This window comes from Haliaeetus leucocephalus, unplaced genomic scaffold (assembly GCF_000737465.1).
Source record: "Haliaeetus leucocephalus isolate CR32 unplaced genomic scaffold, Haliaeetus_leucocephalus-4.0 Scaffold162, whole genome shotgun sequence".
NCBI classification, from domain to species: Eukaryota; Metazoa; Chordata; class Aves; order Accipitriformes; family Accipitridae; genus Haliaeetus; species Haliaeetus leucocephalus.
In genome coordinates, this window is record NW_010972598.1 from 3,434,363 (window position 1) to 3,506,451 (window position 72,089).

A 72,089-nucleotide genomic window follows, 5' to 3' on the forward strand; every position below is an offset into this window, starting at 1 on the left:
GGTCTTGAACCTGATCTTCTCCTACGGTGGGCAGTTCTTCATTCTTCCAGTGCCTGCCCTTGCCTTCTGTGACCTGAGTGGTGTAGCTGGAGCACTTGCTGGTGAAGACTGAGGCAAAAATTTCTTAAATACCTCAGCCTTCTCCATATCCCGAGTAACCAGGTCTCCTGTTTCTTTCTGGAGAGGACCCACGTTTTCCCTAGTCTTTCTTTTATCACTGACATACCTGTAGAAGCTTTTCTTGTTGCTGTTCATGTCCCTGGCCAGATTTAATTCCATCAGGGCTTTGGCTTTCCTAACCTGATCCCTGGCTCCTTGGACAGTTTCTCTGTATTCCTCCCAGGCTACCTGGTGGAGGAAGCATTGCTGGTGAAGCAATGAACTAAGAGACAATCACCCACACAGACATTTCAGATGGTAATGCATCTCAAGCTCTATGGAAAAATCTTGTCACGCTGCTGAACCCCATAGTGATGGGAGAGCCAGGCTGCAGCTCGCAGGCAACAGGGCTCAACTCCCTGCATCCAGCAAGCAGGCAGAATCGTCACTCTGAATGCACGTCAGAACCCAACTATTTGCAAACTAATATCTTGACGAAAATAGTCAAGGATTACAACTTCCCTTCAAAATTACACTCATTGTTGGCAGACACTGATTAACTTTCATTTTGCAGCTTATTTGAAAATTAGTAGCAGATAATGCTTCTTGCTAATTTCCTAGGAGGATAATGGGAACGCTTCACACAACCTCTTGCCACAACTGTCTACTTGAGCCAAGAAATAACTGTTACACACTTGGTATTTTAGTCTTTGCTAAATTTTAGGCTAGCATTGAATTTTGGTTTTGCACATATGGATTTTAAATTCCAGGTCTTCCTTTGAAACTAAAAATCAATAACCCCTATTTGAACCTAGCACAGGTGTTGCACTTTACTAAGCTCCCTATCAGTGCTGCGCTGACCTGAGATAGCATGATTCCAGTTCAAAAACTTTGTTCCATGCAAAACCCTAAAAATGAGCTTAGACAAGTCCTCCTCTCCACACATTTTTGGTGGATGTCTGCTTCAAGTACAGAGAAAAGATCTCTTACCAATAGTGCAATTTCATAAGACAGGTCAAATAAAGGTTTTTGTGCAAAAGCACGTATTATTCCCACTCATTCTCAAATCTCATCCACAAGTTTTGTTCAGATTTGAGGGTTCATCAATGTACTGCAGCTGCATGTTTTATGACAATGGTAGATTTTCTTAACAAAATGTATTCCTTAATTTGTTTACTGACTGATAGACTGACTTCAAAGTGTGCTAAAAAGTAATTTGAAGAAGAATATCCTGCCTCATCAATGCACATCATTTTCATCTAATATTTCAAGCAGCCATCAGCACAATAATGTTAATTTTTCAAAATGTTCTGTCTGTGAGTTTCTTTAATTTTATGAACTTTTTTTTTGTACTGCAGAAAAGTGAGATGCTGAACAAAACTATAGGACAGTTCTGCATTTTCAGGTGTGGGTGGGGTCAAGCTACACTGCTGACCCGCATCACCTTCATTTCAAACATTTAACACCTCACTGATCCAATTTATACTAGTGTTCATATTAGATAAATAGGAGATTTCTGAATTATGAGCCTTCCAGAGTTTACAGCAGCAAAGGGTTGATTTGGTTTTTTCCACCAATACACTTGCAGATAATTATCTTATTCCCTTAAGCCATTCCTGGACACCATCCTGTGGAGCCTTGACTTAATTTTGGATCAGCTACTGAAAGGTATTCCCATCACAAACCACGTTTCAATGCAGCTATTGAATTCAGCAAACCTGTTCACATGGTAATCTACTGCTCAGCACGATTAATGATTGCAGAATCTATCCTATGACATTTTTAATGAAGAAATCTTACATACAGAGGTTTTTATCTTCACAGAAGCAGCAGCAAGACAGTTACATGAGGTCTCTTAATCTTCAGCAGTATTAGGGCACTTCACGTTGCTTTGCAGTGGCTGAGGAACTTTTATACACACTGGTCCACAAGCTCCCTGTGGTAATTACCTCATTGTGAGGTAATGTCACAAAATATTGCGCTTGTTTTCAAAGTGGTAGTGCATTCACGTCCTTCTGCCTCAGCCAGTCTCTGGGAGCTTCCACGTACCTTGAAGAACCCTGTCTATAACAGCTGAAACCTATTCAGGTATTTTCTGGCTTTCAGATACATAGCTAAAACAATGCTAATCAATCAATCTACTTTGTTTTTAAACACTAACCATACCTTTATGTGTGGGGGGGTTGGTGGGAGTTTTTTTGTTTGTTTGTTTTTTAATCTTACGTATGTTCTATTGTTAATAAAACAAATTGTACATGGCAAAATTGTGAGGTATTTAAGACTTTGAAGCTTTTTCTTCCAAAAGATTTTTGCCCTGAAGGAACTGCCGATCTAGGCAAGACCTTTAAAACAAACTTGACTATTTAATAACTCTTTTAATGATTACTAAATTTTTTTAAAATAGCTAATATCTTTAAAATATTTATCTCACCCTTTTAGTCCTGTGGCAGAAGTAGAACATTCTGATGATTCATTCTTATTCATCTGCAGTGGATAATTTGACTGCATCTATTTCCATCAAAATATTATCTGCAGAATAGTATTCATTATTATTTCAGCTGGTGTCCCAAGTTTCAACAGAATTTGCTATTCTGCATATTGTCCATATTATTCGAAGCCTGTTTTTCATCTGGAGAGTGAACGATGTTTTGTAATCACAAAGCCAACAAAAAATGAGTAGAGCAGAGGCAGTGCTTAAGTTAGTTTTGATTTTAATTTGCTGCATTGCACACTTCTTTCAAATGTTGCTATAGGCAAAACTGGTTTATGCACTAAGGGGCATTTCATTCGCTTACAAATAATGAAGTAGCAAAAGGCAAAGGTAGTAGAAAACCCAGCGTGAAATAGTCACAGAACATACAGAAGTCAGAGCAGCTGGAATTAAAAGGGGGAAAAAAAAAAGAAGAAATCATATTCATTGTCCACTATCTGTACCTCTTTTATCTCTGAAAAGTATTTCACCTTTTTCTGTCCTTCCCCACAACCATAAAAAAAATGTTTGTAATTTTCTTTTCTCATCTTGCCTATTCCATTTGCTCTTCTAATCCACTTGTTTTTCCTTCATTCTCTCCCTGGTGATGATAAACCTCAATGCAATTATTGCAGTCGCTCTTGGTGTCATTATTTCCATCTTTCATAATCTTGCCATTCCTTTGTACTTCATCGTAGCACCTGACCAAGTAATGAAGGGGCCAGAAAAATTTCGTAGCATCAGTACCCTTGTCACTTCTGTGTTTCGGATCTCAGGGATACGGACTGCTCTACGCTAGGTCACCAAAGGAAGTCACTGTCTCGGCAAGATTCACACATTTAGGTCAGTTGCTATTTGCTGACCTGTTTGAAAAGTGACCCTAGTCTACATCAAATCTCGGGTGGCTGAAGCTATATATTAGAACCTTAATTACTCTTTATATTGTCAGCCTTACAGTTAGCAAGGAACAAACAAGTCAGAGAAACCAAATGACCTTTCCATGTAAAAAGAGGGCTTGTTTGTTCTTTTCGCACGCTGGGACTGAAGCACACCTGATGGAAGAGTATTTGCAAATTCAGGAATGGCAAATTCACTGTTCAGTTCAGAGAATACTCGGCTCAGGGTTGGATAGTATAACCAGGATTCTGACACGTGCTTGCTTATAAAGTTAAAAACTGTGCTGCTGTTCTGCAAATACCAGGCCCTTAAGTCTCCAGAATGCTCTCTGACATGTTTTTGTACACTCACTAAATTAATTCTTGAGAGTTCAAAAGTTAAGAATGAACACCTCCACACCCTTTTTTTTTTTCCCTTTTGGACCAAGAAATAAAGTATGCACTAGGATTTTAAATGATGAGTAAAAAAATGTGCTAAGCCACGACTTTTAATTAAAATGACATTAGCACTCTTCACCACTGTAGTGATAAAACAGCACCTTCGTCTCACTGGATGCATAATCATTAAAATACTTCCCCTGAAGTAGTGCTTGTGCAGATGGTCTGTATCTTTCTGTGCTTGAGCTTTATCCATTTACAATAAGTAGTCACTTTTAATAGATGAAGTAGTCAGTTTGTTCTTGAGTGCATTCTGAGGAACGCAATCCGAAAGAGCAGTGCAGAATTTCTGAATAAACTCGGTCCCATTCTCTGGTTCTACCATTTGCTCAGGCCACTGGAACCCCAGGTTCAGTACAGGAGAGCACACAGAAGAGTAGCTTGAATAGCAGACAAAACAAGACAATATAACTTTTCAAATTCATCTCGCTCTGTAGCAGATGGTATCATATTCCTCTTAAGCAGTCAGTGTCATTTTCTGTCTCTGATCTCATCCCATTCTTCCCTGAGGATTTCTGACAGGATGTAGCTTATAGATAAATCTTCAGTGCTCAACCTAATAAACAATAATAAGAAAACAAACAGAACCCTTCCTCTTACTTCCATCTTATCCCTGTTGAAACCCTACTTCTAGCAAACAATTATAAAATATAGGAAGGAAACTCACACAATCTGGCTAAAGAAAATTCAGTTTCAGCTACCACACATGTACAGACAAATCCACTATTAGTCATACTTGCAGTGCATCTTTTACTATGCAAACAACATAGGAACAAAGAAGAACAAAGTTACTGTATTTTTTCTTTTACTTTAATTTCAGAGGTGCTACATTTAATACAGAAAATTGGACTCATTAGTGAAGTACCTACTGGCAGAAGTGATGGCAAATACAGTATTCATGCTCACCACCATAAGGGAGCTCAGCTTTCTGTGAATGGAAGGGCATGGCCCTGTTTTGTCACAGGTCTTGTCAATGTTTAGATAATAAATGTTGAAAGAAATTCTGTATTGAAAAAACATATGAACAGAATTTATTTCAGTAGTAACTCACCTTCTGCTTAAAGGAGGAAAGATGCATATAAGAAATATGGTTGTTAATAACAGTAAAGTTTAGAAGCTGCACCATGATTTACCTCTTGCACAAATGGTAATAATTTCAGGTCCATTTGGTGTTTCTGAATTGTTAACAGTAACATTCTGTGAATTAGGAAGAACAAAGAGGATCCTTCTGAATCAGATTTTCTTTTTCCATTTATAAAACTGAAGCACATATACTCTGTAAAGCAGGATCAGAACTCAGGGAAGAGAGTTCACTTTGACGGAGAGAGATGTTATCTGTTTCTAGGCAGTGCAACTAATCTTTGCTGCAACAAAACAGTTTCAACAAAAGGAAAATACCCTTAATAGTCTTATTCATGTACCCTCCTAGGAGGTGATAGATACCAAGGTCTATGTCTGTCTTGAAGACTTCTCTGACCACTATCTCATAGATGTCAGTAATAGCAAACAATGCAATTATTTTTTTGTCCAGATCCCAAACTTAAGTTTTAGACATGCTCTTAAAACAAGTGCAGGGCTGGCCTGTCCGGAGAATGCCTATTTTTAAAACCCAAGCTATTCTGAATGTGAAACATATGCCAAGCTTTCCAGTGTTATCCCAATGATAGCAACTGGGGAGGGCACACAAAAAAAGAGCAGCTCTCAGCCTTCAAAACTAGACACTGACAGAGCTGGGCAGCATCGAGTGGTGGATTTTCAGGGCTGCTACTTCTAAATGCAACCAAATCTCACATTTGGTTAGCCCTATGGACTAGCAAGTAGGTCACATATGCATTTATCATGGAGTAAGACAGAAACACAACAGTAATTGATTTTCTGAACTTCTTGTGGGTAACAGCAGCTATTTTCTAGTGCTGTGGGCAAGATGTATTTCATTGCTTTAATGACTGTTGATTATTTATCCTTCTTAATGAGTAATAAACTTGCTCTTCAAATCTGTAACAGAAAGGTCAAGGGAAAAAGGGCACTTGGCATTTCTATGGTATTTTCTTTTATTCTAGAAATAAATATGGTACAAGTCATTCCCAAGGAAGCAATACAGAACAGGAACATACCTCAGGCGAGACGTACGGATATATAAGAATCAGAAATCACTTGCTCTAAAAGTCAAAACCACGGTACTAAAAGGAACAACAATGGAATAATATAGCTTTGCCCATATCAAGAAATCCAAACCAGGCTGGTATAATATTTAACATTGTCAAATAGTGTTTCCATCATCCCCTCATTTAAAAGCATATAGAGCTGTGCAGATATCTCCATTTCTGCCATGACATGATCCATGACCAACGTAGGCTAGCAGTATAAAGCTGTGCAAGCTTGTGATAAGTAAGCAGAAAAGGTCAACGTGACTGTCTGCAAAGAGCCATCATGAGATAATGCTGGGATGCAACATTTCTACTCCATATAATTATGTCATTCTTGGCATAAGGTGAAGACAAAATGGAGAGCTGTCACAGGTTATTTCAAGTGCTCAGAAAGAGACAAGAGAGTGGGAATTAGTGTCCTTTTTGTATTTAAAAGAGTGAAGGCAAAGAACATAAGAATGAAGCAGAAAAAGGGATCATCATCATCATCATCAGGAGAAACAAACACATTCAAATACAGCATAAATTCCAGAGGATGGAGGAAGGTAAAAACCTTTTCTTGGAAAGGTTGAATAAGTACTTTTCAAAACACTAGCAAAACACAGTAGTAGACACTATGATAAACCCTAGATTGGTGAGGGATGGTGCAGTAAAAAAAAGTATTCTTCCAAGATACGGTGTGCTTCCTTAGACCTGTGAAATGCTGAAATGCACTTATAATTCTACCAGAAGTAGTATTTCCCCACCTTGTCTAAACCTTGGTGTGGAACAGTGAGAGACAGAGGAGGGAAGCCCAAGCCTGGAGCAGGCAGTGGTGTTCAAAACCACGTAGCCACAAATGATCTGTGGGTCCAACCATCTCACTGAACAAACTGCTGGTAGTACTTGTGGGACTTACCGTGTGACCAGCAAAAACCTCCAAGATTTTCTGTTCTATTCTTTTTAAATTTTATATTAATTTATTTGTCTAGCTGATTTAGAAAAGTGTAAAACACATGCACTTTAAGAACATCACAGTTGTTGCAACAGTAGTTTTTCTATCATCAGTTACTGATATGTCATCAGTAAGGAAAGCTAAAAACACACCCAAAACGAAACTGTCAGCCACATGTTAAATAATTATCAGCTTTACGGAACATTAAGTTAGGTTATAAAATGTTCAAAGTCCTAGGAATATCCTAACACTAAACCTGAGGAATTCATTTAGGAAAAGCAAGAATAACAGTGTGCATCATTACCAATTTTCATCATGTCAGACAATGAACAATGATTTAGGTAAATAAATACTATTTGCTTTATATTAAAGGAAGTGCTTCATTCCTTCCTTCAACTTTATCTGTATATAAATTCTAAAGCAGGAGTAAAAAGGCTATACAGGTTACCATAAAATACTCATATATATGCAAATTAAAGCATATACACAGTTCCTTAAATCTTCCCATTGTCTAAAACAGAACAAGGATTTCAGTGGCTGTTCAAGTGTCAGGGGTTTTTGGTTATATTTCTAAATGAGAACATAATTCCAATAGCTTCACTTGAGTAGAGTTTGAGCTTATGTACTAATTTCAGGAGAATTCTCTGAAGAGAAATGTAGGTACACTTTACTTGGCATTCTTAGGGTTTTTTTGGGGGGGGGTGTTTGGTTTTTTTTAGAGATCTACACTTTAGCATATGCTATCTTTTTATATTATGTAGGTATCTACTTCAGGTTAAGTTTCTTGAAAAGCTCAGCTCAACAAAGGAATCTAATAACTAGGAAGGTATTTCAAATTATCTCAGCGTACAAAAAACCCCACTTTTGAACATTTCCTCATTCCCCTACTGTCAAAAGTTGAGTAAACATATTGAGTACTGGAAGTATGAAGACTCCATAATGTAGTAATCCACTTCATATCTTTGCACTTCATCTCAGGGTTTTCAGTTCTGGTGCCAGAAACTTAGAAAAGTATTTCATACTTACTGCTGGTTCTCTCTCTCTAGCTAGGTGAGAATGACTTTTAACTAACTTCAGGACTGCTCTGTTAGACAGTTTCCTTCAAAAGACACTTGTTTTAACTTTTTCTTCATGGCTGTTTGTCTGGTTGTCCATTAAAGGGTTTCTTCCCAACAGCAAAACTGAAAAGTATGTAAATAATTCCTCTTGAAATTTCATTAAGTTTAACAAACAGTCTGTATTACAATTTTACTCTTAGTTTCTATTAAATTATATTTTTAAATAACAATTTTTGGCTTTTAAACTTCCATGTGACAAAAGCTGTACCAGTGATGGCTCTCCACTGAAGTCACAAGATTAAAACAGTGGAGGAAATACAGCTATAAGCTTTTTCAGGCATGTCCCATACATTCAAGCCCATATGAAGGAAACTACTTGCTTTGCTAGAAATCTTATTTTCATGGTAAGGAGAAGGAGGGAAAAAAAAAAGAAGTGCCAAGATGATAGTAGGAAATATTTTATATCTTCCTTGTTAATGAGGATGAACAGGAAAGATAACATTATGTGTTTTCCCCCCAAGGTATCACAACTTGAAACTAAACCTGCAGCAGGGAAGTGAGTTTAAATGCATGTTTTAAAAGCTCCTGAAAAGCTCCTTGGATTTACATGCCTGAGTAGCTGGTAACAACTTTTGCCCATTCAGATACAGCATTTGATTTGCAATATTTCTGTAGGAGGAAAATGGAGTAGCTCAGTAGGACATTTTGTACATATGTACTACCACATATGGCACATGTTTTTCAGAGGCTCACCTAAGTCTTTTTGCAGTCCTAAAAGGATTGCTGAGCCCATATATTCTGACATTCCTCCTTCACAACATGGACATAGGGCTGCAAGGTCATTAGGACAAGTTATGCATCAGATAACTGCTTTCCTCATACGTGCACTTACTCTCAGTATGAACCTTGCCAGTTAACTCTACTAGATGACTTATACCTTTAAAATTAGACACAAGCAAGCATTCTGCATGTCTATTAGGACCAGGCATATCAGTTTCCCCCAATAAATGTATGCACACATGCACAGTGTTACTCTCCTTTAATGCTTCTTTGACTTATGGAGTCCAAAGTTCATCAGTCAAGATTAATTATTTCAGATTACTACTAGACATTTTTCTTAGCCAAAAAAACAACCAACAATACTTGATCAAATTAATTATTTATTCTTTTAAGCTAAGATAGGAAAGGCTGTTTGCAATGGTCCCAGTGAAAAGTCATGTGAAAATATTCTGGTATTTATTACAGGTGTTTTGTCATGTCCATGACAAGTGTCAAGCTTCATGTTTCCTTACCCATATGCCTGACAAGATCTCTTCACATTTGGTTTAAAAGAGCTTGAAGAAAGTCAAGTGAGCCCCAGCTGGAAATGAGAGGGACTATGATGCATTAGAAATCAAAGGTCACCAACATTTACATGTGCTGTTTTGAAGTAAACTGTTATCTTAAACTAGTATACAGGGTGTAAGTACTACTCAGTGCTCTATTGAACAGACAGCTGAGCTTTTATTTCCAGACCAGTTTCCTTTTTTCACTGGAATAGGAAGTTTTCATGAGACATTGGTGTCCTCCCACTTAAAGGGCTCTCTAAAATCAATGGAATTTAGACATTTCTGTGACAGTTCATGCTATTATCCTCCAGGGGGAAAAAAAAAAAAAAAGATTAATTGAAAGATTTCCATCTGTAAAGTTTAACACCACACTAGGAACAACTCCTGCATTACAAAAATCTATTACCTGCATTTGTCAGGAAAGTTACTGACTGACATGCACCCTTCAAATCCCTATCTTAAACCCCATATTCCTCACAGATCCAGCACCACTCCTTCATTGTGTGGTGATGGATGGCTGTCAATCAAAAATGTTTCATTAAGCTCCCCTGGATCTACGTGTATATGAAGGATCAGACTTGATGTTCTTCCTAATGACAATTGGAAATAGTTATTTTCCTAAATTGTTACGTTATTGGATACGACATTTGTCAATTCTCTAATTCCACAGACATGGGTCCCCTTGCAGGGAAAAAGAAGAACACAGAAAGCCAACCCCAAAACTGCCAGATATCTTTATACAATGAAAAGCAATAAAAAGGGTTTAAAAAATTCATTTAAAAGACAAAGGTAATATTTTTCAGACTATAGGCAGGCATAGGTATAGAGAGGTTGAACAGGACTCGGCTTTCTAAGTCCTTTCAGAATTGCACAGCCTAAGCTTTTGTGCTTCTATCGCTGCTAAAAGAGTCACTTCAAAATGCCATGAGTGAAATTCTTTGCTGGAACAAACCAGTAATATGTTCCCAAATATGAAGAATTTGTGTTCTTGTGCTTAACTATAGCCAAAGAGGTCAAACTGGAATCATTACTTTGAATTACAGAAAGGAAGGGGGGTGCCAAGGGTTTACAAGATGCACAGGTTGTTTTCTTGTTTACTCCACTTTTGCAATGGCAATTACACTGCTTGCATCTGATTTGAAGACCACCACATGGTAATTTTAGCTTTTACTGTAATAGACCTCCATTTAGCTGGAAATAAATACAGCTTCTCATCAGGTTAGCTCTGGTTCAAGCAGTATCATTCACACATGCCTTATATTGTTCTTTTGCATGAGCTGGTCTGAAATTATCTATTGGACATCTCTTTGAATTGGCACATAATGGAACCGCATAGCACCATACACCCTGCCAAACATCCTTGTTTGCAAATACCTTCTGTAATCAAGTAAGAGTACCACAACCACAAATAAAAGGGCACGAGGGAAATGTGTCCAAAATGATAGAGGAAGTCAGGCATGACCTCAGGAAAGGTATTTAGCTCTTTCATGTCCAAGTTTTGCCAGTCTCCACTATGGTGCAGCTGCCATCACGTTCTTAACGAGCAGCAAGATCTCTGTCAGTGGAGTCTGCCATATCCAGTGCACAGTGATATTTTTATATTCTCAGGACCATGCATTTCCTTTGGACATGAAAAATTTTGGGGTTTCCCCAAGAATGCACAATGTAGGTGCTAAATATAGAAAATATAGACAGTATACTTTACTGCACATAGGGCCTTTCTGGTCTTCCCAGCAATCGTTTTTCAAACGCAAGATAAAAACCTTTGCAAAGGAACGACAGGGAGCCATATGACTAGAAATTGTAGAGCTCTGGTGATGTTAATAGCATGAGGGCCTATGACCTGCAGCTCCAGCTCATGACCTTCACTTGACAACCTCTTCTCCTTATGCACAGGTAACTCAAATAACAACTGAATTGTGCTAATACAGATTAGCGTGTTTGGTTTTTCTCAAATAATGTTAGTATTATGTTTTGCAATGGAAAAAAAAATACTTGCTAAAAAGGACAAATTTTTGGTCCTTCTGCTTTAGAGTATGTTACCTTTATAGAAAATAATTACAGCTGGCAGCAGAGAGCAAGCAAGAGATCCAGACTAAATGATCTGAGTGAATATCAACTATGAAATCTACAGCTATTTTGATTTTGCCTGTCACAGAAACAGAGCTACATCAAGCAAACATAAATCGGGATGTATTTTCCTGCACTCTTTGGCAATGCAGCTGTATGTAAAATTTCCAGTTGCTGCTGTGTGAGCCTTGGGCTCTGTTTGGCAGAGCAGGTGGTGACTGCAGCATATCTACAGGGACAGTCTTAGCTGTAGGCATACATAAAAGTCTGAGACTTAGAAGCACAGCCTAGTGCTTCTCAAAGCACAACATTTCATATAAGGTCATCAACTTTACTGCCAAGGATACTGATTTCACAGTTGCTACTAGCCTGTGGAGAATTCAAATGCTTTATTCCAGCCATAAGTGAGTAAATAAGTAATTTTCTGAGTGCTGTTTGTGCTATGTTAAATTGTATTCCAGATTTTTGTTATGAAATGGAATTCAAGATCAGTAAGAGTATAACACATAAACACAAACTACATTGACTAAAACACTTTATAATATTTCAGTCTTTTTTTTTTAAATCCACTGAAAAACATACACTATGCAGTGTATTGATAAACTGAGAACACATAAATTACAACTACTAAAAATAAAACTTTCTTTTATTATTTCTAAGCCTGGGCAAAAAAAAAAAAAAAAAGGCTTTAACAAAAGCATTTGTTAAATCATTTTTCAATGCAAACAGAAAACAGAGTAAAGAATGCAATCTCTTTCTTCCACCCAGATTTAAAAAAAAAAAAAAGTCACATACTTAGAGCTAGACAAGGAGAGATCCAGTAAGCCTGCGTGTATTGGCTTCAGTAGCATCTGTAATTCTTCATTTGCCTGTTTTTCTTCCAGTTCCAGGAAACAGAATTATATGTGAAATTGTTTAACCAACTGAATTCTGCAGCTTATGTCTCATATTCAAACATAAGCTGTTAAACTGGTTGGTATCTTCATACAGATTAAATACAACAACAAAATCTTCAATATAAAGTCTAGGACCTTCAGATTGAAGGAACCCTTCAGTCAGCTTCAGTCACTATTAGACCTTTCTCCTTTAGTGGTCCACAATATCAAAATCCCATCCTTTCTATATTTCAGCTCCCCCCTCAAACTACTTTAATTTCAGATATAAACCAACAGCAACAGAAAGGGATCTTAATGAGTACATTTCCATGAAATCAGACTTAGTAGCCCGCTCTTCAACTTAGCACTACAGCCAGCAAGGCTCAGAGAGGTCATATTTGGAAGCGAGACACAAAGTAAAAACTAATAAGGTAAAGTGTTGTTATATACAGTTTCATGTGTTTTCAGTCTTTGATTTGACTGTAACTATCAAGCCATCACACTAACTCTACAGGGGGAAAATAACAAACTATGAAGCAAGGCACACTCTTTCTTACCTAGCTTCACCTTTTTCTTTGACTGATGCTAAGAGATTAAACCTTTGCTTAAAGTTTGATAAACTACAAATTAAAGGGCCATGACTTTCAGCATAGATAAAAGCATGGGAGTTTACAGAGTTCGGTGAGAGCTATTGAAGACATGGCATAGCAGGTGATAAGGGTCAGACCAGACATAGAAATAACTAGATAGTAAGCACTTAGTCTTGGAAAAAAGGTAAAATAAACCTACTAAATACTAAAATTAGAAAGGTTATTAAGAAGCAGAAAAGAGAAACATATTATTGTATTATTAAAGGTTTTTTTTAACATGTGGGGCTTAACTTTCAGTTGAAGAAACACCTTTTTCTGAATAAGTTATTGGATAAAACTCCTGTTTTGTTTTTGAAAGAATTACTGATCTATCAAAAGAAAGTCAGCAGCTATCTATCTCAGCTGATACAAGGAATGATTTTCATGCATCATAAATGTTTTTTTGGTAAAGATAGTAAAGTTTATGAAGAAGAAAGGTAGAACAACATGATTATGAGTCGTCTCCCCCCCCAAATGCATCACACATCTCTAAATAAGAAGCAGCAGCAATTTAAAAACTGTGCCAAATGAATTTAAAAAAATAAAAATCACAGATAATACCATAACTACCTCCAAGTTTTCTAGGGAATCTGACCCCTACTCTGTTCTAACTATTAAATAGTTATAAACTAGTCATCTGTAACACACTTAATAAATTAAACATATTTACTTATCCAAAAATGAGAGAAAAAGAAATCTAGAAACCTTTTTAAGCCACACACTAGGGCATGTCCCTTCATGTTCTTCACTTCAGCTTCCAATTTCAAGCTCATTATAACATATTAAATTGCTTCAAGACATTTGTAGGCAATGTAAAAGAAAAAGAAAGTGTTAACTCAAACTACACTTTTTTCTTGTGCCTTGAGGGAAAGCTGTTAAGTAGTTACTGAACCAGTCTGTGAACTCCAGTCCTCTTGCCAGTCACAAACTCATGAACTTTTTATTGAAAGTGTTGATTTTCACACAGCTGTCCTCAGTTCACATGTTCTTAGGACACGATCGAGCTAAAGTGACTAAAGCGACTTAAAAAAAATACTCCGATAAATTGCAAGTGTGTAAATCTTGTGACATAATGTTGTTGAATATGCATATATTTATATTCACACTCAATTATCCATTCAAAATTTAAGGGTCAACACAACAAAAAGAAAACCCTAAGTGACTGCTTTCTTTCTGTCATACTTTTGTCTTCAAAAGAGTAGGCACAGGTGACTCTGTGGTTTTTTAGAATGTCTTTTAGACAGAAATTTTGTTTCTATATAAAAAATGTCCTTAAAAATTATATAATTTTTATGACATTATCCTTCATTTTAAAACAGACTAATTGCTTCGCAGAAATTTCTGTTACTCCCTAGCATGCAAGAATTTAAAAAATTAGGACATAATTTTACCCAACAACATGTCGGAAACCACCTAGTGCTCAGCTTAGGAAACCCAGGTGAGACCTCACGGTCCTGCATATGAACACAAGCCAAATGCTGCACTTCTTGCTTGCCTGCAAAAGGAAGATGAAGCAACACTGGGGTAAACACAATTTCTGTCCCCCAGATTATGAGGATAGGTTGTCACAGAGTCTCCTCCTCTCCCTCATTCTCTCTTCTCCTCCTTACTCTTTGAAAGTTGAGAGGTCAGTAGCTGTCTGTCAGACAATACACTTCACTCTTTCCCGATACTCAAAAATCCCTGGTTTTTCCCATGAGACCTGCCCCTTCCCAGGCTTTCGCCGACCACCAAGGCCGGGCTGCTGCCGACACCTTGTCAAAGGAATCCTCACCTCTGTCAGACAGTGCTCTTGCACAGGCTGGAGCCACAAAGCCTTCTCCCTTGCTGGTAGCCCTGCAAAGGGAAAAGTTATCAAAAGGAAGAGCAAGGGCAGACACTGCCAAACCTTTCAATTTATTTATTCATTTAAGTGATAACACTTTCTTACAATTACAGCCGCAGTAGAGGAGTTCTGAAGCACACGTGCTGAGTGTTTGCTTGGTTTTGATGAAGATACTCAGCAGCTGCCAGTTTAAGAAGGCGTATTTGTTAGAGAGAGGATGTTACATGATGTAAATTTGCAGAAATGTCTTTGTGAGCCTTAGCAGCAAGTCGTTACTGATGGCATGAGTAAGCTGCATAGCAAGGAAATTAATTGCAGTGACATGCAGAAGTAAGGTTCTAGTTTTCTCTTTGGGGTAATGCCAATATTTTAAGAATAAGCCCTGTAGTACAGACAACCTATTTGCTGAGAAAATGGCTACATATGTAACCGCCACATAAGTAGCTTATTTCTCTCAAAATCTGGGCTACAATTACCTAGCAATTCTTTCTCTTTTTTCTGATTTCTCCATTGCCAAATGCCAGAAACATTGGCCGTGACGCCCTGAGTCTTTCCTCTGATCGGAACTAACACTATTATGGCTCAATCCCTCTCTACTCTTTTCTTCCTAAGACATAAATTCAGAGGATCACAGTGAACAAGGTTTAGAGAGGACATCAGGAAGTTACCTGCTATTCTCCTCTGCCATAATACAGGATCAGCCTTCTACATCAATCTTCTGAAATGTTTCCTGGCATACTCCATCCAGCAAAGGAGCGTCCTCAGCCCTCCTGGGTAACCACAGCCTGGCTTTTGTGGTTGGTTTTTTTTTCAGAAAGCCTTAGCTTTTCCTGCGTATAATCTAGTCTTTGCTTGCTGCTGTCCAAACCAAAGATTAAGCCGCTTCTCCTGTCAACAAACAACTTGTTTCCTTGCTTTTTGCAAGAGCTTTGTGTAACTGGAGAGCTTTATCTTGTCTCCTCTCAAGATTCTCTTCTGTAGTCTTAAGTAAAGGTGCTTTTTTTTTTTTTTTTCCCATTTTGTGCTTCCAACATCTTTGATTTTTTCTTCTGGCTCTCCCCTGGTCTTTCACACTTTGTCAACACCTCTTTTGAGATGTGCCACCTAAAGGACACAGTATTCCCACTGAGTCCTACCATTCCTGACCAGAGCTGCAGGGTTATCCATGGGTCTTACCAGCAGTTTGCACGTCTACACAGGCGAGTTTCTTTTCTGCAACAACACAGCACCGTTGGCACAAGTTTGGCTTTTGACCCAGTGAACATCAGCTCTTTTCTATCTTAATATTGTGTATGCTGTTGGAAAACTTTTTAGGTGTCAAAAGATCTCTACTGTCCACCCCATGACAATAAAGAAGTTGCAAGCCAAGCTTATTTGACAAGAAACAGTTAAGATGTTAATTGCGTCTTTGCCAATAAAGGCTGACTATTTTGCAGAAACCCCACCCCAGGAACCAGCTGTTTCAGATCTACAAATGAGATTATCTCATTATATAGATATACACACAGTCTGAGCAAGTGGCCTACAGAGAGACTAGATGTAGTAACTGGAAGGTTGGTGTACTTCAGACCATGAGTGTGTTCCCTGCTACATGAAGTTCTTTCAAGCTATGATATGAGTCTGGGTAAAGTATTAATATGAATAGAGAAGAGTTGGGAGGTTTATTTACTAATGAAGTAAAAAATACTAAAAAGATTCCCTGAGTTGTTGTCTTGTTGATTCTTTTCAGAATGAAATCAGTTTCTGAAATGCCTGAAAGTACAACTAAGATGATAGTTGTAAAGCTAAGGCACTGTTTGTGGAACAGTTGGCTTCTGGAATTATCATTATTATTGGAATAATTAGCCTGCCTGTGTGTGATATATAATTACACACATATATACACCTAACAATATTAATAAATTTTCCTTTAAAATTAAAAAAAACCCACAGGTTTGTTTTTCTGTTGATAACGTACATGTTAAGGCTTTTCCTATGAGACGTAAAGGGACCAGAAATTCCAAAAATAACAAAAAGCAACATGTTTTGGACACTCTGATGGTTTTGAGGGCATAACAAACTGCACCTTACTGCATATTTTTCTGAAGTTTTGATTATTCTATGCCACAGGTTTTGGAGAATGTTGGGTGTTTTGTTAATATACAGTCTGCAGAACACCAAAAGTTTTAATTTGTATTTCTTTTTCTGCTGCATGCAATCAAAATAGCTATGGTACGTTTACTTTTTCCTAAATTCTCTTTAGATGCTCTATGGCTCCTGAACAGCACGTTCAAAACAGTTCCAAAGGCTCGTCAAAACAAAGAGTTGTTTCAGGTAAATGCCAGAGTTAATGTTAATGGTATGAGAGAGGTTATATTCTGAGGCAAGGTGTCTTGCTGCTTTGACCAGTATTAGTTCATTCTCTAAATTTTTGGACTGAATTAGGCAAAATCATTCTGATTTGATTTTTTTTTTTAATTTAGTTATAAAAAGACCCTAGCAGAGCCTTCTCTTCACGCATCCGCAATTCAGCAGAAAAGTAAGTCTCTGTTAAAATATTTTTTAGGTGTTGAACACTGTTTCTGAAGTTAAGTGGAAAGAAATAGCCAGGGCTTTTTATAGTTCAAGAGGCTGAGTCCACCAGTATTGGAGGGGTGTTTTCTTGCAGTGTTAAATATTTTGACTCTCTGTCCATCCTAACACATTTGTCCTGTGATAGATTAATGTGGTGAATTATCTCATGCAAAGCACCTTATTTCGCCCTAGCTCTAAATATCACCAATATGTTGTGTTGCGGTATATGAATGCACCTGATACTCAGCCCACACAGGCAGCAAACAACACAAAGCTCTGGGCTTCACCTAAAGAATTTTCCTCCTGAATGCTGCAAAAGAAAGAGCTAGTGGAGGTTTCCTCCCCTTTCAAAGGTGTTGAGGAATGCAAAACCTCCCTTATTATTTTGGATTTAAAACCAGTGCTTTCCAGCTTTGTTACAGAAGCTATATCTGGCTTGCCCTTCACATGATTGACTAATCCTGCCAGGGAAACACTGTTTACATTTTTAAATTAAAGCTTCTCTTTAGCAGCATTCCTAAAAAAAGAAAAATACCATAAATTTTGAAAGAGTGTCAGTTAAGGGGAAACAAAAAGACAAACAAAACTAAACAATACAATAAATTAAAACAAATGCCACTGACAAGGGAAAAACATTGTCACTTATCCAAATAAAAATGCAGATAATGCAGAGGCTTTCAAGTAGCTATTTGTTTATAGTTTGAGTGGATATTTAACAAGTAAATTAAGTGAACATATCCTCAATATACTATGCCTTGCTTGAAGCTGTATTTATAATGCATTTGTTTCTCATGACAGTAAAATAACACAACTCAAATAGCATTTTAGTGAACATAATCTTCAGGTTATCAGTAAAACTAACATCAAATCAGAACAACTCTTTATTGCAAATTTGCAAATCTTAAACTACCAAATCATTGACTACCTGGAAAAACAGCAACTGAGTAGTTTAGTGGCACCAATACTGTTTCTTAAACTGGTCTCTCTCAAAGGCCGGTCTTGAGCAGGAACTGAAAATTATTGTAGAAGTGGAAACAACCCATAGCTCTTCCAGACTTGAAAGTCTCCTTTTTTCAATACTCCGTAAACATACCTTAGTCATACACAGAGCATAAAATTGACCTTTGCTAGAAGACTGACGTTATGTGGAGTTACTCCAAATCTGAAGTGAGGTAACTGTAACATCTTAACAAGGGAGTTTCAAACAACTCTGTGGAACCTAGCTGAAAGAACTCAGGTTGGGAGCACAGTCTCTATCAGGATATTATACAGTCAGTGGGGATGCCCTTCCAGAGGGTGATTTATTGAGCAACGGCTAAGTAATGTTTTTTAAGGAGGGTGAGTTCTGAAGGAGTCGTGTCAATGCAGTTTGCAATAAGGCACAGGTGAGATCACACCAGGTTGCTTTTCAGATCCTTTCCTGACACCCTGAATGTGAAGGACCTATGCAATGTTTCTGTCCAATTTAGCCACTGCATAGTGAATAAAGGAGGGAGAAAGGGTCCTTTTAAACACATCACCCTCTTTTAGCTGTCATGCGTGATCATTAGATTTAAGAAGAGGAAATTCTCCTTTTTGTTGCAGGAGTCTGTTAAGGACAGCTAGAGGAACTTGTCCTTTGTGCTCTTTTTCTTCACTAACACATGCAATCTTGCAAGTCAGAGCCTGCTCAAAGATGATCAGAGGGAGCATAAATGACTGTAAGTATGGAAATGTACATGGGCATGAGTGAAGTATCAGCTAACACTCTTATCCAAGACAGGAATTTTGATTACTATATTTAAAAACAATTCAAGTAACATTATGCAATTATTTGCATTTCAATCTTTTAAAATTAAGCATGTGATTAACTACTAATTGATTCACTTGAATCAAAGCTAGGCTTTAAAAAGATTGCCTGCTTTTTCTTTTCACTCCAAAGTGGGTAAGAGCTTTTTGTTATTTCTTGGACTGATTTACCCTGTGAAGCCTCAGCTCTCACTTTGCACAGAAAACTGACATACTTGACACATCAAGAAAGCTTTTTCAGTCTTATTAAAGTGCCCTCCTTTCTGCTTTAAGGACCATGAGAGGGTGGGTGGTGTCTTCTGTGGTTTGACCATCATATTGATTCAAGCTGTCTTGAACAGCTAGATATCAGAATTGCATGTAAAAAAAAAAAAAAAAATCCTAACAAACTTCCTACACACCCAAATCCAAACCAGAAAGCAAACCCCTCACAATGGCTCTGCTCTGGCTTGATCTCCTATGCCTCTGATGTCATTTCAGTATCAGATTCTAGAAATTAAGGCATATTTCCAATGGACATAGTAGGGAATGCAGTGTAGAAGTGACAGCACTAAAAGCCTAGGTTTAGCTTGTAATTCTTCTCAGTTTTTAATATCATCTCCTCAAGCAAACAGGGAATTTGAGGGCTGAATACCAGGGGCTCCAGGGAATGTAAAACATCCTCACGTGTATTTTTCTTTTTCTTACTTCTCATTTGTTTCCAAGATGAGTTCATTCATCTTTAGCTGATCAGGGCCAAATTATAGATATGGGAGTCAGTGAAGCAGTTTGTGCTAAGAAGAGAAGGTAGGGGGAAGAGAAGGGTAAGCCTCTGTAATGCTTGAGCGCCACTTAAAGAGTGTGCTTCCTCAAATCCTAAAGCTGCCAAGAATCCCAGACAACCAGAACATACATTACTTTCAACACCCAGCCAGCCACCTTTTCCTAACTTCACATTCTCTTCTACATGCTACGTGCACAGACATAAGACTTCTTAGATTAAAAATCACTGATTTCCATATATTATGTTCTACAAACAAACTTGAATATTAAATAATAGGCAAGTTAGCTATCAAAACTAATATTGAATACTTATCCGGCTTTATTGCCTGTTTTGTTTTTTAAGTGAGGAAAGAAGTGGATGAATGGTTTGGGCATAGCTTGCAATTGATCAGAAAACCAAAAAATAACTACTAGAGGGACTCAAAAGTGTAATTCTCCCTAAAATTGTTATGAAATGTAAAATCATAATGCAGGACAATTACATGTTGCTATACTACTGGGGTTTTTCAGAGAAGGGGGTGAGAGGAAGGGTTGACAGAAATAAACATATCGCTCGGCAAGTAGCATACCTAGTAAAAGGCAGGAGCTGGTGCACTGTCCTAAGGTGTCTAAAGTTTTGTTTGAGAAGACAAAACGCTACCTCCCTAAGCAAATTATCACCACTTCCCCACTGGAGATTATTGCCCTGTCAGATCTGCTGGCACCATCACACCTGTTCCCTTCTGTAACCTGCTGCTGTCAAACGAACAAACTGGTGGGGAAAAAAAAAAACAACCAAAACAAAACCAAAAAAAAGCAAGCATCAGCGTCCCTGTTGAAAGCATTCGGACTCCCCCAAACCTCTTTGACAGAATGAGGGTAGGGTAACCGTCCCATGCAGTTTTGCTGATGGATACGAGGAAGCAAGGACCACTAGTGACAAGGAGGGTGCAATGAGGGTGCAGGCACATGCAGTAGCATGTCACGCTGCTGCAACACAATTACAAGTAGGAATCTTCTGTGAACACTGCTGAGGTGGCACCAGTGCCTTACCAGTGTACTTGGAAGGGAAGTTAATAGCTTTTGCATCATCTACCTGATCTGTGATACTAAACACCTGGTCCGGTCCTTGGCCATGGATAAAGGGCACTGAATGGGAGTTGATACAGATGAGACTGAGGCCACCTTGCACAACAAACGTCATGCTAGTGAAAGGTTGAAAGCAAATGCCTTTCCTTGCTAGCTTGAGTTCACAACAGTAGCTGTATTTTCTGTGGGGGATAGATAGTTGCAGGGCAGCACTGGTAAAGAATGTTGGTTTTCACTTCTCCGCTCCAGCTGAGATGTAAATACTTTGTCCATATGCAGCTTTTTTGCGATCTAAGGCTTTTTCACCTCAGGAGTGAGTCACTGCAGTGCAGCCTTACAAAGCTTTGAACCAGAAATCTGGGCAAATGGTGGCAGCTGCTTGATACATCGAGTTTAGTGGAAAAACTGGATGTGTCCATGGTCTTTAATCACTACCGATTTCTGATCCCCAGATTTTTGGGTGGCCTACAAGAATACAGTATTTACTGTTAATGTCATACTGCTTTGAAAAGTCTTATCTTCCTTTAGACAGCCTTCATCTTTTATCATCTTAAGCAGACTGCAGAGCCAAATTAATGAGGACATTACCAACAACTCACAATTAGGACAACAGCTAAAACATCTGTCCTTAAAGGGAGGGACTATAAAACAGTCTGAGAGAAAGACTGAGATATTTGCTTGGAGGTGTCTGTTACTTTGATTTCATCTATATAACATTGACTTAGGTGACATATTCATTATCAAAATATGAAGTTACTTTATATGTTGCATGTAAAGAACACAAAAAAATGGAATGTCATTCTTAAATATCCTTAAAAATGTGCTTTTTATTAGTACAATAATTTTTCATTTAAGTGGCATTACTCTTCTCATGTTGCCTTTTAAAAAATAGACCAAAACACACATGGATGTACTAGTTTTAAAATGTTACTCTGTAGTATAGATATCAAGATTTTGATGAGGAAATGTTTAACTTAATATTTTAACCTGCAGGCTTGCTGAAAGTATTAATATACATCACAAACTGAACACCAGGTTATGCAATCTGACCATCAGTGATTAATTTTAAATGTCTGTTGGATCTTAAATTCATTATGGATTATGAATCTGTCAGAGATATACAATGCTAGATTCAATTTGGAAATATTTATTAGCTCAGATCATACCTGCCATTATTCAACATAACTTTTACCTTCAAGCCCATAAACCACACCTTGGGCAGACATTAAGGATCTGTCCAGAGGCGCATAATTGTGGTGATTTCCAGGGCACGGGCTTCAAGGAAAGAAGCACCAGCAGTAAGATGGGTATACGTTGGTTTAATATGCAGTCTGACCAAATCAAAATGTCTCTGGGTCCTTTGGATTGTGTTCCTCCCATTGTGTACATGTGTCAATAGATATGTTAAGTCAAATGGTTTTCAGAAGTGTGAGTCCAATGAATGCAACACAGAGAGAGCAAGAAAAATTGACATTTAAGTGCATAATGCATACCTTTAGTAGCACAAATAGGCACTCCACCTGCCTCTCGGGCATCTATGTACACAGAGGATGTTCCTCTGATTCACCAGTGAACACTTGTTCACTTACATTTCCACACAATCATTGTCACTCAGTTCATCATGCACAAACTTTTGTTTCCTAAACAACCGATGTTTCCAGGTTAGGTTAAAAAAAAAGAAAAAAAAAAATTCCTCTGATGATGTATGTTCATGAGTTGGAAGTTGTTATAATTAATATATTGTAATATTACATATGTTTATGAAGAAATCACTGTCTCTGTTCCTAATATTTCTTGTAGGTCTATATGGTCTAAGTGAATCATTGGGTAAGAAATCAAAAAGCTTTCCCTTTCTACTACCATTATGAAACAGAAGTATTTTATTTTTACCACCGAATCTTCTGAAAATTTTCTGTGCTCTAATTGCTAATATACTTGGCTGATAACATTAACAGATATCAAAGAGGGATTTGTCTTCTGTTGCAGATCTAATAGATACATAATGCTGATGAGTTTCTATTAGATTCTAATTAGGAAACATCTGTTCTTGCGTATCCAGATCAAGTAGATGAGTCTGCTTCATTCTGCAGTAATGGTTGATGATTTCCAGCAGAGTTATATGAATTAGGTCTTTTTTACACTGCATATTTACTAGGGTTGTAACCAGTGGCCCTTCACGATGCGTAACATTGCAAGCTCATTGAACAGGTGATTGAAGTCAGCAGTACCTCTCGTGAAGCTCATTTTTCTCCTGCTCAAATGACAATACTTTTTTTTTCTTGTATATGAAAATGTATTTCATAGCTTGTATGCCATTTTGTATGACTTTTCCCACAATATTATTCAGTACTATCAATTCTGAAAGGACTAGATTTACGCATAATTTGCACATTCTTTCCAGGCTTTCTGATGTATAGATACTATATATTCTGGAAACTGCACACTGTCTCGTTTCTTATGCTTTTTCTAGGTAGAAATAGCTCACAATGATGAACACCTGACCTTCAGGCATATAGTTTATCTTCTTAGAAAACATTATTTTAAAGCCTCAAGATCTTTTTGTTGCAGGACTGTGGAGTCAAACAGAAGCAAAAATAGTGAGAAAATTTTTCTTCAGTATGTTAATGTAACTTCTAAAACAGTTTTTCTTTTCCTTTTGAAGTTACATGGATTTTTATTTCATAAAACACTAAACAGCTATACTTCTTGTCTTAGATATTTCTGTGTCACACCTGAACACTTGACCTGTGTCAGAGATAAGGTTGTCCAGTTTTCTGGTATTTTGGGTAGGTGTGACTCAGAAGAGTCTGGTATTAGCAGTCACTTACATCAGACCAGTTATTTTCTCTTGATGAATCACTTGATTAGAAGTCTTAAACCATTCTACTTACATCTAAAACCTAAGCAACACAGTGCTTTTTGTTTTTCTTCATTTTGCTTCATTTCTTCTAGGAAAGCATCAGTGACCTCATGTACTTTTAATTTTCTTTTCTCCAGATTCTTCATGCAACAAGCTCCTCAAACACATTCAGTGACAGTTGAAAACCTGCACTTATTTTTATTTATCTTAAATAAAAATAAAACTTTTTTTTTTCCATAGTTTAGTAATAGTAGAAATTCTTCAGGAGGAAGACCAGGCTGGCAGAGCTAAAGGGCTTCCTAAGTAATGTTTATGCTTTGATGAGGTCACTTTTGAGGCAGAAAAAGCACAGTATGGGATGTACAAAGTCAATCTAATTCATCTCAGCTCCCATATTGTAACAATGCAAACATGATCAGGTATTTGGAAGTGCCACATACTGATGAAAAAGGAAGGCTTGAGGTCCTGTATGTGGCCAGATCCAAAGAAGAAAAAGTGCAGATAATGTAGGTTATCTGCCTTGATTTGGATTAGTTAATCTTCCATCTCCAATTTTCTTTTTTCTTTCTATCCCACTGGATTTTCCCTTTCTCTTCCTTTGTTATCCAGTATTGTTCCTACTATCCACTTATTCTATCCTATTTGCTTCCACTTCTTTCCTAAAACATCTAGTCAGATGGACTCTCTCAAAGCAGTTACTGCTTCTAATTCTCCAATGACCAATTGCCATTTCTCAATGAAGAAAAAGCATTTTAACTATCCATGTTGGTCACATATCTCTGACAAGACTAACGTTCTCTTAGAGGTGCATAAAATCCTCAGTTTTTCTGCTCCTGACAGTATTTTAATGCAAACTGTTCAGAATAATTCTGTTCATGGCCTCCCCCATGTAGAACGAGCTTTGCTCCAATTTACTATGTCTGAGGAAGTGCGCAATGTTAGCCAACTTATCAGGCACATGAGACAAAACACGTATGCTGTGCATGCTCCACTCAAGTCTTGCACTTATCACTCATGGCATATTAGCCACAAAATGAGAGAATCCTGACCTCCTTACTGTCTCCTTGTGACTGCTGCCAGCTGTCCAACAGCCAGCAGCATTGTGCTGAAGTCTGCTCTGGACTTGCAGTCTTATATTAAATGGTGCTGTTATCTGGCCATTCAAAAATCAGACCTTGGAACACCATTTTCCACCCAGAGTATTAAGATAAAATGAAACCAGCTAAAAGGTACTGCAGGGAAAGAAACGCTGAGAGGGCAACAGAGATTATCAAAAGTTCAGTAGTTACTGCAATGGTAATTTCACATCCACATAAAAACATGTGGCAGAGCAATGAAAGCAGTGCTCTAATGGGTGATTGAGATTTTACTTGTCCCCACCCCCCAGTCAGCAAAGTATTCAAAAATAAAGACAGCAAGCTGTAGAATATTTCAATAACATAAACAACTCCCACTCTCAGGCCTTGTCTATATTAGATAAAGCATTGTTTGAGCAATCTAGTTTGCAAAAACAATTCTGGGCATGCTTCATACACAAAGGCATTCTATGCTCCATTAAACGTATTGCTCGTATGTTATTATTTTACAACAAGCCCAATAAACTGAGTTTCTAAAACTGAAATGCAATGCCTAAAATAAACTGGAACTCAAGTCTTGCAAGTGAGGAAATGAAAATGTAAAGATGTGATAAATTTTTTAGTTTGTTTTAGGAATATGACACTAATGTCAGCAAACTGGACTGCTTTATTTCAATCAATAACTGAAAGGGCGTCCAAAATGCCAGGATCACTGTGCAGTAGAAGGGAAAGCCATCAGGGCATGAGAAGAAAGGAAGGTAAAGTGTTCTGTAGTACATTTGTGCAAATTTCTCTAGATTCAGATTTATTAATTACCGCAATACAATGTTCTTAGTTCGAGACACATACTCTTACTCTACCTCTGGTGATAATTTCCTAACAGATCTTTCTAAAAATCAGGGAAAATACAGAATTCATGGAAGATTATAATCCTTTGAACTATTGAATATTTATTTCTCTGCTGGCAAAGGAACAGATTCGTGCTGGATTTGATAACCTCAGATGAGCCAAAGGCCAACTAAGACTCTCAAAATGCCTAATTCATAGATTTCAACTAATGTGGAGCCTGCCAGCACTCCTCTACCACCTCTAGGTAAGGTTGTTACCTGAGGGAATTTATTGACAGCTGTCATCTGAATATAGGCAACCATAAGCCTGTCTCCCTTTTGACCTCTGGGTTTTCTCCAAGAATCCCTCAGCTGCAGCTGAAGATGAGTGTCCCCTAAACCTCCCTCCTGTGTCCCAGGCATCACCTGAAGTTGCACTGCCTCATTCTTAAGACTCATTAGATTTTGCAGCCTTTTTTTTTTCCACAGGAGAATCCTTGGAGCCGCATGCAATGAATAGAATGTTTGATCTCCAAGTGCCAAGTTTTCTAGCTGTATGTTTGAACTGAGTTTGAAAGTAGAAGAAAAATTGGAAGGTCCCAAGAGTAAACCAACCTCAAAAGTTGAATAGTATTTCAGAGAAGAGAAACTGCCACAGTTCTACCAGACAAGCAAAACTACCTGTACAAAAAATGCTCTACTAGTTTGAATAGCATTTTTATTACCTATTTCTTATTTTTTAGAGCTTTATAAAATGTAAAAAACATTCCTAAACACACTGGTGGGAGTGTGTGTAATTTTGTATTACAAAGCCTTATGACTTATCAGAACATCATCCAGCAGTTCATGTTTTGCAGTTCGGTGTGTGGTCTGTTTATATGTCTCAGTAAGACCAGAATTAACAAACCAATTTCTTACATTAGAGTGCACAGTGCTTGCTTCAATGCCATCACATAAATTATCAGAAATAAAACATGTAATGAATGTAGGAAGCTGCTTACATTCAGAGCTTCATGTCATAACAGTTATAAGGATTTCACTCCCATTTCATAAATTAGACAACTCCACTGGGGAAGACTAAGGAAGGCTTTGAACTCGGAGCTGATCAAGGCAGAGAACCTCACCCCAGGTCCCTTACCTCGCCAGACTTCTCCGACTTGGTTACTGTATTTCTGTCCTAGCCCAGACCAAGCCAGGCCACAAGCTGATCTTCTCGTGGTTGACAGCTGACAGTTTTTTTGGCAGTCCCCTCTGGCGTTTCTGAAATGTTTAGTCTAATGGCTATTTTCTGGACTGCTTTGGGCAAAGAGAGTGTAATTCTGGCTGGGTACTGAGCCAGGATACGGCCCCACCTGAATCCGGATGGCTGGGACTCGGGGAGCAGCAGCATCTCTGCCCCACGCGGGCTGCCTTCACTTCCCTGCGGCAAAGCAACGAGGCTGGGACAGAGTAAAAAATCTGACAACTCATTATCACTTGGGGTTTGGTATCCTGTTTAGTTGGTCAAAGCTGCTACTAGCAGTTCAGTGCATACAGCCACCACTTTGTGCTCTCAAGTTCTTTTACACGGTTTTGTAAATTCTGTCTGACTTTCTCGATGATTATCTACTATGCTACTAAAAAATGAAATACCATGTCCTTCTTTGTTTCCAGACATACACTTCACAGAAAAATAGGAACATTTAGCACATCTGAATAATGTAAGAGTACTCTGTTAAGTTACAGAGCCACTTTAACACTCAGAGGCGACTTATAACTGTTCCCATAGGAATAGTTTTACTGTGGTATTTATACATAAAAGACTGAGAAATAGCTCACAAACATATTAATAAAAATTATTTATGTATTAAATGAAAATCATAGCAGTTTTCAAATCCATGACTCAAGTTTCATTTCTCCACTCCAAGTCAATATGTTGTTGATGTAAAATTTATTTTTCAGTTCAAGCAAAAATGAATGAGTTTCTTTCCCACTCTCAAAGTTAATCTTACTGTTTTGGTTTGTTCAGTGTGAATGTATATGAGAATTTATAGTCTGGGTAAAAAAAAATAAATCTATATTTCTTTTGTGTATGTATCATGGGGAAAAATTAAGAAATACTATGAAGAAAGAGATATATGTTGCATGTAACAGTGCTCTTTTTTACATTATTCAGTGTTTTATATCTAAGGATCTTAATACCTAAGTAAAATGTTATCTCCATTTTACAGGTCAGGAAATGAACAAAAAGAGGTCAAACAAGCCAATGTCAGGATCAAGATTAGAAGTTACTGAACTTGGACTGTGCTCTAATGATTAAATGTTGCTGCGTGTGATTTTCAGCTCCCAGTTTTCTTGAATCTATGTAATTTTCTGAAGAAAAAGTAAGTAATGCTCACAAATGAGCACTTTGAATTGCTTAACATCAGCTATGTGATGTGAGATATCTAACACAGAACTATTACAGAGCTGCACCTTTTAAGCGCAGGACTGAGCTTGGCTAATTTGCCTTGGTGAATAATACATTGTTAATAGTAATGGTAGCAGCTAAAATTCTTTCCTTCTACTCTTGTAGTTTTGTGTTCCAAATGTATTAAAATACAGTGGTATGTAAGTACTGTATTGTGCATTTTTTTCCTTAAATGTTGTTCCCTTGAAAAGTACCCTTTAAAGGGAAATACTGGACTAAAAGAACCCACCTCTCCATTTTCACATCTGCAATTAAAATACTCGGGGTTAATGGTGTTATTTAGTTGAGTGTTAGGGAACTGAGATGAACAAAAAACAAGCTGGAATTCAGCTAGGGGCAGTAACTATGAAACAGTGCATTATGGCTGTGAAGTCACAGTCTAAAGAGCTATTAGCAAGATAGTGACATTCAAAATGTGAAAATTCTTTGCCTTTAGCCTCTGAAAGCATTGGGTTTTAATATGGAAAGAGTTGCTCTTCTTTCCCCTGTGTTGCTTCTTGATGTTTTGGAGATTTGTCACATTTTACAAATCAAATTTGTTTAATTTTAGTTAACCTTAAAGTAGAAAGATATTTGAAACATATTTGTTAAAAATTAAATACTTTTCTTTTTTTACTGCTTGCCTCTGATTTATAAAGCAGAGGCAGTGAACTAATGAACGGCAGTTTGTTATGTTTTAAAAGAAGGAGAAGGATTATCACATTTTGTAAATGTGTGAAATCTTCATTGAAGTTGCTAATATATTTTGGTGTATTTAGGAACTTAAGGGACGTCCTTGGCTTGCCAGATGAACTTACTGTTGAAAGTTGTGACTCCATTTCACAGATAATATAGGCTCTCATCTCTAACTCAGATCTCCCTACCACTGATATGGACAATACAATAGGGGTTTTTAAAATTCATATTGCTTATTTGCTTGAAGAATGGGTTAAATGCCACTGTTAGTTTCATAAGGTCTACAACATGTATCTGAAAAAGGCAAAATTAAGAGAAATAATTTTCCAGTGCCCTTCCCATAGTGCCTCATAAAAAAAGAGGCTAATTTTCCACAGCCAGTGTAACTGATAAGAAAAAAATCGGATGTAGAATAAGCATGAGATAACTGTCAAGATGACCATAGACAAGTGCAGAAGCAGTGAGGACACAGAAACACCAGTAAGGCTTTGCTGGGGGAGTGATCACCCTTGTTCTCAGTCTATGAGCGAGTGCTTCTTCCAGGTGACAATCACTAATGACAGCTTGAGAAACAGCAGCTTCCGGTTTTAGACAAAAATCACGAATGTTAAAATGACTGAAATGACAGTTGCCAAAGCTGTATTAGTTCAGCATTACCACAGAGCCAGGCAGTTGCCCAATTCCAATCCCAGTGCAAATGTTGAGGTTTCCTTCAATGCATAATGCACGTTTTCCATTGTTAATTATATGGTAGTTCTTCTTATTCTTTTTGCTTCTTACGGCTTTCCATCTTGTGTCTATTATTGCCTTCTGCTGAGGACCATAGCTCCATTACTAGGAAGTTTTCATCTTTTTGGGACACCTCGTAAATGATGCCTCATCCCTGCCTTCAAACATGCCGCAACAGATACGACCTCTCTGCATCTTACTGTCCCAAGAAAGGATGCATTTTTAGCATAGGACAAAAAGAAGCAGAGATGTGCTGTCACTACCAACATAGAAGCTTTACCCCTATTCTCCCACCTTAGCCTTTCCCTACTGAAGGACTTATTTTTGCATCAGGGCAATATGTGAACATAGGTTTCTGTGAAAAAGCAGGCCTCTCTCCCCCATCCCCAACCTGCTTGTTAGAGCTCTAGCCCGGTGCAAACAACCAGAAAAGTAGAAAGACTCCTTAAAGCATGGTAGGACAAGATTTGCAAGGTTATCCATAAATTTGCAAAAATGTTAACATCTGTATCTATCTGTCTATCAGGTACACATCTGAGGGACCCTTGATATTGTTAAGAAAGTACCTAAGGCTCAGATAAATTATGGACATTTCCAATTGTGAATATATGACAGATCTTGTTGCCCAAACCAACTCTCTGAATTAATTTTTATTTTTTCTATCTTGAGCTATACGTTCTTGATCATGTGAGTGTTAGGAGATGCTACAGCCTCCTTTCTCCATAAGAAGAAAGGTAGGAAAACAAAAAAGAAGGGCTGAAAGACAGTTGCTGCCACATTTTTAAGAAAATCAATAAGGAAGAAGTCATGGAAGTGAGGCTGCAGGACTATTGAATACCCACAGTCCTTCAGGAAACCCTCTTCTGCAGATACCTTCCATATTTTTTTCCCCTGTCTTTAATGTACCTAGCCAGCTAGATTCAGAAGGTGTTGAAGCTGACTAGGCTGCTCACAGAGAAGAGAAGGGCATTCACCTGGGAGAACTGATGCTCGGCTCCAGAGGTTAATTCCTATAAAATATTTAAACATGCCCTGACACCTACATAAATGCTCTAGCCCTCGTGCAGGCCTTTTGTTCTCTCTTCATGGCCCAATTAATATTCAATTATTTCAATCAAAGTAGAAGAGCTTTAACTCCCCTTTGTCAGAGGAAGAAATTAAACCTTTTTTTAAATGCATCCTGGCTGAGTGTGTTAACCACAGGACAAGTTGCTTACAATTGCCAGCTCCTCGGGCTGTGCTGCATAAAGAGGGTCTGTAGCTCCAGGACAGCGTTTCAGGTTGAAAATCCTAGTCAGGAAGAATTACTCCTGCCCCTCTGAAGCAGCTTCATCACAAGACCCTGACATTTGATTTCCTCATCATTTCTTACTCATTAACTGTCTGTGAATTTCTCTAGAGCCTAGATAACTAATTTAAGACTGTGGATTTACTGAATAATGGTATGGCTGAGCATAAGAGGCTTTAACCCTGGATGCTGTACTGCCCCTAGTCTTTCATGGACCTCCTTTGGGGTGTGATAATGGACTGCTGAGCATGAGAGCTGGACCCTCGGCCTGCACGGGAACACGTCAGCCCCTGGCTGCATACCTGGTATGCAAGAGCCAGCCGTTACCACATTTCCTCCAGCGCATGAGAAGGTTTCTGCTCTCTGCTTCATATGACAGCCTGGTTGAGAAACTGTGGAGAACAGCCCTGTCCACGAAATCTCTTAGACAGAGGTTCTATGCTACGTCTTCCCACACTGAGACTGTTGGCATGACAAGTGTAGAGAAAAAGGGCAATGTTGACAAGACTTTTATGGAAGTCCAGCACAGACCAGTCTTCAAGTCCAGTTTGTGTCCCACTGCTACAAGCACATGGAGGGAAGGAGTTTGAGGAGGGAAAAATGGCCCAGAGGTTCAAGGGCAGGGGAGATATACAAATGCTGATACACTTGTTCCTGCTCTTCCCCCCACAGTGCTCCTCCACCTCAATGAAAAGCAGCACACATATACGTATCTAGGTCACAATAAACATCCTAAAAGGCTAAGGTGGGCAAATACATGGCAGCATAAGGAAGTCTTGTGTAATGAATGTGTCAGAGGGTCCAACTGGTCACACAGCAGAGCCTAGTGACACAACAAGGAGTCCTCTTAGGCATGCAGTCTAGCACCCAGCTTAGATACAGGACAGACAGTCTACAGATGTATTAATGACCTATCCTGTGGATGTATAAGGGATTCATATGTGACAATTCAAAGTGTATTTTACCATAATAAAAATGTCAACATCTAACAGGGGCAGGCATAAATTGAAATGGAAAAAACAGAAAGAAGGGGAAAAGAAAGGAAAGTAAGCATCCTACACAGAAAATAAATAACTAGTTGGAACACTGAATGCATTGATTCACTCATGTGCTGTAAAAAGTGAGAGGTCAAAGAAGATAAGCAAGGCATAGGTTACCATTACTCCTTTCAATAGTTTCCCAAAACCTTATTTTGAAATTTTATATGTGTAACCTAGTTTGTCTAACGCCATCACTTGGTAATTTTATTTTGTTAAATAACAGCATATAATGCACTCTGAACAGAAGGACAGAAAATGTGAACAGTTTGTACCCTCAAATTTTAGTGGTATTTAAAACAGATAAGAACTTGAATAACCTGTCAACAGCATTACATAAACCATACACTACTGATAAAACATTTTATGTCTCTATCTATTAGCAAGCATTACATGTTACTACACATATTGATGTTTTTCAGGTTTCTTTGGATCTCATGCTGTAAAATCCAACATCTCTGTCAGCAGTATATTGGACAGATCAGAGGAACTGGGTTCAGGCCATATATTGTATTTCTTTACTCTTATTTTTATTTTTGTCTAGTAGATAACTAGGTGTGTTTCCTGTGAAAGAGGTTTTTTCATTATATGGTAATACAAAGCCATCAGATTTTAGGATGGGTCCTTTACCTGTAAATGTTCATTTCAATGTTTCCTGTAATGAAAAAGTCTGAATTTTTATCACCTGACAACACTTGACAAGAAAGTACTAATATGAATTACTGAAACAACATTCAAAGCATCCCTTTTCTTCAACTTTATTCCACAGTACTTTCTTGTATTTCCGTTCACTTCACTCCAGTAATCTGATTGTTGGAGTAAAATGATGAGAACAGACAAATTTTCATGGAGTATTTTAAAATTGAATATTTTCATGAAGTATTTTAAAATAAAAACAGGAAGAATGAGAGAAAGAACCAAGTGTCATAATTTGTTAATGTAATGAAGGCTAGCGGTGGCCAGCGTTAAGGCAGGCTGACATTCATAGTTTCCCATGCCATGACTCAGCTCATGCAAGCCTAGTGGAGATGGCCTAAAATTTACTAGCTCTCCTGCAGACCAAAACAAAAGCCATTGTCCAAAGGCCAAGAGCATTGTTCAAAGGCTGAGACACAATCAATGTGAGAAGGACCATGAGTATCACAGTGACTTGGAGAAGAAGTCTGAACTGAGCCAAGGAGGCCTTCAGCATCCAAGATGTTTGGGAGAACCACTTCTTGCTTCCATTTAGATGAACTCTCATATACATCAGCAATGGAGGCAGACACCTATGTCTGGCCTTCTCCCATGACTTTCTCCAAACACTTTCCCTGGAGAACTCTAATCTGCTTCCCAGGAGCCTCCGTAACAGCTAAGGTGGCTCATGGGAGCTAGGAAGAGTGTGGAAGGTGAACAACTAATATATTCAGTATTTCTAATCAAACATGATAATGATGCTGCTGGATGACAAATTTGGTGCTCAAAAGCTTGGAAATACCAAAGGTACAGGTTACTTTTGCAATTTTGACTGGATAACAGTGCACAAACCATATATTTCACAATACAAGAAACAAAGATACTGGAAAAAAAAACATCAGGAGCAACATTGCAAGGTTTACAGGGGGGGCTGCAGCCAACAGCTAGGACTATTTCAAAAGACAGAGGTGTCTGGAATAAAATATCACTTTAGTGGAAAGCTAAGTACATGCTTAAGTACTAAAGGCCACTCAAGAAACCCTGCAGAGAGAAGTAGGTGATTCTTCAGTAAAATCCTTCTCAATTCCCCAAGTGTAACATCTTTAGACTCATAATCTTGCTTTTTATTTTGTACATTGTGATTTTCTATGCTCAAATTCAGAGAGATCTGATTGCACATTAATTAAGCAAATAATTTAATTAATGTAAAATTAATTTGGTTATGTTATAATTGAAACTATAATAACAGTAAAGCAGAATTTACTACTTGGGCAAGGCTTTAACAAAGGCATACAGGAACTGGCATCTGGTCAAATAAGTACACATTTGTATATTAAGTCCATCACAGTTTTATCTGACTACAGACACTGGTTGACATAACCCACTGATAGCCCTTTGAGTAGCTGGATAATACTTAATATAGTCACACTTATGTTAAGACATAAGATAGGTGCAGTTTTGCTAACTCTTGAAATTAGTTCTGTACAAAAAAGACTGACAGAAGAAAAATTGCCTAAGATCAGTGCAGTAATATAAGTGAAGAATTTCAGGATAATTTGGGTTGGACTCTCAAAACAGGAGGTTGTATATTATGGGGATTTTCTAGATGTACTGCCCTGTGAGGCACACACTAGCAAGAAACAGATGTAACATGGCTCAGTTAACACTGCGGACACTACTTACCTTCAGTGGGAGTTTTTAAACAAGCAGTGAGAACTTTTGACAGTATCTTTGCCATTTCTTCAGGTTTAGCATTTTGTTTTCTTCATGTTCACCACTTTGACCAATGAAATGAGTCTAAAAAAAAAAAAAGAGGAAGATACTTTATGGTGTCCCATTTTAAATGCTTACAAGCAATGAAGGAAAACAGATGATTGTAGAAAGCTCGAGTGAACCTTACATTTCTTAATTATGAGAAAATAGGAAATAATGTATGCTTTATTTAGTTAAGTTCTTGCTCACATGTGTAAATGAAAGGACTAAATTTAAAGACTTATTTTATTTTCTAAGAAGACTTTCTTTGCTAAGCTAGGCAAGAGCATTATTAACAAGTAAAGGTTATATGATGAAATGAGATTTTGTTGGGCATGTTCACACACTTATCTTTGTGACTAAAAGATGTTTTATTCCGATTTAAATTTTTTTCTGAAGAAAGATTACATTTGCAAATTTTATGAGTCATGTCACCTCTGATTTAGAGGCCTATTAAATTCTGCCCTTGAATAATATCTAAAGATTTGGGGAAAATAGAATATAAAATATACATAAATGTGTACAACAGGCTCTCATTCAGTTGTTTGAGAACCTTTAAATTTATTGTCCTATTATCTCTAGCATGATATTGTTACATTTGTTTTATATAGACATAATGAGATTAAAAATAAAACCAATTATATCATTGTAAATATCTGTGAAAAAGCAATTGTTAAGTTCACTAACTCCATTGGAGGGACAAAGCATTAATACAGTTTCCAGCTAGGAGCTACATTTATATAAACCTGGGAGATTTATAGGAAAGAAACTGCGGTCTATCTTTCAGTAAATCAGTGAAATGTAAGTTTCTAGAGGAATATTTAACACTTGTCATTCTTGTTGTTTGATTAAACAGAACACACTTCAAGATGTGAAGCAGCTAGATGCTGTTAAAAGACATATTATTTGAATGTTATTTGAATACATTCTGTTGCAATGTTTGACTTCAAAAATAATGTCAGATTAACCGTAAGGGAAAGAGCCAGGTAGACAGACTGGTCCAATGAATAGTGCACTGGACAGGGATTTGGTATCTGTTGTCATTGCTCTCTATGATATGCAGTGATCTTGGTCAATTTATTCTTGCGTCCTTTGTCTCTGCTCTCAATTCCTTTTTTGTCAACAGAGATACATTTTTGAGTGTTTACCTGATGACACACATAATTTTAGGGAAAATGTCCTTTTTCATGATAAGCTGTAATTTTTCTGCAGACACTATAAAGACAAATATATTAATTTTCAATCAACTTTTTAAAAAACAATTTTTATTTACCTTTTGTTCTACATATATATATTTATATGTATATTACTGAAATTACTTGCCCATTAAAAAAAACCCACATCTATTTGGGGAACCTTAATCTTCCCACGGACAGACCAAGATTGTGTAAGCGAAGTATTTTGGGTAAAAAAGTTACAATGTTGATATTTTATGGGTTGTTGGGGTTTGATTGTTTCTTCTTTTCTTTCGTTTCTGTTCCTGAGTACCATCTTATCTGACCCATGTAGATGAAGATACCCAGAGATTGTGTGTCTCAGTAACTACTAAGTTCCTCCAAAGTGGTATAGCCCTGTGAAGTCAGAGTCCTGTTTCAAGCTTCAGGGGACATTCTTTGCATGTGTATATTCACAATATAGGGATGAAAGACTCCTGTTTGCCTCAGTTTTCAGGATGAAAGAATGTAAGGACTCTCTCAGGAGAGACAGAGAGGGAGAGAACATCTAGGAAAAGAAGCAAAATCATATGTAAGGCAAGGAACCACTCTGAGTAGACATTGAACATTCCTTAAGTCAGAGATGCTTACAGAATATCTAACACATATCTCTAATTGAGTGGTGTGAAAATGAGCAGGAAGTATACCAAAAGTGGGTGGAAGACATGTTTGAGCAGTGGGTGCTTTAGGGGGAAAGACCCTTAATCAGTGTGGTGGGTTGACCCCGGCTGGACACCAGGTGCCCACCAAAACTGCTTTATCACTCCCCTCCTCAGCTGGACAGGGGAGAGAAAATGTAATGAAAGGTTCAGGGGTTGAAAAAAGGACAGTTTAATAAAGCAAAAGCAAAGATCGGGAGTGAAAGCGAAGGAAAACAAAAGATTTTTATTCTCTACTTCCCATCAGCAGGTGATGTCCGGCTACTTTCTGGGAAGCAGGGTTTCAGTACACAGAGCAGTTGCTCCGGAAGACAAACGTAAATAACGACTGCCCCCCCTTCCTCCTCCTTTTTACTTAGCTTTTCTTGCTGAGCTGACGCCATACGGTGTGGAATATCCCTTTAGTCATTTTGGGCCAGCTGTCCTGGCTGTGTACCCTCCCAAGATCTTGCCCACCCCCAGCTTACTGGTGGTGGGGGGGAATGTTGGAGAGACAGCCTTGATGCTGTGCAAGCGCTGCACAGCAGTAGCCAAAACACTGGTGGGTTATCAACACCTTTCTAGCTACCAATGCAGAGCACAGTACTATGAGGGCTGCTGTGGGGAGAATGAACCCCATGTCAGCCAGACCCAATACAATCAGAACAGAGGATCTTGCAAAAAAATGCAATAGCTGCAATTAAATAAATGATAAAAAGATTTAGCAATTGAAGTACTACAGATGTGAACAAAATGGATACTCTAAAAACATATAGCTAATATGAGCCAACCCTAAAAAAAAGCAACTTTTTTTCTGGTGAAGCTTTCAATAATAGCCTGTTCTGCAGTTCTGTTCATCTCCCAGAGTTTTTCTTAGTCTTCATCTAGCTCAGAAGGACCTGAAGCTTTCCCACTGGAAGGAAAACAAGTAAAGAATGTCCGTTGCTGTATCAAGGAGGAGTATAAAGGTATGAGCAAGGGAAAATATAGTATTTTTTGATGGACAATAATAGTTAATGATGCACAGGTCTGTTAGGAGGAAGCTTTAAATATAGTAGGATCTGTTTTCTCAGCATAATAATGGATTGCTCTGGGTTCATGATTCAGTTCTTTAATGTCACTAGTTTATCATAATTTAAGTAATAATACATAAAATAATAAGCTTGAGCCTATAATAAGGGCAGCTAAGAGTCATAGATATCATGAAAGTAATGTCCTTGGAGAAAGAGGAATATCACTTGTGGACGGTATATGCTTATTTGACAAATTAACAAGATCAAAGGACACTGAGGACTTAGTCCTAGGAATCAAGCCAGGTAAAATAAATAATATTAAACCTTGCTGGCATTCAGAATCTGATCACAACATTAGCAAACTTGAAGTGCTCTAGAGGGCTTAATGGAAGGTGTCATTTCTAAGGTATTTTAAAAGCAGGCTCATGTGAAGGTAGTTCACAGTATTGGATCCAGAAACTTTGAGAGCATGTGGATCTCTTCAAGACCAAAGGCTCGTACTCCATTTCCTCCAGAATTCACCACTGATTAATAAATCATAGAAACTCCATGCAGCTCTAATCCATGGGAGGACATGCCAGCCACCAAACCACCTTCCTGTATAACAAGCGTACAAAAATATTGTTTAACATATTCCATCTATGAAATGGTGGAAAATGAAGAATGGAAAAGCCATGGGAATAGGTCTGTCATCATACGAAACTGAGAATTTAGTGGATCAGTTAAGAGACTCCCACACAGTGTACTAACAATTTGACACTGAGAAAATGGGCTGAACAGGAGACAAGTATTTCCTTGTTGTTTGTGTTGAGAAGGCATTTTAAAAGTTTTGTCACTTCATGATGATGCAAGAACAATTGTAAAATTTTTATGTATAACTATGCATACATATCAAACATGTTTTGCAGTAGCACAGTGAAACCCTGTGTATGACTCAGTTGCTACTGGCTCCTTGTGTCCTGTAGCAGCATCTTGGTCTCTGCAAATTTATTTCTCTCTCTTTTTCTTTTGTTCTTCTGAAAAAATTAGAATAGTTACCTATTACAAAGAGATGTTGGGAGATTAGCTTATTTTTGCACAGTGTTTCTTCAGTGGTTCATTAAACAATAAAAATGCTTAATTTTTTTTTTTTTAATTATAAATAGTTACAGAAAAGTGGCTTATGGCAAAACTTCTTTTCCATAAACACAAGAGTCAGAATCCATGCAGATACTGATTTCAAAACTTGTACATGTGCTATCTGTCCAATTAATTACATACAAAGATATCACCAGCTATGCTTTGGAAGCTAAATAAAAACAAGGTATCTAATTGTGAGCATATGTGGTGAAAATAAATGGCTTTTTAGAAGGATCTTAAAAATTTAAACAAGAACCTAATCTCCTCTGAGCTGTGACACTCTGATAAAAGCTCAGGAGCTTAAGCAATATAGAAAAGCCCTCTTTTAATATCAGATTTGATGGCAGAGGTAAAGATTCAAAGGCTGAAATTTGTCTAATACATAATTTTGTATAAAATATAAAACAAAATTCTATTTTCATCATGTTTTATTTTTTTATCAGAGTTTCTGGAGTGGTTTAATTTATATTAATGATATAATTTTTGAGGCAGTAATACATGATTGACATGAGAGTGTAGCTTAACTTTACCTGGTGCCTTTTCAAATTGAAACAGCCCTTCATTGAAGAACCTCTGGTAAAACAAATGGTTTTTTTCTGCCTGTTTTCCTTGCTTTGTAATAAAAAGTTTGTGGCAAAGAGATGAATCTGCAGCTGCACAAAAACATTCAGACCCTTGATTACAGTCAAAAACTTGCTTTAAAGAAATCTGGGGAATGGGAGATACTAATGTGATAATTTGAAAATGGACATATTGTAATCATGCCATTGAAGATTTAGAATCAAAGGCATCAAATAAGCTAATAGAGCTAAGCCAACCGTGACCAAGCGGGATTGAACATAGTAGAATGACAACCTAATAACTTTTGAAAGGCATAAAAGCTGTGGTAAACAGAGCAATCACCCAAATTACCAACAAATAAACATTCTTCTAAGCAGGTGATCCAGAATATAATGGGATTTGTTTTTATTTTCTTTAAGAATGGCTTTGGATGTGATTTCACAGGTTGGGGAGAAGACCTATGGCATGGGAAGCACTCCCCTCCCAATACTGTCAATAGAGGCTAGTGATATTCAAATGCTTGTAGGAAGTGGCCCACATTATATGATTAAAAGACAGATATTTGAACAGAACCAGATCTTGTGAGGTTTCTTTAATAATACAAAATTTTAGTGTCCTTAATGGGAACTCAGGATGCTAATCAACTTTGGGCAAGAAATCTAGGATATTAAGTACGATAATGACGTGTTCTCCCAAAGCCAAGCATCCACAGACACTATGTGCGTAGGGCAAGAGCAAACAGTATTTACGTGAATGAGATCAACACTGCAAAAATTCACCCTAAGATACATAAAGAACTACTCAAAACTGAGCAGAATGAACTACAAGCATCTTTGGAAAACCATGAAAGACAAAAGGGAAGATAAACAAAACACCTCTTCATAATAAAGGAATATGGGAAAACCAGAGGAATTCTTAGTCATCTCAGCTTAAATAGTCAGAAAATTACTGGAAGACATTATTAAGTAATCAAGTTGTGAACACTGAAGCAACCAAATAAATGAAGCAACAAAATAAAACAACCACCCACCATGAAGTTGTTGAGTCCAAATCAAGCCAAAGCAAATTAAGTTTGTTTTTTTCAGTATACATAAAGAGGGAACAGTTGTTCTTATTGTCAGCACGCTGTTTTCATAAACATGTTAAGGAAGTGTGATATAGATAAGACCAATGTGAGCTGAAACTAGAAGCAGTTAAAAAGTATATTCAGAGAACACCTGTCAGTGACACGCTCTCATGCTGGCAGGACCCTCAGGAGGGACCCAGACTTGGTCTGCCCAGACCCGGGTTCTGTTTAATATTTTCACTGAAAGCTTGGGAGGGGGTAAACAAACATGCTTATCAAATTTGCAAAGGATACCAGCCTAGGAAGGGTGGCAGGCTGGAGGCAAGGATTAAATGTTTATTTTTTATTCTTGTTAAACTGGAAAAATGACTCAAAATCAACAAAATAAACTTTGGAAAAGGTAAGTGTAAATCATTGTAGCCAGAAAGGGGAAATCAGATGCCTAAATGCAAAATTAAAAAACCTGACTAGGCAGCAGTTTAATGAGAAAAGTGTAGGAGTTATGTTGGACAACAGACCAAGAATGATCTACAGTATGGTACTATATTAAATAAGGCAAATCTTGTGATGTGATACACTAACAAGAAGTTTCCTGCAAAACACAGGACAATATTTTATGTTTTTACTAAGTTCTGGTGATGTCTAAACTGGAACATTGTGCTGGGTTTCAGATACTCTTCTTCAGCACAGGGTTATAGTCCGAGGAAAGTAACAGAATGCTTGAATGTTTTAATTTAGCTTTATTTAATCTAAAAATGGAAGATTGATGACAGTTTTTCAAAATATAAGAGTCTGTTACAAGAAAGACTACATTCTCCTTTCTACTCCCCCCCCCCCCCAAAGATAGAATTTTAGGTCAGATATTAGGGAAAACTTCTAAAGCCATAGATTCATGTTAGTATAGAAATCTGTCAGCTAAAGGGATTATGTATCTCCTTCACTAAAGCTTTTAAAGACAATATAGATTTTTTAAGCTACTCTAGATTTATGTGTGCTGCCTCAGCACAGAGGACAGGAGGGAATGATCCCTTCTGGTACAATATATTTCCATCATGCTATGGCATAGCCTTATGTTCCTGAATACCTCTCCCTCTCTGTATCTCTTTGCTAAATTGAAAGCTCCATGTATTAAAGCAAATCTAGAGAAAATGTTACCAATATTAAACAAATAATTAAGATGTTGCCAAGTAATTTGCATAGCATACATTAAATAAGTTTCACTTTATGTTGAATAGTTCCTTTTAATTGGTGTTCATTTCCATCAGTGAATTCACTGGCAATTACTTAAGCAACCTACACAATACTGTAGCTCTGGACTAAATATGATTATTATCATGAGAGACAACTTCCTCTACATTATCATTCTATTAAGAAACAAAGCCACTACAATGGCTATCCACAAAATCTCAGCCCTGATGGACTGCAAAGCAGGCTAAAGTCATTCACAGCTAGTCTATACATGTTGAAGTGAGTGTGGAACTGGTCAGAGCAAGTTGATCAAACATTATGCACCTGATGGCAAGTCACTGCAAAAGGAATGTATTTTCTTGTTTTGCACACAATATTGAAATTAAAGAGTGACTGGTATTAAGAGATATTTACCAAAATATATATATTTCTCAAAACTCCATCATCTGTTCTTTGTTTGAATATTTTGGTCTTTGCTGAATTTGAAGCATTGTTCAGTAATCCTCTCTGAACCATGTTCAAGGGTTGTAGATAATCCTACTCTGCTCCTGGATCTAATTAATGGCTAGCTGCAGAGCTGATCTTTTTGGGGGGAGAGAGGAAAGGGACCACACAGGGTAATGCTCTGATCTAACTGTGAACCATCTGCTCCATAGCTCTTCCAAATATTTGCAAGTAGTTTTTCAAACCAGGAGAAAAAATTGGGTAAGAAACCAAACAAAAGATAAGAACACATAGATACTACAGTGATGCACACCAGAGAGGTATAAAATGTTATCTCTGTTACCACTTCATCCTCCAACAAGTTAAGGAAAAATGTATGATCAGATAATCTGATTAATTCTAGTCATCTCATTTGCTGGCCTTGTGCTATGGGAAGTTTGCTATTATTTAACCTTTTGTGATTTGCCAACTGACGCATGGGGTACAAGGAGAAGATGAGACAGGAGAGAATTTGGCTTACAGGAAGAGATTGGTTTAGATCTTTGTTAAAAGCACTACCTTTATGGCTGATGGAGAAGTCTGGAACAAAATCTGACCAGAAGAAACTGGGAGCGTGAATTACCTAGTTACCATAGGACTGGGAAGTAATTCTGCCCCTATTCTGTTGGTCAAGATTGGCTGATGTGATCGAAGAACTTGCTTAAAGAAGTGAATATATTTGTGGACAAAGGGAAGTTATGTCCAAGTTACAGGGCATTTCCCCAAGCAGATGGATGCTCACAATAAAGGAGAGCAGACTTCTAATGTCTCAAGACAGAGGCTGTAAACTGTAATTTTCTTGGGCTGGTCTTAAAAGAGAGGAGTGTGAGCTTGTGTGCTATGGTAGGAATTTGAAAATGTCAGAAAAAAAAGTGGGAACCATAACTACTGAAACTAATAACTTTGGGATACCTTTGAGCAATGTCTCTATGTAATTAGCATAAAGAGGATAATAAGCAAAGGTGTTTGATTTCAAAGGCAAGAGTGTATCTGGAGCCAGTCCTCCATCCCGATCAGTTAGACATAGAAGATGAGGAAGATGTTCATTTTGTTGTGTTTGAGGTATAACAGTGGTTTTATTTCCAAGTTTGTGCCAAAGATCAATAACTACATGGAAGAGGCCCTGCTTTTTGGAGTTAGACAGATTTTGAGTGTGGTCATCAAGAGCTCACATGGAACCAGTAAAGCTGCTGACTTGTGGATCTAAGTGAATTAATGACTTTCAAGTTGGTATATAGATCCATAATGCCAAAAGCACAGCTAATGATAGAAATTAATGTCATGCATTTTGAAAAAAGGAGTGGGCCTTTCTTTTTTGTGATCTATTTTTGAGGGCAAGATACTCAAGTATGATGTGGATTCAATCTTGATCACTGATAAATTACAATTTTAATAGGAGAAGTGTTCCAGACCTTTGGGGAAAGCAAGAAGGAAGAGAGGAAAGGAGAGAGAGTGAGAGGGGGTGTTAAGTTATAAGGTTGCAATAAACAATAATAGATCACATACCTTAGCAATTATTTCCAGTGTGTTAGTATTACACAGATCATAAATGGGCAGATCTAGTAAAGTCTTTAAAAAAGTAGCAATGAGATTATCTTCCTCAAATCACCCCCCTTTACAGTATTCTTGGTGACACTTATTGTCAGGCACTTCCCTTCTAGTACAGGCAGACTGGCTTTTGGTATGGCACGGCAGTGCAGCAGTCTACAGTAAGGTGACCAGTACTGGAAGAATTTGGGCAATACTAGAGGCGGGTTCTTAGCTGTCACACTCTTTCACCAGCAAATGTTGATCCTAAGAAGGAAGGGGGAATTATGGACTAAGACCAGACTAGAAAGAGAGGGGTAAGATGACAACACACTTAAAAAAGGTTGGAGGGCTCAAAGATGTACAGTTCACTGCCTCCTGATATTTCTATAATATTAAAATCCAATTAGATCATATTCCACCCATCTTTTTTTTCTCCTAAGAAACCTCATGCTATTTTTCAGTTTTTTCTTTTTTATTTCTAAACCAAATCTGATTGGTAATGAAATAGTACTTATTTCTCATAAGCAATCGAAAGTGTTAAGGAAATTGGTGAATAGATTTCTCTGTTGTCTTTCTGTATCCATTGGCTGGTATCAAATGGAATGTGGGCAAAATTAAGTTATCTTAATCTTCCATTTCTGTTTTTATGGGGGAAGACACATGCATTTGCTATGTGCTTCTCTTTTTTTCTGAAAGGAGGGAAAGAATGAGAGCAAGCAAACACTCAGAAGTGTTTTTTTCAGAGTGAATGATGGACTTTTTATCACTTATTGCTGCTGTGAGGTATGGTGCAGTTGTTTTATCCCTGTGGCTTCCATACAGCATTCCCACCATTTTGCAGATGTTCCTACTTGTTTTTTGGAAAGGTAAGTAGTAATTTGGTTTCAGGGCTAAATCAAACCTAAGCTTTTCCTGGGTAAAGAACTGCAGATGTTATAGACAATAACTTTCATATACATTTGTGGGCTATTATCTCTTAAAGATTGAGAAGACAAAGCCAAACTCTTCTTGTTTCATTTCTGAGTGGTAGGGGGGGGAATATTTTCAGCCCCTTCAAGAAAAATACATAATGCCATGTAAGCCTAGACTAGATATTGGTCTCATCTGGCAGCTGCACAGAATATGGCTTGAAAGGCATGTTTCCAAGCATGTATACAGTGAGAAAGGGAATGAACAAGACTCTAGGCGATAAAGCTAAGACCACCTACAGTGTAAACTGCAAACATACCACTAACGGTTTTATGCAACAGCTGGATCATTCTCACCTTATTGTATTTTCTTGCCACTTGATAAATTTCCAGCTGAAACACTGGAAACAAGCAGAGGAAAGGAGAATGTTTCATCTTTCTTCTTGCCTTAATCTTTAGGGAGGTTTCTGTCTTTTGCTAATTAGTCTCACAGGATGCTACGGTCTATGAAAAAGTGTAGCAGCATTTCTAATTGCATAAATGTTTTCTTCATATTTCAAGACTGAAAAATACCAGAATCCACCTCCTGAATTTGCATTCATTGAAATGTGTTTGGAAGACTCAAGCCAGGACTCCAAACCCTTGCTTCATGCTTCATTCCCAACAGCAGACATACTTGGAGTCTGGACCCAAATGCTGAGCTCCCCTCTGTGTGCACGGCCATCTCAAAAGCCTGGCAAACCTCAGCTTGGCCAGAGAGTGTCAAAGCAAGACCACGCTGGGCAGGGGTGGTCATGCCGTGTTCGGAGAGCCTTTGCTGGCAGGATCTTCTACATGGTGCTGCCATTGGGGGTGAAATCCTGACTGCCTGGGAGTGAAAAGTGGTGACTAGGACTGATTCTGGGTTTCCTCCAGACCTGGTACCATTCTAGCCTCAAAACCGCAAACATTCTTGTGCCCATATTGTCCATGTGAGTTGTTTCAGGAGTATTTAACTCCGAGACAATGTCATAGCAAGATGCTGCTGGGACTCCGAGGGCATTTGCAGGTGTTACTGCCCCTGTCCCCGCTTTGGGGGTCCCCTCACCTGCCCACAGCCCCCCAGGGCCATCAGCCCCTGCCCCAGCAATACTGCAGCAGGGCTCGTCCCCAGCTTCTCACAGCCCTGCCCTGCCTGGCCACAGGCCCCACCGAACCTGACCCACCTGTGGGCCCACGTCCTAGCCTGGCCTGGGCTGGTCCCCAGGAAGGTGCCTGATGCCTGGGGCTGGGGCTGCCAGGAGGGCAACGCGATGGACACCGAGAGCTGCAGCTGCGGGGCACTGATGTCAGTGGTCTTCACATAAGGACATGACGCTGACGAGTAACAGAGCTCTCCAAGCTATCTGGATAAGCCTAAGTATTGTGACATAAACCCAAATACCCAGTAGTTTGGTGTCTATTGGGTTTGGGTTGTACTGGGAGAAATGCTGGGCTGGTAAGGAAAGGACTCTTCTGAATAAGTTGTACCCTAAAGAGTGTCCTGGAAATGTGAGTGGCAGAGCAAGCTCGCTGGTCAGCCATCGAATTATCTTTAGTGCTCTTCCAACCTAAAACTGTGCAGTGATAGCATTTAAACCAGAGAAGTAGCAGAGCAGAGGATGGTGCTTAGGCGGGGAGGGAGGTGGAAGAGGGGGGCTCGGATGGTGTTTAGGTGGAGGGGGGATCCCTATATGCGAGAGGGGGATCTCTGTGTGCCAAACCTGTTCATCTAACTCCCCAGGAGCTTTTGAAAAGCTGCAGGCTCAGAAGCACTTAAATTACTTCTGCCTTTTCAGACTATTTCTAGACTCATTTCTAAGATTATATATTAGCAATCACTTAGTTTAGCAAAATGAACCGCTGCAGTAGAACTGTTTCAGCTGTGAAACTTCTGCATAAGTCAAACAACTGAAACAGCATGTGGAATGAAGCTCTACTCAAATTAAAAAAAAAACAACACTCGTTGAAAATCATGAGAGGAGTAAACATTTTCTCTCTTTATTGCCTTGAAGCACAAGACCAGAAGCAAGCTTTACAAATATTTAATACAGCTTATAAATAAATTACACAGGCAAAAACTAAACACCAGACCTGGGCAGGGGCAATTTCACTGTGAAAAAAAGCTGTACTTTTGTGTAAAGTCACCTTTTTCTGACAGAAATAAAAAGTCTGACTTTCGTATCTTGTTTTTTTTCAACTTCGTAACAGAGGTTATCAAGGCTTTACAGGAAAGATGAAATTGATAGAAACATTTCTGTCTAGTCATCCTGTCCAGTGCCCCAAGGAAAAAAAATTAAGAAGCTGGCAGAGGAAACAATTTATCTGCAACAACAGCATTATTACTTAAGAAAAAGCCCTTGCCCTTGAGACAAAGGACAAGTGCATGAAATGAAATGCTGTTGTTATTTAGTGTATCCCACTAGAATGGCAAGACCCTTGCTAAGTACAGACAGTACATAAATCTCAAATAAAGCTTCAGCTTCTTTTTCATTTTCTTGTCTTATTTCCCCCTTCAGATTAGTTAGCTTTTACTTGAGAATCAATGGTTTTCCCTCTAATTGCTTTTCACCATAGGTTTAAAAGCTCATGTTGCCTTCTACAATTGTTTGGAGTGTGACTCTTCTCAGAGGCAGAGTGACACTGCCATCATGACCACAGGAGAGTTTATAATCAGATGAGGTGCACCACAAAAGCATGTTTGTAGATCACGGCAGTAACCAGATTTACCAAAGACATGTTTGCAGGACATTTTGTATGGGACCGTGATGTCTACAGCAACCAGAAAGAGGAGTTAATACCTGCACAATCATGCTTGAAACAGTGTATGCACAGTGGAGACTGATATCCTCAAAATTTTGATGACAATATTCAGATTCAAACAGGTATTTTTTTCCTCAGTATTACAATACCATGACTGTTCAGTAGTTGGAGCCAGTTTCACACAAACCTTTTGTCTTCAGTTAGGTCACCAAACCTGTATGACATGTTAAACTGCAGGAATTCATTGCCTCTATTGTACTAGATGTTTATTTTCACGGGTTTTATACGACTACTTTGTATCAGTAACTATGTATCTATGTCATCAAATCTGGCTGCTGATCTAGGTCTGGGTGGGAATTCACATGCAGCAGTTGGGGTGGCAAGGAAAACCAGTAATAACTCCAGTTAACATGGCCTCTGCGCTTCTGAAGTCACCTCCTTCCAGGCACTTGCTGTATTCAAAGCTCCCAAATTTCTTCTGAAATAATGTGTGACACTTGAATACATTTTGGAGAAGCAATACTGAAAAAAAAAAAAAAAAAGAAATTGTCAAACAAATTATGAGAGTGCAAATGTAGAAAGTCCTTTAGTCATCAACATTCACAGGAACAGGGTGGCTGTAGTTAACAGAACATTACCTTTAATTCTTTTTCTATAGCCAGGTATTAAAAGTCTGAATTTCAGCTTCCAAAGGAAGGTGTGGAAACTCAGTACGTATTTTTCTGGACTTCAATGTTTTTCCCAATTTTGTTCTGATTGCAGTTCACAGTATAACCTCCCCATCCCTGGAAACATTCCAGGTCAGGTTGGACGGGGCTCTGAGCAACCTGATCTAGTTGAAGATGTCCCTGCTCTTGGCAGGGGGGTTGGACTAGATGACCTTTCAAGGTCCCTTCCAACCCAAACCATTCTATGATTCTATGCTTCTCTATCATCTCCAGCAGGATAAAATATCATCCTTCTGAAAAATCCCATATGACAAATTAACTGTTATTTGGCATAATATTAAACAGAGCTGATAGCAGTACCATTACCACTAGTGCTGTTTTTCTGTTGGATTTCAAAATGCATTACTGGGGAAGTCAGTGTCTTTTTACAGATGGGGAAACTGAGGTACAGAGAAGGAAGTGACCTGGCTAAATTTGGAACTCTTGCATTTTAACTAGTGTCTCTTTACAAGATTATATTTTTAAAATATTTTCCTCACTCACAAATTTTTTACCTTTGAAGGGAGAAGAGGGGAGAATAGTGTTAGGAAAAAAAAAAATTCTAAACCGAGGCAGATTACTGTAGCCTGGTTTTAGTTCTATTAAATTATTTCAGAAACATAAAAATACATCTAAATGGGGGTTAAGTTTAAGTGAACTAAACAAAAACAACTTGTACATCACATATTGTATTATTGGTCAACAAGACTAGATTTAGATTTCATGTAGCCTCAGGTTTCATTGCTGGTGAGTTAGATAATCTAAATAGATTTTTGCCCGAAGCACTCATGTCTGCAAATCAGCTCTGGCCAGACCTGACCAAAAAAATTATTATTATCAAATTTCTCTAAGTGAAGAATTATAACTTTGATAGCCTCAGCTCTGATTCTTAGAAAAAGCTGTTACTATCAGGAAACTTGCACTCATTTAGTGTACATTACTGAATAGGATTTGTCAAGAGGCCAAAAGCTGGGGGAGCACCTCCTGTGATACAAAGGCTGTGATCTGAGATAAAGCGCCAGAGCTCAGCAGAGCAAGCTCCTGCGTGCGGCTCTCTCTTCTCTTCCAGTGCCTTCTGCAAAGGAGGCTTCAATAGGGCAGGGGCTGTCGGGGAACAAACCTCGTGTCAGATTCCCTGTTGGTCACAAGCAAGTTTTGAAGGCTTGATGTTTTGTCCGCTCCAGCAGGAAGGGGTGAGAGAATCTCTTTCGCCTGGCTGAGGGAAAGAAAAGAGAAGAGGCATCAGCAGTAGGATCAGAAAGCAGCTTGTATTCTTTTAAAAGGCTTAATTTTTTTCAGATATGTTGAACGACTACTGCTCACAATTCCAACTGAAATCACAGGACAAGCATCCCTGAGAAATCAGCCCTTCTGCTGCCTTTGCAGACTCACGCGCTGCTTGTTTGACCTCTCCAGCTGACAAAAGCTTGACACTTTTATTTGAAGTAAGTTTCAGTCCTGCCATCCTCCATACTGAGGAATATCTCAGGTTACAAACAAAACACCTTTTCAATTCACTTTTAAGGTTGTCTTGTGCCTTTCCAAGAGATTGAAGTCGGTGATACAAACTCAGGAAATTAATCGAAGTACAGACCCTGCTTCTCTAGAGCTGGCAAGAGGCACAGAGAGTGCAGTACGGGAGTACAGTCAGTGCCTTAGCTATCGCTGTGCTGGGGATTGATTAGCTGAATCAGCTTGGCAAGGATATGACTGTAATCTGAAGAGACTTGCTAATTGTTTCAGGGGATGAGACAGGGCTGCAATTATGCTGCAGCTCTGGTATAAAGAGTCCCTGTTCTCTGGGATTTTGATGGAAGGCAGTGGAAGCACAGGTGAGATCAAGCCACTGCAGCGCAGAGGCGTGCGGCGATGATGTGCGGGCTGTGCGAGTGCCAACGGAGCAGGGCTCTTTCCTCTGCCGAGGGAAGACAAAAGAGCGTGCTCTGGGGATAGCAGTGCCTGGGCAGAAGCATAGCAATACGTAGAACTCTGTGAATTAGAGAGGATGGGATGTAAAGACAACTACACTGCTTGAAAATGTATTGGTCATTTCTTTCCAGCAGAAAGCTCAGTGTTCAACAGCAGAACACAGGTAAGTGGATTACCATCCAGAAGAGCTTTTACTCTAGCAAAGTACGTATGGCTGGTTTTAAGGGTGTGATGCACACTTTTTAGAAGTGGGCTGCAAGGTAGCGCGTAAAAGGCACGCTGAGCAATGACTCAGATACAGCAAGGGCAGGGTTTCACTGACAGCTCCCCTCCCTGTATTGCCCAGCTTTCGGGTCCCAGTCGCTGAGGACACCTTTCTGTCAGGAGCCTGGCATTACAGGGCAAAGGCAGTTCTGCCTCAGTGAAGTACTTTGCAAAGAAGGTTGAGATTGCTGGGCAGCACTGAAGTCTTGCTAAAAGGTCTGCTAAGTCTTTGGATACCCACCTAATATTAAAGAGAAACAGTTACTGACAAGCATCCGGGTTTGAAGGTTTACTTCACTTTTAAAAGGAGTTTCTATTTCCAGACGTTTACCAACTGTAAAACAAACAAATATGCAGGCTTCAAGGTTTCTCTTCAAGTTTAGCAAGCAAGGGCTTTCTCACTATATTTTATTCTTCCTTTTCCAGTGAATGTCAGCACAAATCTGAGAGGATAATCATGTGAAAATTAAAAGTAAAGTAGCAGAGGAGGAAGAAAAATGCTGTCCAAACATTCCAGAATCTAATGCAGTAGCAAGCATTAGCATAGCATGATCTCTCCTCCTTATTCATAATGGGAACATAGAAGTGTGAACTTAATTTTGATTTCTTAGTTATTCCTGAGTTTTCCAATGTTTATAATTCTACATATTTTCTTGTCATTGGTGTGTTGAAAATCACACAGCGTTGTTGACACCAATTTGTATCTCAGGCTTTGAGGTGCAGGATCCTACCAGCTCCCTTTGGCTGCTGCAGAATTTGAAAGTGGGCACCCATGCCACCTGTGAGGAGTTCATCTGGGTAACGTTATTGCAACATGGTTTCCCTATGCCTTTATATAGTGGTTGGATACAGTAAGAACAGCATTTTGGAAAAACGGATAGAAAGGTGTTTGGAAGCATCACAATTTCTGACTACGGAGCTATAGCCTTCCTGAATGTTCATACATGCGGTATTTACACCCTTGCTACACCTGGAAATGTTTGAAACCCTAAGTTCACTAGTACAAACACTCATGAAAATGGAAGTTAATTTTACATATCCATTTGGAATTCAATATTGGTTATTTAAATGAGTTATCCAAGAAAAGAAAAAAAAGAAAAATCCATCATGTTAATTCAGGCCCTGATTCAGACCCTCAGACATCCATAAAGAAAACTAGTGTTTGGAAATAGAAAGTAGGTTTTCTCTTTGTTTTCTTGGAGAAAATGTATGTCCTTTTTACACCACTCTATCGAATAGTAAAAGAGCTGAGATGACTCACCTGGACTAAACATCTCACTTTTACATGGCTGAAGTCAGATGAATGCCTGAAGTATTTCATTTGTGATAAGTTAAATCTGAACTACACACAAGTAATTTAATGAATTTTCATGTTCTGCCTTATGAATCAAGACTAAATTGTACTTTATCCTTTCTGCTTCAATCTTGATGGAATGCTAGATATTACAAATTAATTGCTTTAAAGAAAATAAGCTGTTTTCATGTTGGAACAGAAAGATTCTCTGTATCTTTATTTTCTTGGAGAATTCTACTAATTTAAATTTTGGATTTTCATTTGAACTTTCCTATTTTCATTTGTAAGAATGAAAACATTTTGACTATGAACATTTTTTAAATTTGTCAAATAATAAGTTTTATGCCAATACCAGTAGAATAGATGCCTCTCAAACTCACCTTTATCCTCTTTTCAGTCAAAGAAAAAGTCATAATATCTTCCCATTAAATATACAGGGGAGGTAATTTGTGCCTTCAAACCATTCAACGGTAGAAAGAAAGTATGTGGGTTTGTTTCCTGTAGCTTGAAAGTAATAGTGCCATTCAAAATCAGAATTAGAAGAGCAGAAATAATGACCTTGTTTTCTAGTCATGGTTGACTAAGTTTTTGAGAGACATTCGTCTCAGGAAACTAAAATTTGGTTCCTGTTACAAGCAATAGCACTAAGAATTTATTTCACTTTAACACCTTGAAAATAGAGGGGGGTTGTATTTTATTCAGCATGTGCTCAGGAAGAATAGCATAGGACTACATTAAATAGTCACATAAAATGCACTCAAAGATATCTTGCAAACTGAGATACTTGTCTTATGATTTGTTTTTTAGGTAGTCATTTTATTCTTTCTATAACAGCCAGGAATCTGGCAGAATAAAGGAAATGAAGCATTTACACTCAAACTGTTGGCTGCATTAGAAAACAACTGCTTTAATAATTTGTTTATCTTGTCTCCCTGGCCTCCTGTCTCATCCAGAGAATCTCCAAGGAAATGACTGAATATAAGAAGGAAGCTAGAAACCATTGAACTCAAAGCCCCGGGGTCAGGGCCTGGCTTAAATCACTACAAGTAGCTCTGAACCGCAGTGTTGGCTCTGACCCTTCGGCCAGGGCTATTGTTACTGCCCTTGTCGAATTTAATTAGAAACAGAGATATAGACTGCAAAACTTTGTCTGCAATGCTCCTCAGGAGAACAGAAGAGGCTTGTATCAAATGTGCGCCTTCTATTTTCAACGTTTTCATAGAGAGCACCTGCTAAAATGGTGAAGCTTTCTTTGTCTAATGACACATTTCTGCCAGCTTTGTCAGATGAAAGGACAAAGGGAGTTGTTTGAGCAACAGTCTTGCTAGAGAGTATGGCTGTTATTTTTAGTTCAGCCTGTTCCCACCCAGGGCTGGTGTGGCCTCTTCCACCGCTCAGTCCCTTCCCAGAAGGAAGGACCTTTCTCTCACCAGACAAGAATCCAAACAAGGCGGAGAAAACAAAGGCACGATTTGCAATGTCACTAACGGTTCATACCACCTTGCAGTGCTCAAGGAGGATAAACTGAATGTAATCACACTTGGGTGAAAATAGAAGTTACACTGATCCCAGCTATTTTCTCTAGTAATCCCTGAATTTATGATAAGCAAGTATCAGAATCTGAATGAAACCGTGATGCCAGCTGTGGTGTCCAGACGGTGCTATTAGATTTTATACATGTAGTCAGTGATGTTGGAAACTTGTCGACAGTAATCAATGTATTTTCCACAATGTATTATTTTTTAAACGGAGGGAGCACTTAGAGTATTTACGGTTTTTTCTTGGCAAAAAATTAATATAAAGAATAGAAAGCGAACATAGGGAGACTGTGTTAGATAGCATTTTGGATTTTTTTTCTCTTCTACCATAAGAATTCCTTTTAGGGTGAACATAATTTAATTTTATTGTGAATATGTGTTTGGAAATGAGAAAAGTAGTTCTTTAAAATTAAACCACATTTCATACTCCTGGTATTTCATCTTCTTTCCTCCTGATTACAGTTAGATTCAGTGGATTTCACATTATTGTTACCACGTGAAATCTAGGAAAGGTTGAAAAAGATGAAGAAAGGAGGGAGAATGAATAAATGATAAATATTTCTCTGCAACTGTCATTTATTCTTTCCAGGCAACCAAGGCCAGATATGCCCCAGAGAAGCCGTGATGCATAAATGACATTTATTTGGGAGCTAATTGTGTTAGGAAGGACAGATTTACACAAAATAGTCATAAAAGGAAAAAACTTTGCATAAATGACCTGCTTCCAAATGCTTGGTGTCCTAAGCTGTATCCTATATGACTAAGCAATGGGTGACATTTGGAAAGAAAGTGTGATGAATGACAATTAAGAATTGAACAATTAGGAATTTCTAAGTAATGCTACCCAAAACTAAACTTTTTTTTGAACATAGTATTTCCAGCCTTTATTCATTTAACAAAGCAGAGAGGAAAAACATACTTCTTTTGCGAGAAAGTGGTATAGTTTAAAACTGTCACTCAAGGTCACTGTTGCAATATAATACAGACAGATGAATGAGGAAAAGATGTCAAAGATTTCCCAAGCACCCATTCTGCTTATTTTGGAGAGAGGAGGGGAAAATATCTTTACACTTCATTAGGCATGCCTTGTGGGTAGTCTGGAAAATACATGTATGTGGAGTGCATGCATGTTACCTGAGACATCCAGCTCTTACTCAGCCTAATGGAAGTTTTGGTAGTGTTTAGCTAGTCATTAATTTAAAAAGGTGAACAATATTTTCTTACGATCTGAACTGAAGAGGTGCGCAGGAGGGTGAGGATGCCATGCAGTGACAGGAGTATATTGAGAACTGAAGAGAAGCAAGGTTAAACTAAACAGTATGAAGTCAGAGGTACAGCCAGAAATTTTGGATGGAGCACTAGCTTATGGTGATGAGACACAGTAGTCAAATATATGATTCTTCACAACAAATCATTTATCTAGTAGCTGACTAAACATAAACAAAGCCCTGAATATACTCAGTATAGCCAATGCATACCGTGTTTCTGAGGACATGCATTGAAACAACGATCCTGTGGACAAATTTGTTTAAGCTTGACTTTCACCCGTGCTGAGATTTCAGTGTCTCAGTGGCCTGACTAACTCTGCTGTGGCCTGTTTAGGCTTGTCCATGGCAGAAAGTTCAAGGTCCTGAGCCTGGTGCAAGATCCTAAAAGAAATAGATACGGTTATATGGAGTGCTGTCATGTATAACCTAAGCTGTCATTACGCAGCAAGGATTATTCCTTTTTCAAAGAAGCTGGTATACTGAGTGCTTGTAGTTGAGATGAGCTGGGCTAAATTATTCCTTTTCCTGAAACAGCGGCACTGGGTGATGATTCAGGGGATTTTGATTTTCCAGGTCATTTCTCCTTAGAAGGTATCGTTGCCCACAGGCTCTGCACCAGCAAAGACCATTTTCCCTTCAATTGTATGTGGTTTTTTATATATTTTTAACTCTGTCTAGCTTTATATGATTCAAAGGAATTCCACCTTTAACTTCATGGACTAGCCTTACAATATCAGAAAACCTAGAGCCCTGTGCTCTAAGCAGTACAATTCCCGGAAGCCCGATCTTCTGCTGCCAATACTTTCTGGGAATACTACATATGCTCTACTGACTTGCATCATTTTAGATGGGAAAAACCTGCTGGCAGTCTTGCTTTTCCCTCCAGGGCAGAAGTGTTTCTGTGCAATGTGTTATCATAAAGGTCAAAGGGAACATTAATGCCAGCCAGTTTGTCTCATATTGTGACAAACTGGAGAATTTCATTCTGCATCACACATGAATTTCAAAAACTAGAGAACAGTTTTAGGGAAACTTTGGATTTAAAGATTTCGGGTGAAAGAGAATACAAATAAGGTTACTGCTTCCAATTAATTGCTGAATAAGACCCTGGGGAGTCGGACTTCCCACTGTGAGCTTGAGCTCACTATTTGAACCATTTTTATATCTTACAGATTGTGCGTGTGATGCACTGGGAGGATCATGGAAAGAATGTGCCATTCAAACATTGCCTTTCCCAATATATTAAAGCATGGTTTTCTTCAGGGAGCACTCTCACTCTCCTGAGGGCTCTCCAGGAGCACCCAGGAGATACAGCAAGGAGCACCTGGACTCTCCAGCACACGAGAGCTACGGTTAGGAAGGAATCACAGCTGACTGACAACAGCTTTTGCTATCAAGATCCTGCCGCACCACTAGCTCTCAGTTTATGGTCATGTTTATATCTCCTGACAGCTGTGCACAAGGCTATGTGAGCAGTTACTATAGGGGTTATATCTGCCATTGCATAGGCTGCGGTTAATAAAATCTTGGTCTGTAGTTGCATTTATTTTCTTCATCACAGATCATCCAGTAAACAGGGAGCTGTTTAAATGTGCAGGATTCCAGTGAGATTTAAAACTGGCTGAATTCAGTTATTCTTTCTGCTTCTTCCCTTCCAATAGGACTTTTTTTGTTGTTTTTCACTGTAAAATGTCTTTTGAACCTTGTGAAAAAAACTATTTTAAATGCACTGCAGAAATGAGAAAGCATCCTACTTACTCTCCCCTTTCACAATATCCTGTGGCAAACATAACACAAACATTCACATTGACAAAAAAATTCTTTCTAGTGTCTGAATTTATCTCCGTTCCAAGGATCCAGTATGTTAATAATAATAACAACAGTAGTAGTAGTATTGTTACTTCCCCCTACATAAAGCATTTTTTTCATTACTGCTTGCTACAACCTGCTGACATTTCTGAAAACCTGATTTACATTGCACTGCCTTCTCATGAAAATAAATGGAGATTAATTTCGTACATATGAGAAGAAAAACAGCATTAAGGGCTTAAGTAGCTTCAAATATCCATTACTGTTAAGTGACACTCACTGTCGTTTTTTTCCTGCAAGTCATAGTGAATGAAATTAGCTTCAGGCTATGTAGGTTATGTGAAAGGATAGACTGCCTCAGAGATTATTCTGCTGTAGTCCAGCATAATGGTTTATGATTACCCAGGAAAATAAATTTCGGTGTTATTTTTTTATTTTAGTAATGATGAAATTTGCTATTGGAACTGTCCCCTCATTGCATCAGACATGGACATTTTGCTTACTGATACCAAAAGACAAACATCACTGGTAGCCTTTGCGGCTAGGTAGATGTAAAGGATACGTAAGTACGCACCCAGCTGTTGCATTTTGTGTAAAAAAATTATATGTATCATTCTGATCCATGCAGAGTTGATTGATAGTCAAATCTCAATCTCATGTTTTTCTACAACAGTGAACTAAAATAAATGCTTGTCGCTACCTGGCTCTCAGCTAAGATCTAAGTGCAATATCCCTCTTCTTCCCAGTTACCTGTGTGTAAAAGCAAAAACAATTTAAAAAAAATAAGCCTAATAGTATCACACGGTTGCATTTAGTACACAGCACTTTCTTATTATAAGTAAAAAAGGAGCTGTTCTTTTTAACATCTGACACTAACTGGTTTACATTTCTTAAGAATTGCTTATGTGCAAATTAGGGAACTTGAGCTGTGGCAGGCTGTGAGGCACAACAAGAGCTCTTGGAGTTATCCATGAATCATGGCCTAAAAGTTTAGGGGAGTTATTATACGTGTAACAATACCATCCCTGGGCGTCTGTCTGGATTTGGGCCACATTAACCAGAGATATAAGGTTATGTGGTTGAGAGAGCCACTGAGTCAGTGGAAGAGTATGAAATTCCTAGTCTACTAGCTGGTGCAAGTACTTTTTTCTGTAATGCATGAATCTAGCAAAAATTCAGAGAGAGAAGAAGTTTAAAAGAGTTCCTTTAAAATTGAAGATGGGTGTTTGCTGCATCTGCAGGGTGGACAGGCAGGTGCAGGGCACTGCGGCTGAGAGGAGCACCCCCTCCGGAGGGCAGAGCTCTACGCCTCCGCTTCCCTGCAGCACAGCTTTCTCGTGTCTCCCAGGTGGACTCGCCACCATCATTCATCTCTTTGCCGGGTGAAATACACACAGAGCACACAGAAAGAGCCTGCTGTCGTGTTTCACAGTCTGCATTTCTCAAGGCTTTCAACCCCTAACACTCTGTTAGGTTGCTCTGGCTGTGAGATAGAACAGTCCCATTTCACCTGTTTTTACAGACATTCACAGCACATAATGGTCTTCTTATGGGTGTGATGTTGCTCACCAGTTGGACACTTAGGAAAGGATCTTCTATATTACTCCACGAAAAAAGTGTCCTTACCTCTAATGGTGCAGGCCTGTGCCTATGGCAATTGGAGCACTGTTGCTACAATACCAGTCCTGCCATTGTACCTGTGTCTTCTCTAAAGGCTGTGTCTATTGTCTAAAACATTATAAATTAATCCTACGTATAAAAATCAATAAAGCAAACACCCTCTTCTATGACCCACAAGGGCTTCTTAGCACATTTACTCACCTGGTAACCAGCAAGGACCAGATAACTTTCTGTGGCTCGGTCATTAATGTCAGTCCCAGTGTCTACAGACTATAAAATGTTAATCAACCTTACATTAAATATTGATATGTCTATAGTCAATCATCATATTTGCCTTTCAGTCAGATATCTTGAGTACATCTTCTAATAAGCAGGAAATGACAAGTTTACAGTCTGTCAGGATCCAGTTAGGAATCAACAGCTGAGATCAAGCTTCATAAGCTGCAGCAAGGCTACAATTGTGATTCTTAATTTATTTTAATTAAGTATATAACTAATGGTCTATAGTAAATGAGTTTTCCTCTTTTTAGCAATTGCTAAAATCTGTTATTCTCTTCCAAATAAAGCTGTGAAATTACAGGTCTTAAATAAAGGTCTTAATATCTTTTCATTTTTCAGATATCGAATTATCTCTTGAATCTTCTACATCTGAACATATTAAACTTTGAATAACCAATTTTACCAATAAAGCCCAAAATCCATATCAACGATGTGCTTATCATAGGATAACATTGCTCTGCCTCCAAGAAAGACATGTATTTCTCCAAAAGGCTGAAGTGGCCACTGAGCACAAGAACTGTTATATCTTGCCAGTAAATTCTGCAGTTGAATTAGCAGAGCAGAGAGTAATGAAGCAGAGAGAAAAAAGCATTTTCTTGATAGGGTTCGTAAGTGACACATTTTCTTGGTCCTCTCAATTACCTGTCAAATTAAAAGCAAGTCCGAAAACTTCTGTGATTATCTAAACTATTAACTCTAACAAAGATTTACATGTCCTTCCTACTGTGCTAAAGAAGGGTGGTTTCAAATCATTAAGCTTAAAACCTTTGGAGGGATGCAGTTAACAATGTCCCAAAGCAAGACAGCTAGTTACAAACCACTCTAACAAAAAGTTCAAGCAGAAGCCTAAGGTTGAATTTTAACTGTTCCATTGTGTATAGACTGAACTCTTCTGGTCTAACCCTTTAAAACCAACTCCCCCTCCCCATCATCAGATTAAATTGATGATTTATCAAAGCCAGAATCTCTCTCAGTGCAGAATTGATACCAATTTTTTCCATGACATCACTTAATGTGTACTAAAATATTGAGTAGTCAAACACTCAAGTATTAGATATGGAGCTAATAACAACTAAAAGTTTGCAGATACCAGAAGATGACAGTCATTGTCCCTTTTGCCTTTCAGTGAGCATGGACTAAATACTCCTAAAATAATTTTTAAAATGTCATCCCCTTCCTATAGCTAGAACAAAAATACATTTATTATTTCTATATCTTTGGTGTGGTTACATCTGAAATTGTAGAACTCATCATTTCTGTAGTGAAGTTTATTGGTAATACAAGGCTGGGATTTTGTGTAACTTTCATGTTTTCACAGACTCAGTTTCTTCTACCTTTAGTTTTTAATTTCTTTTTTTAAAGTGTTTAAGTAAATTATTTACTTGCTGCAACAGAATCAGAACCTGACAGATTTTGGGGAATGCTTGAAAAGACAGAAAACAGTTTCTGGTCAGTAAAAGCAAGTATTTATATTAGAAAAATTGGTTTATTCAACCTGGAAACTGAAATATATCATGTAGATGATACCTCATTAAAATGAGAACTCGGAGAAGTAGCATTCACGAATCTTACATGAATAATTTTCAGTATCATCAGTAAAGTAAATGTGGGGAAAACTTATTAGTAACCCAATTAAAATACCATAAAAAGAATTGTTGTAAATTATGCAATCAAACTCAATGTAAACTTATTATTCTATTAAAAACAAATATGATAGCAACCTCCTTGCTAGTTTAAGACTGGATTGTAAAACATGGCATTATTAATCTATGTATATGAACCACACTTTTGCAGACAGGGTCATTTCGTTAATGGGATGTCAAGAGAAACAGATATTTTCACTAACATAATGCTGCAGCAGACTGTCTGCGTCAAGATATAGATGTGGATTTTGAATTAGAATTTAATTAGCTTTTTTTCTAATGCCAAAAATAACAAATATGCCTGATTGAAATTAATGATGATATATTAAGTAAGTGAAGGTTACCTAATTGCAACTTCAGTTTAAACAATGCCTGAATAGCCTAATCAAAAATTTTATGCCTGTTGCTGAAATGGCAATTGCTTATGAATTGCTGCTTTGCCACTCTGATTGCCCTTCTTAAAGTTCAGTAAATTACCAAAGCTCAGAATGCATCAAGTGTGCAGCATACATAGCTGAGCCTTCCTTTGCTATTGAAGCACACAAGGAATTGGTTTTGCTATGAAGAAATGGAAGCGTTTTGCAAATAATGACATCTCCATGGTTATCCAAGTAATGCTACCTTTGTTCTCACTAATGTAAATATACACATCATGTCATTTCAAAGCATGCACATGGCGTTTTGGGGACACTAAAAGACCCAAAACAAAAATAATGGGTAGAAGGATATAGTATAGTAAGGTAAATATGTAGTTAAACAGTAATCATAGTGCATTGCAGAGCAAAGACAATCAGAAAACAAATTTCCAAACCGATGGAAATTGGGTTTGGGTCAATCAAAATGATTTATTTCAATTTCAATTCAAATGCTTTTTAAATGAATTGTAAATAAGAAGTAATTCTTCACATTTTTTTCCAAACAAAATTACTATCAACATTTCACAAAGAAAAAGGCAGGTTTTCAAGGAGGTATACTCTATCAAAGGGATTGCTTTGTCAAGTATTTTCTCTCTACTGTCTATTGTTTGATTTCCAGGTCCTCACTTGGATGTCCAATCTTATTTACCAGAACACTTTGATTTATCCTGTACTGATACTTAAATGTGAATGAAAATGGTTCACTGTATAGGACAGACTCATCTTAACACTCACGCATCTTGTTCATGTAGGAGCAATAGTCTGAGGTAAGAATTTCCACTTTCACATACACAAACTTCTGGAGTGCAGAGAAAAAGGTACATATTTTGGAGTTTGGGATTTTTTTAGTTTCATGAGGAAACAGAAATACCAAAGTAGTATGTGAGTTGTTTCTTGATATTTCACCCTTGTGAAACCTAGAGTTTCATTGCGACATTGCTCAGAAAAATACAATCTGAAGCTAGCCTTATGTCATGGCTGTAGCTGCCTCAACAGCTTTGGTGAGCTCTTCAGAGTGATTTCCCAGCCAATTCATCCACTAGTATGGGAAAATGTCCATGGTAAAATAGGTTTTGCAATCTTCCACAAGCAAGGCCAGACTCAGTAATACCTGTCAGGCGGTGCTGTGATCGCCAGTCACAGTGGTGCAATTGGTCAACAAAGACAAATCCACAGTGGAATTCCTCTGCACCCAAGTGCAGTGCTCCATGTTCAGACTTGAAGGAAAGAAGTGCAGAGAAGCTGTTCTGGTGTCCAGCCTCCAATGTGCAAGGGTAACCGGGTCACAGTGTGAGGTCTTTATTCAGATCACATGCCTCTACTGTACCATTTAATTTGGAATGACAACCGATGTGTTTAAATAATACATATCTAGAAATATGGCTGCTCTCACTGCTAAAATAGTAATTTCATTTTGCAGCTTCTCTCTGGATGTTCGTTGGGAGGCTGAACCCTGCAATTCTTTGACCTACTCTGAGGGAGTAGAGAACATAGGAAGGAAGTCAGACAGCAAAGCAAAAAGAAGGAGAAAAAGAAGTAAGATAGAGATCAAATCAATTTATGAGGAACATACTAGTGCTGAAAAATTATGAAATTTATTGGCTAAGATGCACTATTCTTTACCAATAAGCAATGACAAATACTCCTTTTTAGAATTCCCTGGAGGTTTTAAAAACACAGTACCCTGGTCTTTAAAGTATACTATAACCAAATCCCTTTCCAAGGATTCCATTGGGTGACTTGTTTTCCTAACAATAGTATCCAGCTAACAAAATTGTATACTCAGTGGCATCCTATCAGAGCATCCTCTCCATTCTCTTCTTCATCATTTGTCCTATGACACTGTGTCTAGTGGTATGTGTGCTTACTAAAGTCTGCTGGAATGAAGTTGCCCTTGCCAGTAGCTGTAATGAAAGTTTGATTGACAAGGGAGGGTATTTATGCCAACACATGAAGCTTTGCAGATCCCGTCAGCTTTACTGGACTTAACTCGGCATACATAATATGACTTTCTAGTAAATCTCTTTAGTCTTCCAGTGAGGTTTATATAATCTTACTGTGTAACACATATTTTTTAATTAATGATGTCACGCATATGTATTAATGTAATCTGCAATGACCATGTGAATAAATACCCTACCTTCCTAATGTTATTTGTGACCAATTTTATATCTTAGAAAACAGTGTACAAATACTAATGTCATTTGAATTATGCATTTTCAATGAATGTTAATATCTGTCATGCTATTATCATTAACTTTGTCTATTTCACATCCACTCAGTTGCTGGGGTGAGAAATAAGGATGGTTTTGGAGAACATCCAGCTCTGTATCTCCAGTTCATCTGGATGCCAAAGGGGAGAACTTAGTCTGCTCACACTGGGTACACAGACACCAACAACACATCTCTTCAGAGATGCTCTCTCTGAATAGAGCCACTGTGATGGATCTGGGACTACCGAGTTTAATTTCACTGTCATTCTTATGCCTAAAACATTTATTTTAAATTTCTAGATGAAGCATTAAGTTTAGATGTAGTCACTAAGGACCATCCTCTCAACCATGACTGTTAGGTGCAGTTTTCACCACCTTCTCACTGCAGACTGGCGTGCTGTCTGTGGTCTCTAGGCTGTTCACAGACACAGAAGTGTGTAGAAGACACTGGATGTGCCTCCTGATCCAACAGCCAGTTCCCATCCCCTTTGTTGAAAGGGAACACTGAGGATGGATTTGGCCAGCTAGATGGATCCAGTACACTGTTAGCCACCTTACCAGTTACGGAATCGTTCACAAATTTTGCAATAAGGCTTTGTTGTTAGCCTACAGACATCCAACTAATTTGGTCCTCTTAGGTGAGACGAAGGCAAATGGCTCAGATCAACGGTTACAACAACAGAGTCGGTGGCCCTGGAAACCAAGCAACTGGGAGGCAAAGAGCCCAGGCAGAGCGAGAGTGACAAGATGCAAAGGCAGACCACAGGGGAAGATCCTGAGGTAGCCCTTGACTCCTCATTTTCCCCGTGGGTACCTCTCATAGTGTGGTGTGATGGTACGAACTGCCAGTCTGCTGAGGCTGGGACTGGAACAGGTAACTCCTTGCAGAAATGTCCAGACCCCAGTGCTGGGGCTGAAGTACTCTTTCTGCAAAGTGAGCTGTCTGAATCTCAAGAGCACAAACTCATGGGTATATATTCCTACGTTACCTAGCCACTTCCAAAGTGCTTTCCTGACTGTCACAAGACTGCCAGGACAAGGAAGTAGGTCTGAAGGTGATATACATTTTGGTACAGTTCAGCAAGAATCTAGTTAGTGCTGACCTGAAGATATAGGGCGTCTATCTTAAAATCCCAATGAAGAAGCAGAGGAAGATCAGATTCCTTTGATTTTTCTTCATGATGTTTTAAGCCCCAACATAAATAAACGTCCCTCGAGATCAACTTCTTAAAGAGGAATGTATGGGACTATTCTGACTTCATGTGTATTTTGTCTCGGGATTTTAAAATCTGTTTGATTAGGCCATCCACTTTGCTGTACTCTGCTACAAAAAGCAGCTGCTAGCACTTCATGGAGACCTAAACTTTGCCTGCTGTCGGTTATTTTAACATAAGGTTCTTCAAAAGGAAAGGGTCTTGGCTAAGTTTAATAATTATGTGTGTGTCCTCAGAGCAATTAATGGACATTATTGGTATTCAGTTTTTCTAAAAACCTTTCTTTTTAAAACTTGTGGTTTATAGTAACCCAGAGGAATCCACTTGGAGAACATATACCACTTTTTATTGTATATACTGCAAAAATCATAACATAGTTGAATGCAGATAAAAATATGCAAGGGTACACACCTTGGTATAAGTAGGAAATTAAGCTAGGGTTTGCATTTAGAGAAGGAAGCTGATAGATGTAAAGAGCTAAAGGTGATAAAGATTGCTGGTGTGGAGGTATTAATTTACCTGTTAATATGTGATATGAAAGATAATGAGGATGAGTTGAAGTCTGTCAATACAGACTATAAAAATGTGCATGCAGAGGCTATGGAAATGGAAGCTTAAAAATCCTACAGCTACATTTTGCCAGATTAGAATTTGCTCCCTGGCTTGAAAATTGGAAAATAATATAGAATGATGATAACCATTTTTTAATGGTGACACTGCACACATCTGAAGTGGCTTTAGAAAAAGAAATTGAGACCTAGAGAACTGAAGTGGCTCAAGACAGCACTTTAATGGTGCCCTCTGAATACTAGTCTCATTGTCTGAATCCCAGGCCCTGGTCTGCTCTCTGGAAGAAGCTGATCTATGTAATTAAGAGGCAATAAGCACTACATTCTCAAACTATCTGAATGGCTTCCTAAGGATGCCTGGACTTTCAAGTGAACTTGGTCAAGTGGCATGCAAACCTTGCATGATCTGTTACATTTCTTAGTGAAATTAAAGGAACTCTGTGACTGTATGAGTTTTACTTGGAGACTTTAGGTGGGCTGAAAAAGGTGGCTAAAGCATTAAACCACAGTGTATAGAAGCAAATACACTTTCCAATAAGAGGAGTTATTTGGTTTTTTTCATTGTATTTTTTCTTGCACTTTCCAAGCAGAACATTTTATTCTCCAGGGCTTAACCTCTATGTGTGCTAATTAGCCTGAAAGAGAGAGAGAGCACATATTTAATTAGTGTTTGCTGTAGCTCTTTTCTCATTTGGTGGTTTCCTGGGTATTATTCAGAATTATGAGGTCAGCCAATAAACTCAACGATGCCAAAAAACCCCAATTTACTACTGCTGGACATCTCACTATTTCTGCTGGCCACAACCTTGCTTTAACCTTTCTCAGCACCTTACAGAACATGGGCTTCATTTCTGGCAGTGCCAGCCTTCATCACCACTTCTGCTCCCAGGGGTTGTCCTCCATACAGGTCAGAGGATGACAGTCTACTTATCCTTTTTTAATCCCATGTATATTTGCATGTGAAGCCTGGTTTCTGGCACATACAGCATGCCTATGACCACATATTCTATCTTTATATACTTATATACAGTTATGTAAAAGAGTAGCAAAAGACAATTAAAATTACATATGTAAAACAGATCCAAAGCAGGAGTATGTCCTGGCTGCAAAACCAAGTCCCCCCCCAAATGTCTGTCTTGTATGAGTCAAGACTGAACAGGTTCCTTAAAGGTTTACTGCAAGGGTAGCAATAGTGTCATAGTGATATGGGTGATTTTCTTAGGGTTTTTTTTGTTTTGTTCTGCATTGTTTTCATTTAGCATAGAAGCTCTCAATAAGGAAAAAAAGAAAAAGCACATTAAGTTTCATTCCATTGGTGGCTTAGTTAGGACAACCTTACATACTCCAGGAGAGCCTTACGGAGCCAAGGTGTGACTGTTCTTTTTTGAGCACAGCTTTCCTCATAACACTTTCTTCCCTTTTCCAGGTGTATCTGGCTATCAGAAAATATAGGTGCAACTACTGATGCTATCAAGGAGTTAATACCAACAGCAGGGCTATTGAGCACAGGACAGAGACCATCACAACTCTTTCTTTAGGACTTATTTTGGAAACACTGCAGGAGGAAAAGAGACTGACTGAAGATATGACTTTTGGCTGAAGACCAGAAGCAATACACCATAGGAAAGAGTACCTAGAGACTATAACTATCCTGCCTTTTATATTCAAGCTAGCTCATACACTGCATGTTACATTATGCCATATAGAAGGTCGCAGGGTCAGAATTCCTCCTAAGACACCTGAGTGGAAGTTACCCTGCAATACTATCTCTAGGGCTCAGCCTTCATCCCATGATTAAAGCTGTAACAGCTCCTCTGCTCTTGAACTAGAAAATCATTGTGGTAGCTTTTTGTTAGGCCTATAAGACTGCAAGCCCTTTAGAGTATTCTTTTCAGACAAAAATAATTTGTAAAGACCACGCTCTGCTTATGAATGACTACTTACAATTACAGAATTTAAACCTCAGCATTAGACTTTTTGGTTGTTTGAAAGTCTACAACGTTTCCACCATTTCTCTGTTTCATTTAGAAGTTCCAGTGATGTGTTACACAGCAGAATTTTCTGAAGTAAAAGGCCAATAAGAATAGCAGTACCCTCTGATGTTAAAAATAAAAATCATTAATTTACATAAGCACCTTCTGGGAAATGCTGTGTTTGTGTATTGTTTCCCCTGTGTTTGCAGCAGCTTTGTTTGCTTTCCAGGTTAGTTGATGTTATATAGTTGATTAGTTTGCTTGCTTGCTTCTGTGCAAAGTAAGAAATAATACATTGAAAACAAAAAAAACAAGCAGAAAACATGCAACAGCCAATAATGATTTGCAGTACTCTTCATGCACTACTCTCAGGAAGAGGTATACTTCAGAAATAATAGACAAGATTTGCTTTTCTTGCCAGACACAGCCATAGACCCAGGCACCACAGAGACTTCTCTGCTTGTTCTCAGAGTTCAGATGGTCCCACAGACAAACAAGTATCCACCTATTCATAGCACGTTCGTAATAAGTCAAACCTTTTAGACTGTCAGTCTTTGTTAACATTACATTATAGTTTATTTTACAGGGCCTCATCACCCAGCTGTTAATGGGTCCCCCCAGAAGAGGCAGAGCACACGCACATACTCTCAGCCCTTCAAGGAGGTAGAGCAGAGCTGCCAGATAAAGATGGGGGTCCCTCCTGGAAGGGAGGGCGGATGGTGGGGGGGGCTGTGCCAACGCACACTTCACTAGATCACACTGCCCCCCAGTACTTTCCATGGTATTAAATTATCTTCCCATTTTCAGCACTGAGGTGAAAATTACCTACTCAAGCAGCCAGTCAGAGGATGATATTGTCTGCTTGTAAAATACCTGGATCTATATCAGACACAGTCTAAAGTTAAGCAAAGTTTTGCAAGGTGTAAGGAAAGCACGTTGATGCAGCAAAGAGCCAGCAAACCTTAAGCTACGCTGCCTGTGCCTTATCATATCCTTTCTGCAGCCCTCCACTCATACTTGCTACTTTGTTCAGGAAGTCCCTGGGGAATTAGGTTTGAGGGAGAGAGAGGAAAATGTGGAAATGAGATTAGGAGTGGGAAAATGGCAACATGAATTCCAGTTTCCTTTTTCTAGTGGGAGAAGTGAAGAATTTGGGACAGATCCCACTCCTATCGAGGCTAATGACAAAATGTCCATCAGCTTTAATGAGAACATGGGTGATTTGCTTTAGTTGTATTGTTTCTTATTTTCTAACTTCATCTTGTGGCTGGCTAGAAAGTTTGGGTTTAGTTTCAAGTGTCGATAATAGCTTTCACACTATTAATTTACTACAGAGAAATCCCTTTCAATCCTATATGCTTATAACATTCAGGCTGACTCAAACTGATTGCATATAGCCTGAAAGCAAAACCCACTCTCAGGGATCGAGCTGTAGTATATTTACTATGGCATATTCCTTCTATTTTAAAACTGCTTAATTTAGAAGAAAAGGATTGTAAAGGGTCATCTAAGACAACTACAGCAATTGCTACCTTACACTTATCATTGGCTCCAGGAACAGTTCCAGGACTAATGGTAATGGATTTCTGCTTAGGCTGAATTCAAAGGAGTGAACATTACTATGACCTAGATCAGGTCAGATTTGGGGGAAAACGTCAAAGAGAAATCAGCCTAATTGTGTAGACAGAAGCAAACTAGACAAACAAATCTGTCCTGGTTGATGAGTGGAAGCCAGGAGTTTTTCTGACAGCCAGGTAAATCAAAGAAAAGCTCCTATAAAAGCAGAATTTTACTCAGTCCTTTAGATACTCTTCTTAGAGGTAAATAGATAGATGGATAGACAGAGAGAGAGATAAAGGGATAGACAGATAAAAAGATAGAGACAAGATATTTTGACATGGCTGTTGGGAATCAGTCACTGGAAGTTAAAGGTGCTTGGATAAGTTCAGTTTTGAAACATCTGCTTGAGTTCATGAGCCCTCAGTACCACTTCTTACTCTATTTTCTTTGCTTTTCACTAATGACACAAGCAAGGCTTACAGCTTGTCTATGCTTTTTAGACTCAATTCTGAGAGAAAGTGGCTTTATGTGAGTCTACTTGTACTGTTAGCCCTTATATTTCTGCTTACTGGTCTGTTTTGAACTTGTCATCCATGAAGCCATTGATCAATTTCAACCAAATTCAACCGATTGTTCTGAAAGTAGGTGAATAGACACTACTAGCGTCTCCGTTGTCTTTACCTCATACTTATTAGACATCAGACACTGTTGTGTGCCTCAGGGTATGAAATCTTGACAAGCCTGGCTTCTGTTGTTTCAGGGCTTGTGGAGCTACTTTCTGCAGAGTTATGCAGTAATATTGAGCTTGAAATGAAAAACGCAATCCCAAGCCTTGCCAAGATGGCACAAGTTAAACTAACCTATAGTTCCACTTTCTTTCCTCATTTACTGCTTATGTCTTAAACTACTGGTGACACAGCTGAAGAAAAGAGCCCTCTCAATGTCAAACAATGAAAGTCCCTTCACATTGCAAAGGAAATATCAGAGCAGTGTCCTGAGTACTGACTGGTTATGACATTTCTTCTGACAAGCACTTGTGGTTTTGCAACATAGGGTTTACTTATGTGCATTGGAGTAAGTGAGAGACAGGAAACATCAGAAGACACCTAGTCCTTTTTTTGGTAAAGTTTTTGCATTCAGGTGGTCAAACTTTCAACAGGATTTTCACTTGTTCATCTGGTATTGTAGTTCTAGCCATAGGGATAATAGATCTGAAGGAGGACACAATAGAATTATGTCTGAACAGCAGGTTTACTTAAAGATTTGCATTATGAGAACACGAAATTCTCTGACATAAGGGGAAACTCAGACACACAGCTGGGCTCTTCTTTTGCTTATTCTGGCTTTCTACAGGAATCTATAGTCTCAACACATTTCCTTCTGACTTGTGCTGGGGACAGTAAGCAAGAAGTCTGGCAGCAGGGCTTCTGGCTTCATCTCACAACTAAGATTTCTTTTGGAAGAAAGTCGAAGCATTGTCAGCAGTGTTATGGGAGAACATTTGTGTACAGCGACAGCACAGGTTTGTAAGTAGTTCTCTGTGTGTTCCTCATTTTTACCTACACGGTTCTTTGTTTTCTTAGATAGGGTCTTAGATTTTTCTAAAGGAATGAAGAAAATCCCACTGGTAGAAAACGTTTAACACATGCTCTCCTGGAGCAGCTATAGCTTAAGGCGAGTGACTACTAGTCATTGGTACCAAATGAGCCCTTCAGGCAACCAAAAGAGCAAAAAGGCCCACAGTACTCTCCTCCAGTGAGCAGCAATCACTGCTCCACTCTCTTGTGAAGAAAACCAGAAAAAAGAAAAGCAACAACTCAAGTTTTGAAATACAGAAATGGATGGAGCAGGAAAACAAAACTTCTGCTTGATGAAGACAAGGAATGCTGGCAACTGTGAACAAATTACAAGGAGAAGGGAGAGAAGGAGGAACAACCAACACAAATAAGATTGACATTGAAAAGAAAGAGGGAAATTACCCTATTTGTCAAATAAAATCAACAAAATAATATGAATGAAAAGAAGCAGAAATAATTCTGTAAACCTAATGAGGAACTAGTAAGTGAGCAATAAAGTCAGCTACAAAAAGCCAATTGTGTCTTCTATTCTGATCTGATACCTAAAAGCTTTCCAGGAAAGTATTCAACATTCTCTTTGTGAAAGCACCTAGAGGTTCTTCTAAAAACTATCTGTCAGAGAGGAAAATATCTTTACAGATTATAGTGTTATTTGTAAGAGGAGTCTCACAAAAGCCCTGGAATTTCCATTACTGAAAGTGAAATATACATAGAACATTTCATTTAATTCTTCCATGTAGTAAAAAGGAGAGGGTTGAGACCAGGAAGATGGAAATGCATAGTATCATCTGACTTATTTCTACTGTTTCTTTAAATCGTAATGTTTGGTTTAGACTTCTTTTCATCAATGACATCTGATTAAAACCTCACAGTATCACATCAATTTTAAAGACGTGTAAACTGACACCCCAATAATTTTAAGGTTAGATTTTGCCACCTGTACTGGTGTTGAAAATTCTACAATCCACAGATTATTTTACTGGACCTACTAAACCACTGAGAGGTGTGAAATATAATGCTGTAAGAATAACACTTGCAAAGTCTTTATTTAAATGGCTTGGGAAAGGTATATCACTGGGAAAAGGAACACAGACTCTTGATTCCCATTTCCTCACCGCAAATAGTAGCCAGTGTGCCCTACATTCAATTCAACATTGCAAATACTTCTCCTAAATTCATCTCTTCTGAGGTTCATTCATTTGGTCCTTTGGGGCACTGTCAAAGCAAATTGCAAAGCTTTGCATTTTAGCCTAGTCATTATTGCACTTTCTATTTTTTTAACAAATTGTGCTTAAACAAATTGGGATGTCTCCTTACCAGGAGCTCCTTGAAATTTTAGTTGCAAACAATTTTTGCCTCCTCTCAGAAGTCTTGCCACCGTATACATTTCATTCCACTTCCCTTCTACTTCAGTGGGTGCAGAATGCTCAGAATAAATTGTATTCACTCAATTATCACATAGTGTGACTACACGAAAAATCCTATTATCATCAAAGGATATCGGATTGCAGCAGGGCAATTGCAGAAAAAAATATTAAGACTCTGAAAAGACAGGGAGTTCATGAAGGTAGGTGACACAACCCTATTACCTAACTCTATATAAATTTATTGTACTTCAAGTTCTTTCTGAAATACATGTAGCACTTCTTTTCTTATGAAGGTTCAAGGAAGTTGTAGTGAAAGGAGACAGCCATTACTCAGACTCATGCTAAACAGATAAGCTTTGACTCATTTCTGGAGAAGCAAATAAGGTGCCTTTCCAAATAAAACAAGATGCTGACAGGTAAATTTATTCATTGCCTTGGGAGAACAAATGACGGAAGTTAACTTGCTGGTGAATATTTGTCTCTGGGGAGTATTTGTTGTAAGTTCAGTTTTATTTTGGTCCACGAGATATAGGAGATGCTATTAGTGATAGACCAAACATATTTAGCTTGAACTGTCATAGTTCCTGCTTTTTACCTTCAGGGAGCCTTTCGGCGCAGGCAGCAGATGAGAGAGGCCCTTCCAGAGTTCAAGCAGCTGCGGGACCAAGCTGCTTGGGATGGGCTGGGGATGAGACACAGTCTGTAGTCCACTTGCAGGACCATGTTCTGTGAACCCACAGCATTCCCAGCCTGAAACCCCTGTCAACTTATACAAGTGTACTCCAATTCAGTCCTTATCATGATAGGAACCTTTCTGTAACCCTTGGCAGAAATAAATCGAAAAAATTTCAAAATCTTCTGGAACTGAAAAATATTTAAGATCACTCTCTTTGTGCCCTAGACCTTAGGATGTTTCAGTTCTTCAGCCTTGAATCTCCTCTTTCTGATTCAGAGTACAACGTCACCTCAATAGAAACAGCTTCTTCACAGAACCCAGGGTGGGAAAACAGCAGTAAAAACTAAGGCAGCTAGATGTTATTGTGCTCCACAATCATGTTTCTTGCCTGGTCTGTTCCACTGTGAACTTAGCTTTTCTACATAAAGTAGGGCTTAATACTAAAATAGACCATAATAGTCTCTGAAGGTATGTATGTTTTCATGCCAGAAAAGACAGGAAAATGATAACCAATGGGCTGGTTTGGCCCCATGAAAATCCTATTTGTTTCTGTTACAAAGAAAATACCCTAACTGTCGATAAAGATACATCCCAGAATTACAGAGTCACCAGATAACTCAAGCTGACAGGGATGTCAAGAGGTCTGCAGTCCAACCCCCTGCTCAAAGCAGGGTCAGCTCTGAGGTCAGACGAGGTTGAGCAGGACTTTATCTGGTCGGGTCTTGAAGCCCCCCCCAAGGATGGAGACTGCACAACCTCTCTGGGCAGCCTCTACCACTGCTTGACTCTCCTCAGGATCCAAATCTGCTCTGAAAATTTCACAGCAGTGTAGATAAAAAATGTAAGATAACGATGCAGGTGCTGTTAGATGTTTCATGTGCTGCTGTACCATTCCCCCTCTGTACTTTCCCTGATCAAAGGCATGCTGCTCTGTCAGTACCCAACAGCTACCTTTCCAGCTCATGGAGAAAATTCTTCTGGGTGTCAATCCAAATACTGATGGTATCCAAATTCCAGCTCTGATAGCTCTTTCATTGCTCAACAAGAACAACAGGACAGAAGATATCCTACCAGGAAAAGCTATGGAACTTATTTGGCAAAGATTTCATAGCGCATGGGTGAGATGAAAGAAGGCACAGCTGGTTTCAATTTGCTGTAGTGGAATTCAGCGTTCAAAAGTATGGCAAACGTTGGTAGAAAGAATAATTCAAAACTCCGTTTGGCATCAAACATAGATGGCACAGATTTGGGTCAATATACAGGCTTGAAACACAAAACACAACTCAAATTTTCATTATCCATTAAAAAACAACCCCACAGGCACTTGTTCTTTGGTTTTTGTTTTACACATGGCAATTTATGGA